Source organism: Schistocerca cancellata, chromosome 9 (genome assembly GCF_023864275.1).
Source record: "Schistocerca cancellata isolate TAMUIC-IGC-003103 chromosome 9, iqSchCanc2.1, whole genome shotgun sequence".
NCBI lineage: Eukaryota > Metazoa > Arthropoda > Insecta > Orthoptera > Acrididae > Schistocerca > Schistocerca cancellata.
In genome coordinates this window covers 211,945,377-212,017,465 of record NC_064634.1, presented here as the reverse complement: position 1 = coordinate 212,017,465, position 72,089 = coordinate 211,945,377, and positions in this window count along the sequence as shown.

Sequence of the window (72,089 nt, the reverse complement as noted above, 5' to 3'; positions counted from 1 at the left end):
AGCTGTAGGTTTCTTATAATGTTTAGATATGGTAAAAAGAATTTTATATTTTGTTGTTACAACTGTAATAGTGGAAGAAATATTTCTTTTTATTTCTTTTTCATGATACGAGCGGGGGTGTGGCAGTGGCAGAAGGAAATGTCTTCCCGTCGTCACACAGAGTTACCTACCATCAGAATCGTGACAACGACGGTCGAGTTCCTAAGAAGACGTCCCGTAGCGACACTCCCATCTTTGCCGTAATAATGAAAGGAAAAGAAGAATGTTACAAACTGAAAAAGATACTGTAAAGATCGAGAGTGTTCATATTCAGCTTTAGTCACGAAAGGGTCCAAACTAACTCATCCACGTTGTTTATGTTTGATACGTGGCTATTTATAACTGTATGATTTCACTGTAATAAAGTGGATAAAAAGTGAAGTTGTTAATAGTGAAGTGTTCAGTCGAAAAATTTATGTGAAGATAATTGTTACGAATTGAGTCCGTGTGGAATATACAGGGTGGTCTATTGATCGTGACCGGGCCAAATATCTCACGAAATAAGCGTCAAACGAAAAACTACAAATAACGAAACTTGCCACCCATAGCGCCATCTGTTTTCCCCCTTCAAGCTAGCCGAGTTTCGTTCTTTGTACTTTTTTCGTTTGACGCTTATTTCGTGAGATGTTTGTCCCGGTGAATTAAGTGATTAAGTGAAGGTGATTTTTCAAAGCTGAAGTGAGATTAATGAAACGGGAGATCAACTTACGCTGGATACTGCTATCTTTGGAATACTGAATTCACGGTCTCGATATTTTATGGACTACATCTCACGGTGATTAGGATGCTGAGATTTTCTTTAATAGGCATGTTGTTGTTGTTGTGGTCTTCAGTCCTGAGACTGGTTTGATGCAGCTCTCGATGCCACTCTATCCTGTGCAAGCTTCTTCATCTCCCAGTACCTACTGCAACCTACATCCTTCTGAATCTGCTTAGTGTATTCAACTCTTGGTCTCCCCCTACGATTTTTACGCTCCACGCTGCCCTCCAATACTAAATTGGTGATCCCTTGATGCCTCAGAACACGTCCTACAAACCGATCCCTTCTTCTGGTCAAGTTGTGCCACAAACTTCTCTTCTCCCCAATCCTATTCAATACTTCCTCATTAGTTATGTGATCTACCCATCCAATCTTCAGCATTCTTCTGTAGCACCACATTTCGAAAGCTTCTATTCTCTTCTTGTCCAAACTATTTACCGTCCATGTTTCACTTCCATACCTGGCTACACTCCATACAAATACTTTCAGAAATGACTTCCTGACACTTAAATCTATACTCGATGTTAACAAATTTCTCTTCTTCAGAAACGCTTTCCTTGCCATTGCCAGTCTACATTTTATATCCTCTCTACTTCGACCATCATCAGTTATTTTGCTCCCCAAATAGCAAAACTCCTTTACTACTTTAAATGTCTCATTTCCTAATCTAATACCCTCAGCATCACCCGACTTAATTCGACTACATTCCATTATCCTCGTTTTGCTTTAGTTGATGTTCATCTTATATCCTCCTTTCAAGACACTGTCCATTCCGTTCAACTGCTCTTCCAAGTCCTTTGCTGTCTCTGACAGAATTACAATCTCATCGGCGAACCTCAAAGTTTTTATTTCTTCTCCATGGATTTTAATACGTACTCCGAATTTTTCTTTTGTTTCCTTTACTGCTTGCTCAGTATACAGATTGAATAACATTGGGGAGAGGCTACAACCCTGTCTTACTCCCTTCCAAACCACTGCTTCCCTTTCATGTCCCTCGACTCTTATAACTGCCATCTGGTTTCTGTACAAATTGTAAATAGCCTTTCGCTCCCTGTATTTTAGCCCAGCCACCATTAGAATTTGAAACGGAGTAGTCCAGTCAACATTGTCAAAAGCTTTCTCTAAGTCTACAAATGCTAGAAACGTAGGTTTGCCTTTCCTTAATCTTTCTTCTAAGATAAGTCGTAAGGTCAAGATTGCCTCACGTGTTCCAGTATTTCTACGGAATTCAAACTGATCTTCCCCGAGGTCGGCTTCTACTAGTTTTTCCATTCGTCTTTAAAAGAATTCGTGTTAGTATTTTGCAGCTGTGGCTTCGGTAATTTTCACATCTGTCACAACACCTGCTGTCTCTGGGATTGGAATCATCATATTCTTCTTGAAGTCTGAGGGTATTTCGCATGTTTCATACATCTTGCTCACCAGATGGTAGAGTTTTGTCAGGACTGGCTCTCCCAAGGTCGTCAGTAGTTCCAGTGGAAAGTTGTCTACTCCAGGGGTCTTGTTTCGACTCAGGTCTTTCAGTGCTCTGTGAAACTCTTCACGCAGTATCGTATCTCCCATTTCATCTTCATCTACATCCTCTTCCATTTCCATAATATTGTCCTCAAGTACATCGCCCTTGTATAGACCCTCTATGTACTCCTTCCACCTTTCTGCTTTCCCTTCTTTGCCTACAACTGGGTTTCCATCTGAGCTCTTGATGTTCATACAAGTGGTTCTCCTATCTCCAAAGATCTCTTTAATTTTCCTGTAGGCAGTATCTATCTTACCCCTAGTGAGATAAGCCTCTACATCCTTACATTTGTCCTCTAGCCATCCCTGCTTAGCCATTTTGCACTTCCTGTTGATCTCATTTTTGAGACATTTGTATTCCTTTTTGCCTGCTTCATTTACTGCATTTTTTTATTTTCTCCTTTCATCAATTAAATTTAATATTTCTTCTGTTACCCAAGGATTTCTGCTAGCCCTCGTCTTTTTACCTACTCGATCCTCTGCTGCCTTCACTACTTCATCCCTCAAAGGTACCCATTCTTCTGCTACTGTATTCCTTTCCCCCATTCCTGTCAATTGTTCCCATATGCTCTCCCTGAAACTCTGTACAACCTCTGGTTCTTTCAGTTTATCCAGGTCCCATCTCCTTAAATTCCCACCTTTTTGCAGTTTCTTCAGTTTTAATCTACAGGTCATAACCAATTGATTGTGGTCACAGTCCACATCTGCCACTGGAAATGTCTTACAATTTAAAATCTGGTTCCTAAATCTCTGTCTTACCATTATGTAATCTATCTGGTACCTTTTAGTATCTCCAGGGTTCTTACATATATACAACCTTCTATGATTCTTAAACCAAGTGTTAGCTATGATTAAGTTGTGCTCTGTGCAAAATTCTACCAGGCGGCTTCCTCTTTCATTTCTTACCCCCAATCCATATTCACCTACTACGTTTCCTTCTCTCCCTTTTCCTACACTCGAATTCCAGTCACCCATGACTATTACATTTTCGTCTCCCTTCACTATCTGAATAATTTCTTTTATTTCATCATACATTTCTTCAATTTCTTCGTCATCTGCAGAGCTAGTAGGCATATAAACTTCTACAACTGTAGTAGGTGTGGGCTTCGCATTTATCTTGGCCACAATAATGCGTTCACTATGCTGTTTGTAGTAGCTTACCCGCATTCCTATATTCCTATTCATTATTAAACCTACTCCTGCATTACCCCTATCTGACTTTGTGTTTATAACGCTGTAGTCACCTGAGCAGAAGTCTTGTTCCTCCTGCCACCGAACTTCACTAATTCCCACTATATCTAACTTTAACCTATCCATTTCCCTTTTTAAATTTTCCAACCTACCTGCCCGATTAAGGGATCTGACATTCTACGCTCCGATCCGTAGAACGCCAGTTTTCATCCTCCTGATAACGACATCCTCCAGAGTAGTCCCCGCCCGGAGATCCGAATGGGGGACTATTTTACCTCCGGAATATTTTACCCTAGAGGACGCCATCATCATTTAATCATACAGTAAAGCTGCATGCCCTCGGGAAAAATTACGGCCGTAGTTTCTCCTTGCTTTCAGCCGTTCGCAGTACCAGCACAGCAAGGCCATTTTGGTTATTGTTACAAGGCCAGATCAGTCAATCATCCAGACTGTTGCCCTTGCAACTACTGAAATGACTGCTGCCCCCGCTTCAGGAACCACACGTATGTCTGGCCTTTCAACAGATACCCCTCCGTTGTGGCTATCTGTATCGCTGCGGCACACAAGCCTCCCCACCAACGGCAAGGTCCATGGTTCATGGGGGGGGGAGGCATACAAAACATAAATCTAACTTCATAACATTGCAGAAACAAAGGTTTATCATATTACGGGCGAAATTTGTTTCCAAATGACAATTATAAATCAACGGACAAAGATCATCTTTGTACTTGAAGCGCAGCTGCGGCGGACCACTGAGCTAAAGTCGCTGGATATGGTAAGTTACATTAAATGCAATATTAAAGTGTAAAGTCCTACTAATTATGGAAAAGCGTTACTTGGAGATAGTCCGAAAGCCAGTTATCCTTCAAATGTGAAACTTCGAGAGTCTGTGTTCTTTTTTGGTGAAAAATCATAAACCGTTCCATCATTAAATGTTAATAGGACCAAAGATCAATTACAGTGGAAACTTGACAGAAAGTGAATATCTTTTGGTTTCTATGTCGACAAAATAGTAAACAAGACCGTGACAGGGAATTTTTATTTATAATCATGAATACTACTAAACCTTCTGCTATTAATGCGCTTACGCCCTCAACGATCGACGGTTAAAATTGAATCAACATATTGATTATGTCTTCGGAACAATACAGTGACGTGAGCTACAGTACGTGCTTTGCTTTATTGCAGTAGCATACCGTAACTGACGAGTAGCACCTTTTCGTCACCGAGCAAGAAAAGTTGCCGTGCCACTGTAATATCCTGCAATACATGTCTACACTAATGGTTTTTTAACTTAGTTTTCAATACAGTATAATAGAGTAATACAAGGTTTTGTATATAGCTGTTTCTTTTACATCTCAGATGATACAACGTATATTACAGTACTGCTTCCTGAGGTGTCTTTTTTATTACCTCTTATCTTCCGTACTATTGGTAATTTTTGTATCTGATCACCTTTATAACACCACTTATAACAGTTTGTGATGGAATTTATAATAACAAAATATTTGACAGCTTTTCCCAGTGATGCTTATGTGTTCGCAGTGCACATTATTGACGGATAGTCAGCTGTCATAATTACATTACAGCAACTGTATAACTGAAAACCTTTAGTTTTTCGTTTAAAGATTTTTGTCTTGAGTATCCTATTATTTTTATGTTTCGTGAAGTGGTCAAAACTTATCTCTTTTCTTTTATGATCTCAGTAGCATTTTTCAGATATTATTATGTTTAAGTACTGTTCGTTCATTATGAATATTGTATGCTTATGCCCCCGTGTGCGTGCAGATTTTATGTTTTTCCAAAATACTCATTATAGGCTATTGTCTTTTGGTACCGTATGCAGAATTTTTCTCGTATTTCCTATTTTTTATGCTTTGTGTTTTTGGTTTTGCAGATGCGTGTAAAGTCTAGATTGATTGCTCTCACAGCCACGGATGTGTTCCTTGAACCTTATTCTCAAATTTCTACCGGTTTGTCCGATGTACGAGTTTCATACAGTTTGCTGCAATCATCGCAAGACATTTTTTAAACTCCTGGATTTGAGAAAATAGGGATTTTGGCTTTCTGTAACTGTATTTTTGCTTTCAAATGATTAGACGTATTGGAGTGAAATGCTAGTTTTACTTTCTTTTTAGACTGTTAAGTTTTCTTGAAATCTGGCCAATATTTGGTGTTGTGACGTAGGTAGGTGTATTTCTTCACGGGGGACTGAGGTGAAAGGCGACCCAAAAATTCGCTTGCTTCTTAAATATTTATCGACTTGTACCTGCTGCGGGCTATAGCCGACGTTCTACAAGAGGCGAGAACGCCTCTGCAGTACCAACTGCCGGAACGGCATTGTACTCTGCATGGATCACAGTATTGTTTTTGAATAATTTTCAGCATGTCACTGATCACGCAGTTGCAACGGCTTGATGAGGTAAGTTGTTCGTTGCGTTCAGGAGCATTGCAGAACAGTTGTTAGGAGCTGTTAAGGAATATATTAAAACTCGCAATCAGATAGTTGAGTTCTGATTTCTTTTTGAAAAATTAAATGAGCGTTTGGCGTCATTGGCCGGGAGGGCCCCTACGGGGCAGGCCAGGCCGCCTTGGTGCAGGTCTTTTACATTCGACGCCACATTGGGCGACCTGCGCGCCGGATGGGGATGAAATGATGATGAAGATAACACAACACCCAGTCCCTGAGCGGAGAAAATCCCCGACCCAGCCGGGAATTGAAGCCGGCCCCGTAGATAGGCAATCCGTCACTATAACCACTTTTTTCCCACAAAAACAGTAACAAAAATGGTTAGCTTACAATGAAATGACATAAATAAGGTGACAGATAATTGCAGTGTAAATTACAGCATTCAAAGAATGAGGAATGATATGCAGTCCTTAGCATTAGCACACATTTAAAACCTCCACTGTCACCTTCCACTGGTTGCAGTTCAGCATGCACATTTTCTTCTTCTGCAGCCTGAAGTTCCTCATCATCATTTCCCAGACCCAAATAAATTATTCAGTAAATCCTTGATGTGTGTTCCTTCCATGGCAAAATACGTGGACAGCAGAGCAGTCCCGAACAGCGACATCGCAAAATACTTCACTGCCTTGTTATTTTTGTCAGTTCCAGCCTTCTAAACGCATCCTTAGGGAGTTCAAGATCTTCCTTTATAACAGACACCAGATGTATGCCGTCATATTCTTGTATCTGCCGTACTACTGATTTATTTTTCATGTGTGACTTGCAGGCGAGGTTAGGATCGGTAACGTGACAGAACCCATCCCCTCTTTACGAGGAATCCAGTTCCTAACCTATACCCATTCTGTTGAAGACAATTCGGAGCATGTTACCATATTTCTTATCGTGATTCTGATACGTAAGTGTTTCTCGAATTCATTTTCCATATACATCATGTATTTAATATGTTCATCGCTCCCAATATTGTTAAATGTTGTAAGAGGTATGCGATGTATGCGATGCCTGCAACAGGCAAGACTTAGGAGAGCCTCTGACCAGAGAGCAGAATGTAGTTAGTTGTTGCTTGTCGCTAGTCGACAGTAGTCAGCGTGAGTTGGCAGTAGTCGACAGTAGTCTGCGTGAGTCGGCAGTAGTCGGCGCGTGTCTGCAAGTGTCGGCAGTCTGCTCTGGTCGGGACTCTGGAGGATGGGTATTATTGTAGAAGGTAAAGAAGCAGCCTTGCGCATATCTAGTAATGTATGTTAACTGTCATCCAATTTATTTCAAAAACTGCCCCAATAATAATTTTTATAATATAAAGTAATATTTTTTAAAAAAAGCATTCATTTCAATTTAAAGATTTTATCCAATGAATAATTAATTCCCTTCACGATTCACAAAGCATAGGCCAGTATTGCACGGAGCTGAGCCGAAAATTTTTTAGGTAAGAGCAGATATATTCGCAGTTTTTATTGAGGTAAGAATTTTTGCTTTTTTATTCAGAGTACAGGGCCGTGGCGCAGCGTTGCTGTCGTCATAAAATTTACCAGGTTACTGACTTTTCCCTTTTTAATATTTTTGGGTTTAGGAATTTTTCTGTTTCGAACTTAACATCAAATGAGAAAAGAATTTTGTGGGAACATTAAATGTGAATGCTTTTGTGCACAGAGATTGTAAATGGGAGCCAATTTTGTTCCGAGGTTACAATATTTAAACATTCATTTAATTAAAATATCCGACGGGAGGTTACACCTGGTTCATGGTACTTTTTCATTTTTTATTAATATTTCCGTGGGGAGGTTACAATGTGTAACTTGTATATTTACCCATTAACCAAATCACTGCTTTATTTTTTGCTTGAGGGTAGTAACTTTCTTCTGGTCTGAAGAAAATGTTAGTCAGTACGTTGGTTGCCGAAATTCTTGTTATTTGAGCAATTTTCTCCCTGGTCCACCTCCAGCTGATAATCCGATCTCCACATTTGTAACGATGAGGCACACTATCAACGAGGTTGCATTTGCTGCACAGGTTAATGTCACTTAAACCGATGGCAAAGAGACACTAATTAGTGCTGATGATGTTATCGACTACCTTGTATCACACTGTTCTCACGTCAGACGAAAGACCATCATTACTGATGTTTTTCCAGACTACATTCCATGCTATTACAGCATATTTAGTTTCTATGTTATTTTTCCTTTCACGTTTCCGTCGTTTTTGGAGCTTAAAAGCTTTTTGCTGAGATAGCTTAGTTCAAGATAATAGTCCCTAATATGTATTAGTTTAAAACTAATTTTAGTTTAAAACTAATTTTTTGTGCATTTATCGGCGGCTCTACACTTTCTGGCCTGACAATGTCATATAGTTACGCTCCATGTTCGTTTGACATACAATGCCATTGCTTTAGACTTGATGTCTGTTTGCCCCATTCGTCCATTGCGTGGATCCAACCACTCGGCTATCGGGGAGGACACTTGTTTATGATTTGTAGGAATTTCTGTTTCCTTTTGTACTCAATCCGAATTGTATTCGTGTCAGAGATGCAATTTGAGATACTTCCTTACGTCTTTTAATTACGAATTAGTTTCAATGAGAGAAGGGCCGTTCGGAGTTAGCGTGAAGGACTTGCCATTTAGTGATTCTCGTCCGCTCTTGCAGTACACATAAAATCACTCATCATATTAAAATCAAAATTAATTAGTTCACATAGTACTTCTGTTGCTATTCTCAAAGGCAATAAGCCTTAAGCCTTAATCTCTAATTAAACTAATTCTGATATGGCGATCATACTTCGCTACCGCTGGAGAGTGTGTCATCCTACATGTTTTGGGGAGATATCGGAACTACAAGGAACTTTCGTAATGACACTTAGGGCCGCTTGATATATAGGCAAGTTATTCATTTATTCCGATGTCACAGTACCTTCACGGGGAACTGAGGTGAAAGGCGACCCCAAAATTCGGTTGCTTCTTAAATATTTATCGACCCGTACCTGCGGCGCGTTATAGCCCACGTTCTGCAAGCGGCGAGCACGCCTCTGCAGTACTAACTGCCGGAACGGCGGGTTCACGGTGGCCAGTGTAACGGCCGCCGAGAGGATTTAGGGGAGAGCTTGCGGCCAGCCGAGTCCACGGTCCACTGGCTGGGCCTCCATAATTCATTAACCGGCAAATGTCAGGCGAACGTCACGGCGCGCCGGTGGTCTGTCCGATGGTCTTCCTTAATGCGTCTCTGTGGTAGGTCGTCATCTAGGAATACAGAGTGAGGGCTATATTGCGCAAAATGACATTCACACCTTATACGATATACGTGTTCAGTCAATGCGTCAGAACTGTTCGAACAGAAAAAGAGAAAATACTCGTGACAAATTTAAACTTTGGGCCTTACTGCAACTCGAACTTTGGACCTTTGCCTTTCGTGAGCAAGTGCTCCACCGACTGAACTATACAAGCACGACTTAAGCCCCGCCTTTACAGCCTTGCTTTCGCCAGTACCTCCTCGCCGATCTTCATAACATCAGAGATGTTCTGGTACATAACTTGCAGGTCTGAAACTCCTGGAAGAAAGGACATTGCGGAGAAATGGCTTACAGTAGCAATGTCTGCCGGCAAGTGTGAAGTGCGTGCTCGGGATATGAGCCTGATTTCGTACAGCCTACATAAAGTAACTGTTTAGCATGTCCTCCTCTACGTCAATACCCGGACGCACACTGCAAGGGCAAAAAAAATACGCTCTTGCAGCCCAGTGTTGGCTCCCAGTCATTTTTATCTCTTTGCTCACCTGAAAGGCTGGCTTTGAGGACAGCGCAGAATACAACTGCAGACCAGAGTAGAGAGGTGCGGAAATGCCAGGCGGCTGCTTTCCGTGAGGAAGGTATTTAAAGTTGATAACACTCTGCGACAAATGTCTATGTCGGTGCTACGACTCTGTAGAGAAGTAAGTGAAAGGCGAAGCTATACGTTGCAAATAAAACAATTTTTATTTTCACTGTTGTTTTCGCGACCAATCAGAGGCTGATAAAATAAAAAAACCTCTCGTACAACTACTGCACTCGCTCTTCTGTACGCCACTTGAGAACTAGGCGCGTGGCAAGGACAAAACTGCAATCAGATTACACGAAAATAAAATCTACACCCACAATGTACACGAAAATGAGTCGCTCTTGTAGCAGTTGATTATTGTAATGCCTCCGACCTGGAGTGCGTTCTGACGCAAAAGCAAGCAGTGGATATATTAAAATGCTCCGCATTTGCAACTAAAATTTAAGGATTTTCCTACATGTAGATGGAATATATTTCTAGCATACGCGTGAAAAATCCACCATGAAAATGTATAAGGTTTTATAGAGGTAGCCTGTATCTTTTTTAACTTGACTGTGGATTCTTGGTGAAACGTAAATAATTACACAAATAAACACCCTTGTTTTTCGTGCCCGAAAATATATATTATTCGACATCACTTAGGCTTCGGGATACGGCACTAGACAGTACACTGTTAACAATAAATTACGTCTTCCCTGGGATATGGCTGCCAGTGAATGCAATAGAACTACTGTCAGTGGTGGCATCTTGTCGAAGGGATTGGTTGCATCCACCGCTTTCGGTTCAATTACTAAAGTAGCTGCACCCAATTTCCTAGAAGGGCATAAGTAAGTAGTAGAAAAATGCCAAGTTAGTATAAATCACTAAAACATCAATGAGTTATCTATAATAAATGTGGAGTTTATTTCATAGAATTTAGTACTGTGATCCAAAGCTATTAACACCAAAGTCCTGCACCAAATGTGCTTAAGGCAAATGTTAAAGTCCATACACTAGTGAGATCACATACACTATAGATAACGTAATATTTCAATGTTCTGATCGCTGATTCTTCAAGTAATTAAATGCTCAGCATACTACGAATAAATGCAAGTGGCTAACACGTGAAAGAGTCTAATATTCGATTAGTACCCAGATCATAATTACAAGTTCGACAAACCGGTAAAGTCCGCGAAACCATAGAATAAATGTAACTCAACAAAGAAATTTTCACATGTGCTGAGGGCAAGCAACCAAATAATTCGTATTAAGTTCTAAATGAAAGGTGTGACCGATTACACCAGACACGGCACCGCAGTTCCCTACTCCAGAGTGAACCCACACCATAATAAATACTGTGGAGCTCAGATTTCCAGTAACTGTAATAGTGCTCAGAGTTTCCCCAAGTCATTTAGCAACGACAAATGATCAGAAAATGGGAGACGCTCCCAAAAACCTGACAGTCTGCAAAATAAAAACACAGACTGATAGATAATTTCTATTTGTAGAATAAGATTTTGTGTCTGTCTTTTGTGTATGGCAAGGTTCCGTCTTCGGTTTCTCGTCCAGCATACAGTTTTACACTACTGGCCATTAAAATTGCTACACCACGAAGATGACGTGTTACAGACGCGAAATTTAACCGCCAGGAAGAAGAGGCTGTGATATGCAAATGATTAGCTTTTCACAGCATTCACACGAGGTAGGCGCCGGTGGCGACACCTACAAAGTGCTGACATGAGGAAAGTTTCCAACCGAGTTCTCACACGCAAACAGCAGTTGACCAGCGTTGCCTGGTGAAACGTTGTTGTGATGCCTCACGTAAGGAGGAGAATCGCGTACCATCACGTTTCCGACTTTGATGAAGGTCGGGTTGTAGCCTATCGCGATTGCGGTTTATCGTATCGCGACATTGCTGCTCGCGTTGCTCGAGATCCAATGACTTTTTGCAGAATATGGAATTGGTGGGTTCAGGAGGGTAATACGGAACGTCGTATCACTAGCAGTCGAGAAAACAGCATCTTATCCGCATGGCTGTAACGGATCGTGCATCCACGTCTCGATCCCTGAGTCAACAGATAGTGGCGTTGGCAAGACAACAACCATCTGCACGAACAGTTCGACGACGTTTGCAGCAGCATGGACTGTCAGCTAGGAGACCATGGCTGCGGTTACCCTTGACGCTGCATCACAGACAGCAGCGCCTGCGATGGTGTACTCAACGACGAACTTGGTTGCACGAATGGCAAAACGTCATTTTTTCGGATGAATCCCGGTTCTATTTACAGCATCATGCTGTCTCATCCGTGTTTGGCGACTTCGCGGTGAACGCACATTGGAAGCGTGTATTCGTCATCACCATAATGTCGTATCACCCGGCGCGATGGTATGTGGGGCCATTGGTTACACGTCTCGGTCACCTCTTGTTCGCATTGACGGCACTTTGAACAGGGGGCGTTACATTTCAGATGTATTACGACCCGTGGCTCTACACTTCATTCGATCTCTGCGAAACTCTACATTTCAGCAGGATAATGCACGACCGCATGTTGCGGGTCCTGTACGGGCCTTTCTGGATACAGAAAATGTTTGACTGCTGCCCTGGCCAGCACATTCTCCAGATCTTTCCCCAATTGAAAACGTCTGGTCAATGGTGACCGAGCATCTGGGTCATCACAATACGCCAGTCACTACTCTTGATGAACTGTGGTATCGTGTTGAAGCTGCATGGGTAGCTGTACGTGTACACGCCATCCAAGCTCTGTTTCACTCAATGCCCAGGAGTATCAAAGCCGTTATTACGGCCAGAGGTGGTTGTTCTGGGAACTGATTTCTCAGGATCTATGCACCCAAATTGCATCAAAATGTAATCACATGTCAGTTCTAGTATATTTGTCCAATGAATACCCGTTTATCAAATGCATTTCTTCTTGGTGTAACAATTTTAATGGCCAGTAGTGTAATATGCCAGGACGTTTCATTTTCACTGCAGTCGGATTCGTGAATAGTGCAGTAGAAAAATAAATGTATGTATGTAGCACATCGTTGTCTTCCATTTTTACCTTCTTTTTAAGATCCCACGCGGGATATCGAAATGGGCTCGACTACGTAGACACAGTTTCCTTCGACCGGTTATCATTTGAGTTTTTCATGTATAAGTGTCGTTCCTTGGAAAGTCAGTCCGTCCTGTGACTATTTCACCATTGCACTATTGTATTCATACGCTCGGGCATAGTCGCGGATAAAATAGCTATCCAGAATGTGTAGAATAAAGTTATTTTATTTGAGTCTACGATCATGAAACTTTTTGTTCCTAGGTTACCAGTTTCGCATAGCGATGACCGTCTTGATTACTGTTTTAAAACATGTAGTATAATGAAGCAATAACGGCATCGTCAGAAAATACACACATAATCAACTTACGTACAACGATGCTAAGCTGATTTTCTATATATTTTTTGACGTGCCACTATGGCAACGTTACATTAGGATATGTTTTAAAAAAGAACCGATGGTAGTTATCGCTGGCCGAAACCTGGAGCTAAGCACAAAGAAGTTTTTGTGGGCATAGACGGAAATAAAAGAAACTTATTGAACACCGTAAGATTCCTTTTGTAGGAATTCGAACACTCCAATGGCGATAAAGATTTTCAATGCGAGGTTCATGCATGGTCTCCTTTTAGGACTGGATGCAAAGTTTACTGTTCGGCCACTTGAGTCGAAAACTACTACTTTTTTTCAAAATTTACTTGAATCATTCTGAAAATGTAGCACTTATGTTTGTCATATTTACGCTTCTGCTGAAAGGACATACTTTTTTCTGATACTTCTATCACAATTTTGTATTTTTTCTCCAATTACATTCTAAACTTCGTCCTTCGTTGTGAGGTCACAAACGGACGCCAGTGCAATGGTGTTCATCTTGTAGTAATCGTGGCAGTGCCAGCGCTTTTCGTCAACTGTATTTTACAGAACAGATGAATGTAGCCGGTGAGGTATCGTATATGGACAGTGGTGGCACACTGTATTAAAGTCCAGACATCTCTCTTGTTTCTTGTGCAGTAACAGCTCGAGACACTATCACTGCTGATAACGAGCTTGGTGGCGCAGTGGTTAGCACATTGGACTCGCATTGTTTAGGATGACCGTTCAAACCCGCGTTTGGCTATTCAGATTTAGGTTTACCGTAACTTCCTTAAATCACTCCAGACGAATGGCGGGATGTTTCTTTTGAAAGGACGCGGCCGATTTCCTTGCCCATCCTTGACGCATCCCGATGTTTTGCTCTGTCTCTAATGACCTGTCGATAGGACGTTAAACCCAGTCTCCCTTCCTTCCTTTGTTAATGGTGATCCTCCATTAGGCTGGACTGAGTCGTATTTATGTTATTCGAATGGCCTACATTTGATTGCAAATTATGATGTAGCAATTTGACAATCGTGTTGTCTAAGCATGATCATGAACTACTGCATTTATTAACATCTGCCGGTCGGTGTGGCCGTGCGGTTCTAGGCGCTTCAGTCTGGAACCGCGAGACCGCTACGGTCGCAGGTTCGAATCCTGCCTCGGGCATGGATGTGTGTGATGCCCTCAAGTTTGTTAGGTTTAACTAGTTCTAAGTTCTAGGGGACTGATGACCGCAGATGTTAAGTCCCATAGTGCATAGAGCCATTTGAACCATTTATTAACATCCAATCTTACAACTGTAAAAATGATACCTAATCTCGTTTACTACTTATGCTGAATATCTTACACATTTTAAAATCTGCTGCATAGTGGTAAATGAGGTTTGGTATCGTGTTCACATTTCTTAATAAAGACTTGTTCATTACAAGTGAGTCATTTGTTGTTTAATAACATCATTATAGCAGTTTACCGTCTTAATTTCAAACCTTTTATTTCTTTGATGATTGGGCCTGCAGTGGAATACGTGCCTTGAAAGGACATTGTAAGTAAGGTTCCAATATCACTGCTTAAAGCATTGACAATTACGTCAGCTGTTTCGGAAGATCTCCGTTTTCAAATACGTCTACATTGTCCTGACGTATACATAACATCTGGTGCGACTGTATCTGGTGATTTTCCTCTTTGTATTTCACGTGATGTCCTAAAATATCGATTTCACGACGATTTTGTGTTGTTTTATCCAGTGTGACGTTATATTTTGATATAAAACAACGTCACAAATTTCCAGCCAAACGGTTGCAATATAGAATTTAAAACTCCTTAACTAGTTTTCAACGCCAACTAGAGCCGCCTTCTTCAGAAGAAACTGTTACCTTCCCTAACAATATCACAGGAAGGTGCACTAGAAGCAGGTAGGCATTAGAACAAACACTTAATTTTTACAAATTAAATTGCATAAAACTACTCACATGTGGTTAAAAGGAAATCTGAGCTGCATCGCTCTAGTCAAAACATTCAAACCACAATTAAAACATTTTCCATCTGAACACATAACAGGTATAGTCAAAATTTTAAAACAACGTATAAATATGCCACTAAGGGCTACAGTGGTATTGGACACGAGTGAGTAACAGCGACTGCTCGAGCGGGCGCTAGCAAATGACGACGTGAACATGACACAGCTCGCGCCATCTAATAGCAGAATTTACAAAGGTTTAACAACATCTATACGAAATTAATATAATAGTGATTGACAGATTAAGAGGATGTAAATCATAAAAGCAAGGGAGAGGAAAACAGTATTTAAGAGCTTAACAGGAAAGCGGATAACTAACATTAGCTGTCAGACATCTTTAAGTAACGGTTTTAAGCCACTGAAAAAAATTTTTACTACGCGACTGCAGTTGTTCATTTAATATGAGGCCATCATTCAGAGAAAGATGTTTCAAGATCTGTGAATCTTCCAAAACGTTTACTTTAAAACCTTTTCTTTCACAGTGTAAATTCCGATGTCATGAATTTCCATAGGTTTGTGGCCTCTGATTAACAGGTGGTCGGCAAAGATTGAGTTATGAATATTGGAACCATTTTCCCTAAGAGATGCTCCTTGTATCTAGCAGAGAAAGCACTACCTGTTTGGCCTATTTAATAGGCTTTGCATGTGTCACAACTGATTTTATAGATTCCTGAGTTCTGGAAGTGAGACCGTTCAAATTTCTAATTATGTGTAAGGTTGCTATGCAAGCTGTTGTTAGTAGAAAAGGCTACGTTGCAGATATACTTGTTCCTCAGTAATCGCTGAATCCTGTAAGATACTGGCCCTATATACGGAATGGAAAAATATTTTTTCGTTTCGTCACCTTCCTTTTAACCACATGTGAGTATTTTTTTATACAAGTTAATTTGTAAAAATTAAGTGTTTTTTTCTAATGCGTACCTGCTATTAATGTACCATCCTGTGATATTGTTGGGTAAGATAACAGTTTCTTCTGAAGAAGGTGCCCCTAGTTGGCATTGAAAACTAGTTAAAAAGTTTGAAATTCTATTTACAACCGGTTGGCTGGAAATTTGTGACATTGTAATTAATGAGGGTTGCTGGTCACAGAAATGTTCAAAACATTTTGATATAATATTGCAAATATTTCCTGTAAATTTTTGACAGTTTACAACATAGATCTTTTATCTGTGGTCTGAACTCTCAAAAAATTACAGGAAATATTAACGATATTGTATCGAAATATTACGCCACATTGTATAAAACAGCACATCATCGAAGTGAAATCGATGTTTTAATATTTCAATTGAAATATAATATTGATTATACACACAACAAAAAAAAATTGCATCTGCCCGTTACCACAACTCCTGAAGATCGACGTTGACTGCGGATATTGTATCACAGACCGAGTCCATTTGACCCCCCCCCCCCCCCCCAAAAAAAAAGGATGTACACATCTATGCATGAGCAGCGCCTATCAGACGGAGGTGGTCCGAAATAAAATAATGTGCGACTATGAGTGGTGCTGACTCAGCGAAGAGAATTTTAGCGGTGTTTTCTTCATGTAGATCATCCCTGCATTGAAATTTCCTCAAAGCTGGTAGTTGTGCCACTCCGACAATAATGTGCCCTTTTAGCTCTCCACACTCGCGTATTTCGTAATAATACGACTCGCTCACTTGACGGATAACATTTTACTGTAATCTTTGCACCCATAATTCCGTTATTTTCTGCTCAAATTGCAGCACTTTTGTTCCATTACCATTTTACAATACACGCAAGCATATCTTTTGTTGCATACCGAAGGCGTGACTGCTAGAAACGTCAGTTAAATTGTAAGCATTTGGTACACATATTCTTCAGGTGCAGGAGGTACCCGTAATTCATAAGAGAACGTGACGACAGCCTCTCGTGAGCACTTGCTCCCGCCGCACAGACACGTTACTCAACATTTGAAGTTCGCTGCATGAGGGGCAGCTATCTCATGAATCACTTCGCGAGATCTGATCCCTGTTGTAGAGAATGCTTCGGGAGTAAAGAAAATGGGAGGTCGGGAAGACGTCAGCACGCTGCGCGGCAGGTGGATCATTACGAACGCCCCGATCAATTACAGCGTCACGACCAGCGGACATCGCCTCTCGTGACCCTAGCGCCGGGCTTAGGTCTGGACACGTCTCATGTTGCGCGGTCGCATCAATCATACATAGCTAGTCAACCACCAGCAGGCGCACCACGTACCTGAACGTGTCTGGGAACAAGTAGCGGGAGCGGGCACGGGTTATAATTAGCCGAACGGGGAAACCAGGGAAAGGAAATTAGTATTCTCCTCGTGCGTCCTTTGCAACAGGCGCCACTGGGAGTTACGCAACGGTAGGCTCAGGCTTCGACACACCTTCAGGGCTGGCAAGGAACGTTAATGCGCATGTGCGTTCAAAAGTCATTATTAATCGAGAAAATGGGTGCATGGAGAGACTAAAGGTCCTTATCGACGTTTCCTCATCAACTGTGAATGTAAAGTTTTACGATATGCCTTCTCACAAATACGTGGACGCTATCTGATCAAAATTATCTTAATGTCCCTATATAATGCGGAATCGATCACTGCATTTCACGAGAGACACACACGCGCCAATATGGATGGAGAATATTGTGCTGTCAGTAGAGAAGCAGTAACGACAGGAGGTCTCAGAAACTTCGAACGTAGACTAGCCATTGTATGTTACTTGAACAAGAAATTCATCAGCGACATTTCAACTTCTTCAAAACTCTCCAAGCCGTTTGTTCGTGATATGTTTACGGAGTGGAAACGGAATGGAACCACGACAGCTAAACCAAGAAAATACAGACTCCATGTACTGACGAGTAGGGACCGTCGAACACTGCCGAGAGTGGTGGTACAAAATCTTAGCGGAAGGATGCTCTCGTGAGTTCCAAAGGGCTACCAGGCGCCCGGCTAGCATAATGACTGTGCGTAGGGAGTTGGAAAAAACGGTGCACAATAGTCAAACAGTTCGTCAAAACCCAGGTATTTCTGAAAAGTTCTGAAATACATAGTCCACATTGGCTGTAGAATACTTTTCATTAAAAGTGTCGATATATTTGGCACCATTAGAAGAGCCATCCTCAGTGATCGGAAATAATAAAATAACATTTTTGAAAACTGAAAGCATCACTTGAGATCGTGTAAGGAGCGACGACACAGGACAGGGGAAACATGTCATTTTGAGTGATGTAACAGGCTGTTCCCTACAGCAATCAGATGGAAGGACTTGAGTTTGACGAATGCCTGGAGTATGTTACCTGCCATCATGTGTAGTACCAGCATCGAAGCAACGAAGTAGCAGGAACTTGACTAGGTAATGGAGTGTTATTCTTCGTTAGGGTATGGTCTTCTTATGCTATTTAAGAAAACGTTAAATTTGGGAGGATATGAACACGTTTTACAGCATCGTGTATTGCGTAAGGTAGATGTACACTTCGGAGAACACATATTGCAACCTGTCATAAAGAAGTATTTACACTGAAGCGCCAGAGATCTTCACTGCTGCTACTATGGTAAGTTATCAAGATATCAGTGAGTTCGAACGTGGAGTTATTGTCGGCTCACGAGCGATGGGACACAGCATCTTCGAGGTAGCGATGAAGTGGAGATTTTACATTAAACCATTTCAAGAGTGTACCGTGATTGTCAGGAATTCGGTTAAACATCAAATCTCTGACATCGCTTGAGGCCGGAAAAGGGACCTGCAAGAACAGGACCAACAACGACTGAAGAAAATTGTTCAAAGTGACAGAAGTGCAACCCTTCCGGAAATTGCTGCAGATATCAGTGCTGGGCCTACTCGTGGACCCTTGATGACTGCACGCCGAGAAGCTTTACGCCTCGGCCTGGGCCTGTCAGCCCCGACATTGGACTGTTGATGACAGGAAACATGTTGCCTGCTTTTAATGGTCTCGTTTCAAATTGTATCGACCGGATCGACGTGTACAGGTATGGAGACAATTTCATGAATCCATGGACCCTGCACGTCAGGAGGGGACTGTTCAAGCTGGTTTTGTAATGGTGAGGAGTATGCAGTTGGAGTGATATGGGATTCCTAGTACGCCTAGGTACGACTCTGACAGGTGACATGTACGTAAGGATCCCGTCTGATCAACTGCATCCATTCATATCGATTGTGGATTCCGACGGACTTGGGTAATTCCACGATACTCCACAAGTCCAGCATTGCTAAAGAATGGCTCTATGTTAACTTTTGAATTTAAACACTTCTGCAGACCACCAAACTCCCCAGACATTAACATTACTGAGTGTATGTGGGATGCCTTGCAATATGCTCTTCAGAAGAGATCTACACCCGCTCGTACTCTTACGGATTTGTGGACAGACCTGCAGTATTCATGGTGTTACTTCCCTCCAGCAGTACTTCAGGCATTAGCCGAGTCCATGCCATATCGTGTGGTGGCATTGCTGCGTGCACTACACGATATTGGGCAGGCGTACCAGTTTCTTTGGCTCTTCAATGTGTTAGTCAGTGATACGGAGACGATACCATCCGTGAAATGGACTGATATGCTTAGAGTCACAATCTGAACGCAAAGGAACACCTTTGGGATGAGTTTACAACGCCGACTGGGTCTGTATTTATTTTCACAGGGGATAACGAAATACAACGCAAAGGAACGCCTTCGGGATGAGTCAGAAAGTCGACTTCGCGTGCACTGATATTCGCAGGGGATAACACAATACATTACTTTATCAAATGTAAATCCTAGAATTTGACAATCCGTAACAATTTTTGCGTTATTACTGAGTTCCAGTGTGTAATCAGATAATTTCGTTCTAATTCCAGCTAATTTTAAAAGTGTACTGGCTTGCATTATGTTATTTCTAGAAGGAGCTAAGGACCGGTTACAGGTGCGATCGTTCACCAAGTAGGTTCGAATGATTGAAGCAGTGAGCCATTTCAGGCTGTCGTACCTATGTAAAAACAGCTCTGTAGAAATACCTCGCGGTTGCGGAAATACTCTTCTTGCAAATTCGTCTATAACGGAAGCGGTAACAGTATTCTAGGAACAAGTAATGCAGGAATGGATTCGTTTAGTGGTATCTTCACTGCTTAGCCGTCGCACTATAAAGCATGTCACCCGTCCTCCATCAAATGTTATCGTTTTGGAAAAAGGTTTTCGCTTTAATTACACTCTTTTAACTTTAAGCCATTGCTAAAAAACTTGATTTTAATTGATCCTGCAAATTTATTCAGCTGTCGATCCTTGTCAGATACTACGCGCGTTTGCCTTCACTATTCTTAAGGTTGGACAATTTAAATGCCTTGTGCGAACTAAATCGACAGTACACAACTCATGCTTAAGGGGCTTTCAATCGTCCGGCCAGCTTGTAATACTTTCAGGAAGAGTCTCAACCAGTGGGAAGACTACCCCATTTCTTAAATTAGAACGACAGATATTTATTTGACAAATCGATCAAAATCATTTTTGTTTCTAGACTTGTCCAAGGTTAGAAAATGCCATGCAAGAGCCTTGTGGCAGACGCACGGAAACGTAAGTGCACATACTTTTCAACAGAAGCACTACTTTCGACTGTCAGCTTCTTCTCATAGTACTAGCACCCTAGTCGTAAGAAACATCCTCCGAGAACCGGTTCTTGACCTCATCGAAAACTCATACTGCACTACCTAGTTTCTTAGTTTGGTTGCCACCCTTTTCGGAAACCTGATCATCCCGTTTTGCACCAGTTTCCTCATTCTTTTAACCTTACTTTTAGTCTGCTGCGCTTAGTTAGTGAACTTGCACTTTACGGATCACTTACTTGACCGTTACGCGACACTTGTGTCTCCCTTGGCTGAATGGAGTGCCTAAAAAGGCTAAACTGTCAGACACGTCACCACATAACGGGAGGGTAGCATAGAGGACGACACAGCGACCTGATGCGGCATCCTCGCTCTCAAAGACGCCGCGACCGCATCTCACGATCAGCAATGCGTGGCGGCGGTTCCACCACAGGACGTGGGATCCATCCCGATCAGGTGCTGCCGCAAGAAGTCGATTGCGTCCTTGTCTCCTTCCTCTGCAGGAAAATGCGCGCCGCGCTCTCCTGCAGCTTATACTACAACGTGGACGCTATCGATTAGCGTAGTCCTAGACCACACTGAGGAGACATAAGTCATAGGACACCGATATGCACAAACGCAGATGGCGGCAATATCGCTTACACAAGGGCGACGCATTGCAGGAGCTGTCATTTGCACTCAGGCGATTAATGTGAAAGGGCGTTCAACGTCATTATGGCCGCTCAACGGGAATTAACGGGAATTTTGAACGCGGAATGGTAGTTGGAGCTAGACGCGTGGGACATTCACTTCCGGAAACCATTAGGGAATTCAATATTCCGCAAATACCAACTTTCACGTATTATGTGTCACGCAATGGCCGTAGAGTGTCAGTCCAACGGACAAGCAACACTGCGCGAAATAACCACTCATATAAATATTTGACATACGGCGAACATGTCCGTTATGATAGCGAGGCGACATTTGGCGTTAATGAGCTAACAGAACGACATCGCCTGCAGCACCTTTCCTGGGTTTGTGACGCTGGTAAGAGCTGACGGCAAGGTTCGACTGTGGCGCAGACTCGACGAAGCCGTGGGCTCAAATCACAAGGCGCTGTGCAAGCTGGTGGTGCCTCCATAATTGAGTGGGACGTGTTCGTGTTGAATGAACTGGGTTCTCTGGCCCAACTGAACCGGTTATTGACTGGAAATGATTGTGTCCGGCTACTTGGATACAGACAGCAGCCATTCGTAGACATCGTGTTCCCAAACAATGAAGCAAGTTTCGGTCACAACTGTTCGCCACTGGCTTGAAGAACTTTCCGGACGATTTGAACAAATAATTTGGCCATCCAGATCACCAGGCGTGTCGACATAATTGAGAGATCATTTCGTGGACAAAATCCTGCAGCGGAAACACTTTCGCAATTATGGACGGATGTAGAGGCAACTGCAAGGGACTTTCAATGCCATGTGGCACCGATGCCACGTTGGATTCCTTTACTGCGCCGGGCAAAAGGTTCAAATGGCTCTGAGCACTATGGGACTTAAATTCTGAGATCATCAGTCCCCTAGAACTTAGAACTACTTTAACCTAACTAACCTAAGGACATCACAAACAACCATGCCCGAGGCAGGATTCGACCCTGCGACATTAGCGGTCGCGCGGTTCCAGACTGTAGCGCCTAGAACCGCTCGGCCACTCCGGCCGGCCGGGCAAAAGGAACTCAGATACGATATTAGGAGGTATCGTATGACTATCCATCTCACTGTATACAGGCTGTTTAACAAGTTAAGCGTACAGCCGGTTTTTCTGGGCTTTCCGTTAAGGCGACAGTCCGACGCACCGGCGACACTTGGCATGTGTTGAGCTGGAGTAACAAGACAATCTCCCAGGGACGACCAATTAGGGAAAACCACAGTTGTGTGGTTTCACAGCTATTATTTTCAAAAAGCTTTGATGGCTACAGAAGCAAAACTATCGCGAAGAGATTCATCGAATGCGATATTTTAACACGCAAACGTCGCTATGTAATGCGGCTGCCCTTATCCGAAAGTGAGAATTCGTCTAACAGTTCAGTAAGTGATCAAAGTACGTGGTTTGATCCTCGAGGCAACCAGCCGAAAATTGTGTGTTGCCTGTGATGCCAAAGTGATGGATGTACATTTGCAAAAGTGCCAAAAGTTGACGATTTTAGTCACAGATGTAATATTTGAAGTCATCAGTGAAGAAACAAATATTTATGCTACTGAAACGGTTCGGTCAACGAGTGCCAACTAACAAGTACGAAATAAAGTTGTTGTTTGCATTGAGTTTGTGGTTGGGATTGGTGAGACTTCCATCCATACATTTATATTGGACCCAGGATTCATTGTTTATTCCTACATTCCCGCGAAAGGTAATCGATCACAGATCGTTTCGGAATTCTGTTCAAATCGCTGCATTTTGCAGACAATACGAAAGCTGATGCTTTCGGTCGTCTCACAGAAGCTCAGTTCACCATCAAGGAACTGAACCAAAATTTTAAAACATATTATGGTCATGCCAAAATACTGTGTATCGAGGAGTCTCTAATACCATTCTGGAACGAATTATATTCAGGCAATATTTGAAACACATCTGACGCAAGTATGTCATCAAACGTACTGAGATTACGGATACTGCTATAGTTTTCGAAAGTACACTGACAGAGTACTATGTAGAGAAACTGGCGCACCAACAAATGTTGCGATGAATTTGTGTTAAGATGTATTTAATAAGGGGCATGCTTTATGTATCAATAACTGATATACCAGTGTAGGTTCGACAAGCCAACCCACAACAAAGAATATTCATTCGGTTGATACCCTTCGACTAAGTAGCAAAGGAATTCACAAACAAACTCTAACGAACAAATTAAAACTTGGGGAAGTGATTTCAAAAGAGAATAGTCAAGTAATTACGGCTCTTGGAGGGAAATAGAAAAGAGACGTTTTGGTTCTTTCACCAACATTCAAGTGGAATGGAAAACGTGACAACCATAACGGGTTTATCAATGGCCAAAACTGTTACTGTTTAAAACAGTGGAAAAATTGCTGCTCACCTTCCGGGTCAGATGAGAGCATATAGCAGTGCCTTGATAAAGGCAGTGAAATGGTATCGAAAACTAGCATTGGATTATTTGAACACCTCTGTTGTGAACGCGTTGCATGTATTCCAAGGTGTGACAGGACGAATAATACAAGTCACAGTGCTTCTGAAGTAGTATGCAGATGAGCTCGCACGGCATTTAAATGAAGAAACAAACACCAGTTGGAAACAAAGGAAGGAAAGGCGCATAAATTGCGTTGATATTGTACTGAATTTTACCAGGCAAACACAAAAATATTGCGGCGCATTGCACCAAGAAAATTACATTTTTTAAGATTCTCATATCTAAACTATATCTTTGTACAGGACGTTTTAGGAAACGGCATTAAAATTACAACATTTGTTTTTTACCTCGATAATGCCGTTCCAGTGCACTGAAGTCGTAGAAACGAAAAGTGTAGTTACTCTCCACGGACTGCCTTCGTCCAAATGAAAAGTACACTGTGTGTCCAACGGCACAGATGGCACGCTGAACGTCTTAAAAAAGGAAAGTTCCACAGACTTGTAGGGCGTAGTACTGATGAACACTTCAACTAAAATAATATAAATATGCACAGCATGCAAGAAAGTGAGCACCCAGAAGACATGGTCGGATGTAGCAATGTTAAGATTAATTGAATCCAGGAACAACTGTGATGAAGGCTACCACAGCCCTGGAAGAAACATTAAGAACGGATAAGTATCATGGACCGTTACCAAACAAACCGTAAGAAGCAATAGCAGATATCACACCTGGTCGTGAAAGCCTTCCTTGTATGATGGGTAAAATAATTCCGCACAACTGAGTACGCAATAGCGTGACCCATACCTGCAGGAGCTCTAGTTCTTCGCACTATTTCTGAGGATCGTATACAAATTGTCACAACACAGTTCTCCGTATTTGACATTTAAAGTGTGGGAGGATATCAGAGATCGCTTTTCGTTGTTGAGACTGATGCCGTGCTTTTACTTCGCAGGAATAACTTGCTGAACATATTTTAAGAGACACTATGACGTTGAGAACTTCCTTCAGAGTAAATGACAATTGGCTATCCAATACCGTCGTCGCCTAAACCACAGCAGACGACCATGTTTGCAATTTCCCGAGTCGTTCGCACTTCCACAACTTAGTGATGTTGTTATATTCCAACACAAATTTAAAACGATACGTACGGAAGCTGTGAGGTAGGAACAATTGTCAAAGATGTGCGTCATGACATCACAGTAGTAGATTATAGGCGCACAATGTCCTTAATCATTGTAATGATTTTTTGATACGTCGAGTTCAGAAATTCCGTTGTTTCCCTATAATATACACATCAAGAAACGTTTCGCATCACACCGGTTTCCGGAACTCCTGAAGTCAGTCGTTGACTGTGAATATTGTATCAGAGACACAGTCCCTTTGACTGTTCAGATTGTCACTAAACCCGCCCAAATATGTAAACAACAGTGCATGAGCAGTGCCTATTGGACGGAGGACGCTCTACAGTCGATCAGTTCCAATCATTCCACCAGGAAGGAGGTACATGGCTAGTGTTGTCTGTAGTTACGCCATACGTACACGGTCAATACCGCGGTTCGATCGCGTCCGCATTGATACTTTGTACCCGAAATGGCTCTCACCAAGGTAGGTATTCGGCGTCTAGGAGGGAACCAAAGCGATGTTATTCGGACATGAAAGAGATACAGAGAGAGACAGGAACTGTCGATGACATGCCTCGCTCAGGCTACCCAACAGATACTACTTTAGTGATGACCGCTAACTACAGTTTATGACCGCGCAGAGTGGCCGCACGGTTGGAGACGCCATGTCACTGACTGCGCGACCTCTCCCGCCGAGGGTTCGAGTCCTCCATCGGGCATGGGTGTATGTGTTGTTCATAGCATAAGTAAGTTTGAGTAGTGTGTAAGTCTAGGGACCGATGACCTCGACAGTTTGGTATCATAGGAATTCTCAATCATTTGAACATACGGGTTATGGCTCGGAAGAACCTTGACAGCAACGCCACCATGTTGAATGATGGTTTCCGTGCAGCTTCAGGACGTCGTGTTGCGACTCGAAGTGTGCGCAATAGGCTGCATGATGCGCAACTTCACTCCCGACGTCTATGGCGAGGTCCATCTTTGCAACCACGACACCATGCAATGCGGTACAGATTGGCCCAACAACAGGCCGCATGGACCACTCAGGATTTGCATCACGTTCTCTTCACAGATGAGTGTCGCATATGCCTTCAACCAGACAATCGTCGGAGACGTGTTTGGAGGCAACCCGGTCAGGCAGAACGCCTTATACATACTGTCCAGTGAGTGCAGAATGGTTTTGGGGTGGCATTATGTGGGGCCGAGATACGCCGCTGGTGTTCATGGAATGTTCTGTAACGGCTGTACCATACCTGAATGCCATCTTCCGGACGATAGTGCAACCATACCGGCAGTATATTGGCGACGCATTCTCCTTCAGGGGCGACAATTCGCACCCCTATCGTGCACATCTTGTGAATGACTTCCTTCAGGATAACGACATCGCTCGAGTAGAGTGGCCAGCACGTTCTCCAGACATGAACTCTATCAAAGATCTCTGGGATAGATTGGAAAGGGTTGTTTATGGACGACGTGACCCACTAACCACTCTGAGGGATCTACACTGAATCGCCTCTGAAGAGTGGGACAGTCTGGATCAACAGTGTCTTGATGAACTTGTGGATAGTATGTCACGACGAATACAGGCATGCATCAATGCAAGAGGACGTGCTACTGGGTATTAGGGGTACCGGTATGTACCACCACCTCTGAAGTTCCTGCTGTATGGTGGTACAACATGCAAGGTGTGGTTTTCATGAGTAATAAAAAGGGCCACCATATAGCGAGACCTTCAGCGGTGGTGGTCCACATTGCTGTACACTCCGGTACCTCTAATACCCAGTAGCCACTGTTGGTCCACATTGTCTCACTCCCCAACGGCGATTCGGCCTAGATTTCTCAGAGTGTTTGTTGGGTCACGCCCGTCCATAGACAGCCCTTTTCAATCAATCCCAGGCATGTTCCATTGGGTTCATGTCGGGAGAACATGCTGGCCACTCTAGTCGAGCGATATCGTTATCCTGAAAGACGTCCTTCAGAAGATGTGCACGATGGGGATGCGAATTGTCGTCCATGAAGAAGAATGCCTATCGGTCAGAGGAATGCATTCACGTATTGTACAGCCGTTACGGCGCCTTCCATGGCCACCATCCGGCGTACGTCGACCCCACGTAATGCCACCCCAAAACAGCAGGGAACCTCCATCTTGCTGCACTCACTGCGAAGTGTGTCTAAGGCGTTCAGCCTGACCGGGTTACCCCCAAACAGTCTTCATCGATTGTCTGGTTGAAGTCATATGAGATACTCATCGGTGAAGAGAACATAATGCTAATCCTGAACAGCCCATTCGGAATGTTGTTGGGGCCCATTAGTACCGCGCTGCATGGTGTCGTGGTTGCAAAGATGGACCTCGCCATGGACGTCAGGAGTGAAGTTGCGCATCATGCAGCGTAATGCGCACAATTTGAGTCGCAACACGACGTCCTGTGGCTGCACGAAAAGCAATATTCAACATGGTGGCGTTGCTGTGATGGTTCCTCCGAGCCAAAATCAGTAAGTAGCGCTCATCCACTTAGGTGGCCTAAGCGAGGCACGTCATCGAAAGTTCCTGTCTCTCTTAATCTCCTCCATGTCATAACAACGTCGCTTTCGTTCACTCAGAGAGGCCTGGACATTTACCTTGTTGAGAGCCCCTTGACACAAAGTAACAATGGTTGAACTACAGACAACATGTGCTGTGCACCTCCTTCCTGGTGGAATGACTGGAACTGATCAGCTTTCGGACCACCTCCGTCTGTGCTGTTCGTGGTTCTAGCTCTAGTTTCTGTGACCAGTTTCTCCCCTGATGATTAAAACCACTTAAATAAAAAGTGAGTAAAAACTGGGCTTCAGAACTACGTACTTATACAAGACATTTGCGATTTAGTGAATTTACACCAAAAATTGATTGCTCTGGTGTTATTATATAAAGTATATGAGAACTGGTGCAGTCAGTGTTACAGAGCACGTGGGCTCGAATAAATGATGTTTCTCGAGGCGAAGACACTTGTATCAAACATTCAGTAGGGGTTAAAGAGCAACAATACGTTTGCTTTTCTCTACTCAAGAGTTCAAGTGAACAGCAGATGGATGTGAACAAGTACTATTCCGAAATTCCTTAAATAACGCACCACATGACTAGGAAATAATTGTAAAGAATTTTGTTGTGAGTGATGGTTCTCATCTAAATAAAATAAAGCCAAAAATCGTTTACCATGGAAACAGAGAATGACAACGGAATATTCTTTTCGGATGTATTAGATACGAGACAGCCAGATTTAACGATGTAACAATGGAACATTTTTCTTTTTTTTCGGAAAGACACGCATACGGACAGGTACTTGCATAACAAGTCCATTCATCCGCAAGCTAAAGAGAGATGTTCCGTTTCAGTCGTAAGAATTAATGTGTTGTGACGCCTCTAATTAGTGGTAAAAGTAATTATAGTGGTATGAGCTTAACAAAGAATATTTATCACAAGTAGTGTATTGAAATCTCACTTTTGTCGATGACATATAAAGATTCCATGAACTACTATATAAAGGAAAGACGCCACTTTATCTCTTTCTCATTTCATGTCTTTTGATCTTGTTGCTTAGCTCTTGTCTTGTCTGGTGCTGGTGGCTCTGTATGCCATATGATGTACAAAGGCTCGTTGCCTATTCATGAATGTTGAATCACCGTTAAATAATCATTATTACAGTTGAATTTTAAAAATTTGTACCTGCTTTGAAGCGGAAAATATTTCGTCTCCTTACCATTTACGTAAATGTGTCAGTGCTTAGTACGGATGAAGTTTGTATGGCATATTAATTTAATTCCAAAATTAGCTTATAATTAATTTTTTTTTCATTTTTCACTCTCTACATACTGAACAGCCAGTATATTAAAGTTGTTTACGAAGGATGATTTTTCAGTTAACACCACACGATTATCTTTGATTGTTGAAAATTTATCTTTACGTAAAATGAATCTAGCAGAACCTTGCGTTAACTTTTGCTTGAATGGTTCAAATGGCTCTGCGCACTATGGAACTTCACATCTGAGGACATCAGTCCCTAGACTTAGAACTACTTAAACCTAACTAACCTAAGGACAGCAAAAGCATCCATGCCCGAAGCAGCCGCGTGGTTCCGGACTGAAGCGCCTAGAACCGCTCGACCACAGCGGCCGGCCAACTTTTGCTTGAGCCTGATTAAATAATATTTCAGCATTAAAAGAATTTTCAAATTATATCGAGTCAGAAAAAAATGTACTAATAATCAATAACAAAGATAATTCTTCATAGCTATAAAATACGAACGTACATCTATGGCCTCAGGATAATTATTCCTAATATCAAGGTCTTTTCACTATACGTGAAGTATATATTTTAAGTTTAATTTAAATTTTTAAATGTAAGAGGAGGAGTTCATAATAAAAAAAGGTATTTTGCTTCCACAACAGTTGTTCAGAGAGACATTTGCTAATTTCCCATAATAATCTCGCTTAAGTCACAAGAAAGCACAAGTAGGATCTAGTTTAACGTCGAAATATCTGGACACCGAATTAACACATATGAAACGCGCTTTCGAGGAAAATGACTATTCAGGAAAAGAACTGGAGCTCTACACGTAAGAGAGCACAGACACACTTCCATTTATTAGAAATGTAAGTGATCAAACGGCGGAGATTTCATAGCGACTTTAACATCAGAACAGCTTTTAGTCAAAGAAAAAAAATTCCGTTAAGCCCACAGATCTGTAGAGTGTGAACTTTGTCCTCTGATGGTATTCGGGATATATAAAATTCAGTGTAAGTATGGTAAGGCCTACAATGAAACTACCAGTAGGAAAAGTAGAAAAAATCAGCCTTAACGGAGAACGCTCTTCAGCCACGAAACGTGAAGTACAGTTTCTCGAAACTGGAGTTTTATTTTCGCTAACAAAGTACTATTATCCATCGAAATACATAGGGGAACAGAGGCTAGTATGGGCCACTTAAGCGAAAATAGGTAGAAGATTTTTGTTCTTTTTTAAAACAAGTATAGCTGAATAAAACATTAACTAGAATATTTGTTTGTGTTTATACGGAGCAAAAAAGATTTCTGACCGAAACGACAGAAGCAAACAGTCTTGTAAGAGTTAAAATTCCAGATGTTAAGGAAACTGTCAGGTAATATGGGCTGTTTTACGAAGATACATTTTTAAATAAAGAAGGTGCTCTTGCAGTCACAAGAAAATTAACCTTTTTATATATAAAAAATACAAAATAAGAAAACGGTTCCTCATTTTACTAACATTTGAAGCTCGTCTTGCTGCTCTTCTGTGACTGCAAATAAAAAAATTGGTTGTTTTGAAAATTAGCCTCTTGCAAATACCATTCGTTTACTTTTATATTTACCCAGATATGTTTCGACTCCTATGTATCATCTTCTGTGGGTCAAATTTAAATTTCTGTAAGGCACGAAATCAAATTTATAATAATTTAACTCTTGTAGGTGTAAGAATTACAGTATGTGCAGTTTGCTTTCTTTAGTTTAGATGCTCACCTTAAAATTATATTGCTAAATGAACTGAGTTATTATAAGCCAGTTTTTGTAGTCTTTTTCGTCGTTTTTCTGACAGAATGTGATCTGCAAACTAGCTATGGAGAGAATTATTACGAAGAACTGTTCGTGGGTAGATATTATGTTCGTTTCTGTTCTTACATTTTTCGTCCTGTTGCTTGTGTCTGGTGTATCGATTAACTGCTATTCACTGCACTGTTTCCACACAGGTTTTTACAAATTAGTTTTTCGCTCACTTGTTCATCGCACATGCACATTCACAAACCGTGGCTGAGCAGACACATCAGATTCCTTCTCAGACAGAGGTGTTATGTTATTGTTGTTCCTAACTTATATATTAAAAACTCACAATAGAGGAGTACTACCACATACAAAAAGCAATAATACAAGGAAAGAGAGTTCTGAATGAAAATACAACACCATGCAACAAAACTCTGTTTGGAACACTCAATTAACTATACAAAGACACCTCCCCAAATAAAACATCACAATCAAACAGTGATGAAAACATACTTCTGTTTCCTCATTTCTCTCCTCCCCTCTCCTTACAGTTGTTTCTCTCTCTCTCTCTCTCTCTCTCTCTCTCTCACACACACACACACACACACACACACACACACAGCTCCCTCCTACGTATATCTCGCGAAGAGACCGTGAGGATAAAATCAGAGAGATTAGAGCCCACACCAACAATCTTTCTTTCCACGAACAATACGAGACTGGAATAGAAGGGAGAAACGATAGAGGTACTCAAGGTATCCTCCGCCACATACCGTCAGATGGCTTGCGGAGTATGGATGTAGATGTAGATGGTCCACATACAATGAATACTTGCACTTTGCTTCCTGAAGTATGAGTATAACAGCTTTCTCAGAAGACCAACGTTCCAGGCACGTGAGTTTGATGACTGTTTAGCTTTCCCACAGAAACTCTCACTTCTCGATGCACCACATAACTTTCATAATGAGACTTTCTCTTAGTAACTTTTGAGAACGTTTCTCGTGGAGAAGAACGGTTTCTCTTAGCAGTTTAAAATGAACATAAACGGTCTCGACCGCTTGCTTGGCGCTGGAGATAACCAGTGGAGACACAGGTATATGGATGCAGTATCGACTGTTCTAGCAGTTTGACTGTAATGAACGTAAGCACTGTATATTGCAAGAAAACCTTATTTTTGTGATTACCGGTCAATAGCAGTTGACGTTCGTGGAGTCTGTAACCCTTGGTCCGTTCTCCACCAGCGCCTATCATCGTGGTATGAGGTCTGAAAATGGTCAGTAACTGTCCGAAACCGGTAACCACAAAAATAAAGGTTTCTTACGTTCATTACAGTCAAACCGCTACAACAGCCGACACTGGTTCCACATATCTGTATCTCCACTGGTTGAGTTATTTCCAGCGCCAAGCAAGTTTGGGAATCTCATTTAAAAAGAATCTGGTTCTTATTTTGAAAAACAGTGCCTCAAAAATCCCTCTAAACAATATTTTATTTTGTACACTTTGGGAAACTAGTTTTTGTAAACTGAAACAATAAAAAAGCTCATATAAACTTCTGTAAACCTTCATTTCTGAGTTATTAATTAAATCTATAATTTAGTTGAGTGGAGCTTGTCAAAAGGTAAAGAACTGATCGATTTATCCTCCTCTCGCTTCTAACTACACGTGCACTCATCGAATCATGAACTATAGCACTCTTTAAAATAATCCTTGTTGCTTTTGAATAGTTCTGAAGGCTTCTGTGACGTGTGATAAATGGCTCCTGCATCCGGGTGGTCTGATGCATAGACCAGTTCTTAAGGTGCCTGCAGAGATAGTAATCTAAAGGACTGAGTCCTAGAAACGTGGATTTCATGCCAAAGATCTTCCTCTACCTATTCGTCGGTCACGAAAGATACCAGCTAATGAGTACCGGCGTGACGGGAGAACGCTTGTCTCTACTAGAAAGTCACCTACAGTCCCAGCTTGTACTGTAGGACGAGCAATGTGATGACTTCACATGTCATGGTTGCGGAAATTTGTTATTTTACTGTTATTTTATCGATTCCAAACGTTGCTTTCTCTAAAACAAGACTGAAGATACCAACAACTGATGGACAATGGGTGCAAAACCCATCTGCATAAAAATGGTTCAAATGGCTCTGAGCACTATGGGACTCAACTGCTGTGGTCATAAGTCCCCTAGAACTTAGAACTACTTAAACCTAACTAACCTAAGGACATCACACACGTCCATGCCCGAGGCAGGATTCGAACCTGCGACCGTAGCGGTCGTGCGGTTCCAGACTGTAGCGCCTTTAACCGCTCGGCCACTCTGGCCGGCATCTGCATAAATCCTCTCGTTGTGGAGAGGCCCTACTTAAGCTGAAGATGATAAGTGTACTTGAGATGCTCGTGAAGTATCCGTCATAATGAAGATGGGGGTATACCACTCGCCAGCGCTTGGTACCTGGCTCTTCTTCGAAACCCTATAGAATGTCATCTTCCTGGTCTGGCGTACGAGCAGCACAAAATCTTCCTCTTGGAGCAGTCTGTGGTTCTACGGATCCGGTCCCCACGATGCGGATATACAGGGCGATTCTTTCCACCGTGTAGAAACTCTAGGGACTGATCGATAAGAGGATACGGAACACAAAAGTTCTAATAAACTTAAGTCTGCAAATGCATTATTTCTATGCTAGACACCATTTTTTTCAGTCGTATATTGTTACAGAGACTGTCTAATACACACTGTACCAAGCAACGACGGTTTCAGTATGTGCTGAAAATGATTTCCATATGGCCGGCCGCTGTGGCCGAACGGTTCTAGGCGCTACAGTCTGGAACCGCGAGACCGCTACGTTCGCAGGTTCGAATCCTGCCTCGGGCATGGATGTGTGTGATATCCTTAGGTTAGTTCGGTTTAAGTAGTTCTAAGTTCTAGGGGACTGGTGACCTCAGAAGTTAAGTCCCATAGTGCTCAGAGCCACATGAACCATTTTTGATTTCCATGTGCCTCAACGATTGTGTGTACACGCGGTAGCATATTCTGTTTCACGCATTCACATCGGCCAGGCTGCATCCGAACAGTGTCAAAGGCAACATGAATGTGCTACACCACGTTTGGAGTGGCTCTTCATACACGATAATTTTCAGATGGCCCCATGACCAGAAATCGCATTGGTTGAGATCCGGTGTACGAGCAGGCCATGCAACTGGATTCCCTCGTCCGATCCACTGACCAGAAAAAACACGATTGAGATGCGTCCGGACGTTAACGGCAAAGTGGGCTGGAGCACCATCACGTAGCAGCCACATAACCCTTCGAACCATCAATGGAACTTCTTCCAGCAGGGGACACAACACATACTGTAACAGTGACAGAGTGGTACCGCACGTATTAAACCGCAGACTCTGTAGCAAAGTATGATTCAATAACTGGTCTCTAGCTTGAGAACCATGCATCCACGGACATAAATTCACAGTTATTTTTTGTTCCGCATCCTCTCATCGATCGATCCTTATTGTACACGGTGGAAAAAATCACCATGTATACAGCAGCCATTCTGCTGCCTGCAGTCTGGGAATCCCGTCAACTGTGCAGCCTCATGTGCGTACTATTCGCGCAGCCATACATAAAAATCATGTCTGTCTGCTCACGAAATGAATATCCTGCCATATTTTAAAGGAGAACTTTCAGTTAACTCACTACTGTAGTGCAAAAATACAATAGACACGTTGAAAGCAGACGAATGACGGTTATAAAGAAGCCTCCCTTGCAACACAATGCCATCTAAGACATAATGGGTTAAACAGGTATACAGATAAATGGAACTGGTGGATTGTCCATGGAAAGCCGTTGAACGTCCACAACCACTAATCACTCGAAAACGAAGGGTTTTCAGGCGTATTTGAAATTAATTATAACAGACTAGTTCGCAAGGCATGTTAATTAAACGGTGATCGGTTTCGGTCATCGCATAATCATCTTCAAACCAACAGCCATATTGATGGAAAACTGCAGTTCACTCTGATAAGCTAGCCATTGCTGCTCCTTGGACAGCAGTTGTTCATCGATATGGTTGTCGATCTGAAGATGATCATGTGATGGTCGAAACCGATCACCTTTTAATAAACGTGTCTTGTGATCTAGACTGCTATAGCTAATTTTAAATACTAGATTGTGATCGCTGATTTCTCCACTAATGTTTCACAAAAATAACTTCGGACATATGTTTATAGCACGTCTTCTCTAGTTTTGATGGCCGGAAAATCTCTCAAAAGTATTTGAGATTATTTTTGAAACACCCAATACAATCCAGGTACTGCAGTTAAGATAACATAGTAATCAACAACAGAAATTCAGAAAACCTTTTCCAACATAGCAATATGCTGGTTTTCTGTGCCTATAATATGAGACATGATGCTAAACACGACTGCCCGCCTATCGAATAATAAGGGATACTTTCTCCGCTTTTCGAACAAAATGTCAAGTCTTAAGGACAAAGAGAGATGATATTTCTCATGCGTTGACTGCTCTATAGCTGGACTGCAACGACAGTTTAGCTATTCCGAAATTCGTACGACGAAGAAGATGTAATAAGTATTTCCGAATTCGGATCAAGAGCATCTGTCAACATTACAAATTTTGAAGTAGCTATCGACGTAAATCATTTAATAAAGGCTGGATTTCGAGATAATACTTGTATAATAATTAGTTTAGTTCAGAGCTTCCATACCCACAGACTGGATAGTTACTCACAAGTGTCATCCGATAAAGTTACGTGTCTATAGAGCACCGTCTGAGTTATGCGACTGAATATATCATTTCCATTCAGAAAGGTACCGGGTTAAAGAAATTAACGAAAAGTCGTCAAGTGAAACAAAAAAATATGTAACGTACCCAAGTGAAGTGTTATAGGTCTTCTGCTGTTCTGTTGTTCTCGAACAATATAAACGATGTTGGAGATGATCTGAACAGTCCTCTTAGTTTGCGGATGAAGCTGCTTTTTACAGGCTAGTAAAGATATCAGCATGTTGCAAAAGTGGCCAGTGACACAGTAGAATAAAAAATATGTGGATCACCACACGAGTGCTAAAAAAATTCCATTAAACTTCGGTTATATGATAAATCATATAAATTTCAAAGTTATTTGTTCAGCTGCTGCTTTTGACCAACTGTTTGAGGAGACTGAACACTTAAAGTCATCACTCTCTCATTGAGCCTCCAGGCGGAATCTAGGACACCATTCGCCTGCGTCTAGGATTAATCCCAGGTGTGAGAGCGTATTATAAATGTTAGCGCAGCGTGTAACTGAGGCGGAATGTAGGTACCAACTGGATATGGTAAACTGCCTGAAAATTACGTCCTGGCTGGTAGGTTTACCAGCTCTGGTCGTCAAACAGTAATGTGATTTCGAAATGGATTGGGTACGCCCGCCCGAGTCCTAGAAGCGACGTGTTTACATGCGCGGCTGTCTGGGGCATTCTACTAAGCGAAACACCTACGGATTACGGTTATGAACAACTTGAATTGGAACCCTCACATACAAGATGTTGTGTGAGAGGTGAACCAAAGACTGCCGCTTTATGACCGAACAGGTGGGAGATGCTACAAATATTCTAAGGAAACTTGACTACACTATAGTAGCCCCCCCTCTTCTGGACTATTACTGTTTGGTATGGCATCCGTACCAGATATGAATCACGGAGCACTTTGACAAAGTTCAAAGAGGGGGTAGCTCGTTTGGTATAATCACCAAATACTGGAGAGAGCGTTTCAGGTACGATAAGCGCGTTGGGATGGCAATCATTAAAACAAAGGCGTATTTCGTTGCGGCCAAATCCATCCGCCAAACTTCAGTCACTAGTATTCTCCTTTGAATGTGAAAATATTTTGTTGACTGCCGCCTATATAGGGAGAAATGATTATCATCACAAAATAAGAGACATCAGAGTTTGCACGGAGAGATTTAGGTGTTTATTTTACGCATATGGGTCCGTGTCAATGGAATGGTCGAGAAATAATCTGAAAGTGCTTCTGTGAATCATCTGCTAACCAATTAATTCTGAAGCATAGACCAATCCACATGAAGATGTACATAGCTGTTAAAGTCCAGAACTACGAAGAAACAGCGTTGTCGGAAATTCCGGTTACAGATATCTAGTACTTGTAGAGAGGAGTGATTACAAAATATTTTTAATGGAAATCTTTATTCAGATGTCCAATGCGTCCACGCATGCTAAAAGAAAGAGAAAAATCTCAGAGAGCTGGACCTGTTATGCAATAGGGTAGACAGAATGGCGTGTACTACGTCGGAGGGTCTCCTGATGTCATTTAACGCCTCCCTTGCTGCGAGACCTAGAGACAGAAGACCATCTACTGACTCGAGTTCAGGCTGCTGCGCTGGAGACTATAGGGCCACCAGGTGGGATGGACAGTGTATATAACATCACGTTTCGTAGGCAAAATTACTGTAACGAGGTTGGTGATTGCCACATCGAGCCGCTGTTGTAATGCATCAGTTCTGTTCTGTACATACACTCCTGGAAATGGAAAAAAGAACACATTGACACCGGTGTGTCAGACCCACCATACTTGCTCCGGACACTGCGAGAGGGCTGTACAAGCAATGATCACACGCACGGCACAGCGGACACACCAGGAACCGCGGTGTTGGCCGTCGAATGGCGCTAGCTGCGCAGCATTTGTGCACCGCCGCCGTCAGTGTCAGCCAGTTTGCCGTGGCATACGGAGCTCCATCGCAGTCTTTAACACTGGTAGCATGCCGCGACAGCGTGGACGTGAACCGTATGCGCAGTTGACGGACTTTGAGCGAGGGCGTATAGTGGGCATGCGGGAGGCCGGGTGGACGTACCGCCGAATTGCTCAACACGTGGGGCGTGAGGTCTCCACAGTACATCGATGTTGTCGCCAGTGGTCGGCGGAAGGTGCACGTGCCCGTCGACCTGGGACCGGACCGCAGCGACGCACGGATGCACGCCAAGACCGTAGGATCCTCCGCAGTGCCGTAGGGGACTGCACCGCCACTTCCCAGCAAATTAGGGACACTGTTGCTCCAGGGGTATCGGCGAGGACCATTCGCAACCGTCTCCATGAAGCTGGGCTACGGTCCCGCACACCGTTAGGCCGTCTTCCGCTCACGCCCCAACATCGTGCAGCCCGCCTCCAGTGGTGTCGCGACAGGCGTGAATGGAGGGACGAATGGAGACGTGTCGTCTTCAGCGATGAGAGTCGCTTCTGCCTTGGTGCCAATGATGGTCGTATGCGTGTTTGGCGCCGTGCAGGTGAGCGCCACAATCAGGACTGCATACGACCGAGGCACACAGGGCCAACACCCGGCACCGTGGTGTGGGGAGCGATCTCCTACACTGGCCGTACACCACTGGTGATCGTCGAGGGGACACTGAATAGTGCACGGTACATCCAAACCGTCATCGAACCCATCGTTCTACCATTCCTAGACCGGCAAGGGAACTTGCTGTTCCAACAGGACAATGCACGTCCGCATGTATCCCGTGCCACCCAACGTGCTCTAGAAGGTGTAAGTCAACTACCCTGGCCGGCAAGATCTCCGGATCTGTCCCCCATTGAGCATGTTTGGGACTGGATGAAGCGTCGTCTCACGCGGTCTGCACGTCCAGCACGAACGCTGGTCCAACTGAGGCGCCAGGTGGAAATGGCATGGCAAGCCGTTCCACAGGACTACATCGAGCATCTCTACGATCGTCTCCATGGGAGAATAGCAGCCTGCATTGCTGCGAAAGGTGGATATACACTGTACTAGTGCCGACATTGTGCATGCTCTGTTGCCTGTGTCTATGTGCCTCTGGTTCTGTCAGTGTGATCATGTGATGTATCTGACCCCAGGAATGTGTCAATAAAGTTTCCCCTTCCTGGGACAATGAATTCACGGTGTTCTTATTTCAATTTCCAGGAGTGTAGATCACATTACGTTCTTTTTTTGTTTTCGAATAATGTAAACACGTAATGTTTAATTGTTAATACTAACAAACGTCTTTAAGTGATAAATGAATGTATCGTTATGTTTCTTTTCGAAATGTTGCCTTGTAACTGTACTGTGTCACTCGTAACTCATTTCCTCTAGCAGAAGCGATTGAGTTTAACATCTGAATTCAAACTGTCGTAGATTTAAAATGGTACATTTCCGGACATAGGTTCCTATCCAGAATATTATATACTCACTCAGTACACAAGTCTTAGAAGTTTGTAATGGGAATTTCCGAACACCCTGTATTTGGAGTGTGAAAAACGGGAAGGGTAACCAAGTGCCAAATCTGTTATATATATAACGCAGAATGTGTGTGTCTATGTTCAGGATCTCTTCGGACACCAGTGGAGCGATTTCAGCCTAATTTCGCACAGAAAAAACAGGCCTCCAATTATCTGCAGTGAGAAGTTTATGTCCTCCAAGCACAAGAGATATGGGCAGAAGCTTCTTTCTTTCAAGCCCTTGGTGTATTGCCTGCCCTGCAACACAGACATATTATGTGGAATAGTAATGGTCTGCTTTTCAGGGTAGCCTACACATCAGGAGCCAGAAATGGTTTATTGTACCACAAAATGTAGACTGCTCAATATGACACACATGTTGTGCTGGAGTAGTATTGGCCTGCTTTATTGACCTGCTTTGCATGGCGACTTGTACGTCAGAGGCAAATTAATTTTCAAGCACCTGATGAGTCGCCTACAAAGTATGAGAGGGATGTCATGGGAGTACTATCGGTGCTGCTAAGTTGAACTCTACTGCAGGGGCTATATGTGCTGATGAAGATGGTTTGGGACAGTCTGAAATGGATAGAGGAGGGAATGGAGAGAGTGAGGGTGAGGATGAAAAATGCGCAAAGAGAGGGGAGGAGGGGGAGATGCATGAGTCAGGGGGAAGCTGTGAATGGGTTGTGGGCTGATGGAAAAGAAGAGTGGGATGCAGTAGCGGAAGGAGAGATAACCAGAGGGGGGAGGAGGAAGGAATGGAGGAATTGGAGAAAGAGAGGGGAGGGTGTTCGATAAATATGTCGAAACATACATTTGCGAAGCCGTGGGGAAACTGTAATACAGAGATGCATTACACCTGGCGATTTAACTACCGTAGTCAGACGCATCAACATCAGCTACAGGTAATGGTAAGAGGAATGAAGATCTGAAGATCTGCAAAGTGTCACACGGTACTGAGGAATCCATCCACATGTTCCAAAGGCGCAATTGTGTGGTGAAACACTGGATGTGAAACGAAACATCAATGACAATGAGAACAAGTTCCAGGTAAAAGCTCTACCAGAGCTGCCACCGACAACTTCTCCAATGAATTCACATCATACCAACAGCACAGGATGTCATCACCTGACCTTCGGCTCGCCGAGACCTAGAAAATAATCGGATTTACTGAGCAGGTTAAAAAAGAACAAGAGTATGCCTCCGGCTTGTTGAAACATTTGCCAACAGTGAATACAGTGATTTAAGAACGTAAACATTCTTGACTGCACTTACATAAGAGCACACTGTGGTAATAAGTTTATCAATGGCGCATTTGGTACTATATTGAAATAATCTCTAATTCTGTGATGTATGTATTTAGCTCATACCTTTGTCATCTTGTATTTACCTTCATTCTATGTTTGATTTTCATTTCCACTACGAATTTATCTGAGTTCAAAATCAGTGTTCACTGCAGGAAATCAATGTACTGATAACAATTAACAGTCGCTTATTAAAGGCAACCATATTACGATGAACAAAATATTCTAAACCGGTTATAAGGAGAAATAGCAAAATATTTTAAAGTATGTACTGTATTTAGCACTTAACAGCTGTCAAAAAACGCAGGTTCGCATGAAGCCACTCAACCCTCAACAAATCCACTACTGACAAGTCTGTTTGATGATGAAGCATCATAATCAAATCCAATAGAGGCAGAAAAATAAACCTAAACATAAGTGAAATATTTAGAAACATTATTAAAAATAGTAACATGTTGTGCACTAATAGAAAAAAGTTTGGGCTGACGTAAATAGTTCATACGATATTTTGCGCCGGCGCGGTGGCCGTGCGGTTCTGGCGCTGCAGTCCGGAACCGCGGGACTGCTACGGTCGCAGGTTCGAATCCTGCCTCGGGCATGGGTGTGTGTGATGTCCTTAGGTTAGTTAGGTTTAAGTAGTTCTAAGTTCTAGGGGACTTATGACCTAAGATGTTGAGTCCCATAGTGCTCAGAGCCATTTGAACCATTTTTTTTAAATATTTTGCAGTATCGCCAGGAGCATTTCGTGTTGCAGTCTGAAATGCTGATTCAACAAACATGTTAATTATTCAGTGAGCAAAGCCTTTACTAACTATGATTTGTATGTAAATTTCTGTGTGTGTGTGTGTGTGTGTGTGTGTGTGTGTGTGTGTGTGTGTGTGTGGCATGTGTGAAGGCGTGGGAAGGGGCCAGAGGGGGTCAAGCTTGCGCTCCAAGGAGAGAGGGGAAAGACATTGGCATACAGTTGTTGTTTTGTACATTCATAATTCAACATGAACACCCGTGTTCATTACTTTTGCATAGGGTTATGGATATCAAATGTGTCAACTGTTCAGTGACGCACTAACCAAGTCATTATCTCTAATAGATTTCTGGGAAACAACTACATCCCATAAAAAAGAAGAACATATGGTGTTAGTTTTTAAACCAGGACTTGATCTCCGACGCCGTTGAAAGGCGGAAGCAGTACTGAACGTTTGAATAGGCAGCAGGAATGTTGGGAGACTGCTCGAAGGTCACGGTCAGTTCGCGTTGCATTATGCATTTATCTCAGACTTGTTCCCATCTGCTGTTACGGCGGGCAACAGCGGGAGAATGTATACTATTTCACCAGACGGTACGCGCATGAAGCAAGGGAAAGCAAACAGAAGAGTGCACGTAGCAGAACTTTATAAATGATTTCCTGGTGGTATATCTCTACTTTTTATCTATACACTGTATATTGACAAAAAGGAATAGGTGTTAAGAGGAAAACAAGAACGACGGTGTATGTCCTGCCATACAACTCTATACACAAATCGGCACAAACGCTTTACGGAATTTCGGTTTTTAAAAGAAGAAGACACTGACAAAATTAATATTTACGCATAATAATGCGATTTATTGTTATTTCAAGAGAATTTCGAATTTTGTTTTATTGTACGACACTAATGTTTCCAGATATCGTTGTTCTCGTTGTTCCAAGACTGGCTTGATGCTGCTCGCCATTCTAGTCAGTCCTGTGAAACACTCTTCATGACAGTCGAGCTACAGCAACGTACATCCTTGTAAACCTGCTTACTATAAACAAACCTTGGCCTTCCAGTAAAATTTCCCCAACCCCACCCCTCCTGTCAACACAAACACACACCTACATCCACCACCCACCCACCCGCACTCACACAAACACACACACACACACACACACACACACACACACATATATATATATATATATATATATATATATATATATATAAACACACTTCCCTCCGTTACTGAACTATTCCCTGGTGCGTTACTTTGTATTCTATCCACAGATCGCACCTTTCCGTCAAGGTGTGCCATTAAATTATTTTCTACACAATTCTATCACTTTCTCTTCATTAGTTAACAGATCTATTCATTTAAACTTCTGGTTTCTTCTGTAACTCAACGTTTCAGAAGCATCTTTTCTGTTCTCTAAAACTGTTTGCCGTCTACCTCTCTCTCACAGACAAATACCTTCAGAAAAAAATCAATTTAAATTTGATGTAACTTGTATCTCTCTTTCAGAAATGCTCTTATTGCTTGTGTCAGATACATTTTTGTGTCTTGATGGTTGTGCTGTTGTTAGTTATGTTGTTGCTGAACAATCAAAACGTATGTGCTACATGCAGTGACTCAATTTGTAATGTAATCTTTCAGCATCGCTTGATTTTATTCGAGCTGCATTCCATTATGGTTGATATTCTTCTTATAACCTGGTTTATTTTTGTTCAACTTACCTTCCATGTCCTTTAACGAGTGTGTTACAATTCCAATGTCAACCGTATTGTGTTACATATCCCTTGCTATCAAAGTTTTCGTACATTTACAGAAAGTAAATAAGCTACTTTGAGGTAACTATTCTAGTCATGTCAGTGTTTATATAATTTCATAAAGTAGCTTCTTTCTGTAAAAGTCGTTGAAATATTGTTGCTTTCTGACATCATCAGTATTTGAAACTTCCTAGCAGATTAAAACTGTGTGCTGGACCTAGTCTCGAACTCGAGACCTTTGCCTTTCGCGGGCAAGTGCTCTACCAACTGAGCTACCCAAGCACGACTCACGCCCCGTCATCACAGCTTTACTTCTGCCAGTATCTCGTCTCCTACCTTCCAAACTTTGGAAGGTAGGAGACGAGATACTGGCAGAAGTAAAGCTGTGGTGACAGGACGTGAGTCGTGCTTGGGTAGCTCAGTTGGTAGAGCACTTGCCCGCGAAAGGCAAAGGTCCCGAGTTCGTGTCTCGGTCCGGCACACAGTTTTAATCTGCCAGAAAGTTTCATATCAGCGCACACTCCGCTGCAGAGTGAAAATCTCATTCTGTAAACATCCCCCAGGCTGTGGCTAATCCATGTCTGCGCAATATCCTTTCTTTCAGGAGTTCTAGTCCTGCATGGTTTGCAGGAGAGCTTTTGTAAAGTTTGGAAGGTAGGAGACGAGATACTGGCAGAAGTAAAGCTGTGAGGACGGGGCGTGAGTCATGCTTGGGTAGCCCAGTTGGCACAGTCTGCCGCCGGCAATGCTGAGAGGCGGTCACGCGCCAGAGCGCTGCGGGCGAGGCGCGCACGGTGTGTTTGTGTTTACTTCGGCCGCTGTAAGTGCCGTTTTTCCCTTCTAGACCACCATGGCGCACAACTATCGGAAGAAGACATTACGTTTCAACTTTTGTTCCGACTTCGCCCGACCCAAGGCCCTGGAGGTAGGACGATTTATTCGCGATGAAGTTAAAATACCACCAAAGGATCTAATTGGTATCTACTTGTCTATAGTTAGCAGTACCATCTACGTCAAAATTATCAACGATGCGGCGTGCGGCAAGGTGCTTCAAGAGGCAAAATGCGGACTGCGCTTCTGTCATTCTGACGGCAACGTCGGATCCGTTACCGTCGATCACGCAGGTCTCGGCACACGGACGATAAGGATCTTCGAACTGCCGTGCGAACTACCTGCAGACGTCGTCATCTAAGCGCTCCGTCCCTATGGCAACGTTCTGGAACATGTTGCCGAACAATGGGTACAATTTCAAACCTATCCCGTTTTAAACGGTGTTAGATAGGTCCGCATCGAGTTGCAGAAACACATGCATTCCTATCTACGTATCGGAGGCTGTCGTGCCATTATAATGTACGACGGCCAACCTCGGACCTGTTCCGGTTGCGGGAAAGAAGGTCATCTACGGTCTGAATGCATTCAACGACGTGTCGCGCAGCTCCCGTTGTCGGAAGCGTCCGTCACACCCATGATGACCGCCCTACCGGTCACCTACGCAGCGGCTCTTGCCACGTCTACAGTTTCGTCCAGTCCATCGCTCGGTCCTTCCGATCGGCACGTCCCACCGTCCCAGTCACATATGGTCGGTGCGGACGTCCCACCTGACAACCTTGCCGCCGAACAGGCTCCCGCACTGGACGTTGAGGAGAACAGTACTTCTTCACAACACCTGTTTGACAATTTCATTGTACCCACCGACGCCTTCGAACCAGGTCGACGCTCCTCCTTGCCGTCGTGCGACACTGAGGAACACGTGCACAAACAACGCTCGCCACGTAGGCGCAAACGCCGTCGCCGTTCACCCACGGGCTATCAAAGCGTCGCCACCCGCGACGACGAAGACGACACCCAACCAGCCACTTCCACGCCAAGGTCGGCGGACAACTATCACGACGAACAAGATGTTTGGCAGGACGGGACCAGCATGGAGGTCGCCACGCACAATGTAACGATCGGTGCGCAGGTTGAGACGCCTGTCTCCCTGCCGACAACTCCAGTTTTCTCTCACCACGACGCCATTCCCATGGACATTGGACAGACCCACGGCACAGGAGCATGGGGCGACGACATTGTGGAAGATATGCCCCCTCCTCCGGATGAATTGCCTCCGTCGGACAAGGCTGCCTGTTAACATCAAAAGCGAGGCACTGCAGCTGATGGGGCGGGACTTCCTGTCGGTGCCCTCCTCATACTTCCCTTGGTGATGGTAGATGCGCGTCGACCACCACTGAAACAAACGTACCGCTTCGTCACACTGAACATCAACATGATCGGCACTTCATCCAAGCTGCAACTCCTATGTGACATGCTTCGGGCCTCTGACGTCGACGTCGCCCTTCTTCAGGAAGTACGCGTTGCCACACTACCACCAGTCTACGGCTACGACTCATACACGTCCACATGTGATCCATCAGAGCGTTGAGTGGCTTTCTACATACGCGAAGGAATCCTACTCAAGGACACGACAATCCTTCCCTGTGGAAGGGGCACGGCTGTTACCATCTTCGACACCCGCGTCGTCAACATCTACGCTCCGTCTGGCTCCACGAACCGTCGGCAGCGGTCCACTTTCTTCGGACATGACGTGGCGCCCCTGTTTTCTGAACGCTATGATCGCCTTATCATGGGAGGCGATTTCAACTGCGTCCTCCATCCGCAGGACCAAATGCCTGGTTATTCGCCATGCCCGGCGCTGCTCACGTTAATCGAGGATTTTCATCTAGTGGACGTTTGGGAGAAGATTCATGGCAATACCCCCTATTTTACCGATTATACAGCACATTCTGCGGGCAGACTGGACCGGTTTTATGTCTCTGCCCACCTTGGCAATGAAGTCGCCCAAGCTCAACGATGGCCCCTTGCATTTTCGGACCACTGCGCCTTCATTTGCTCCCTGGCTCTGCCACCTCAATCAGTGTGGCACAGCAGAGGTTACTGGAAGCTAAATACCTCCTTCCTTAATGATCCACACTGCCGACAATGTATTGCCACTACAAGGGCGTCTTGCGAAAGACGCCTCCCGCAGTACACATCCACGTTCCATTGGTAGCTCAAATGTGCCAAACCTGCGATCAGAAAGGTCTTCATGCAATGTGGCAAGGAAGCAGCAGCATGACATCGAGACACCACAAATTTTCACTACGCCGTCCTCCGTGAGCTCGATGCTCTCCCTCCATCACCTGACACCCATAGGGAACGACAGCGTACTAAAGCTCGTCTCCACTCTCTCCAACGTGCACGACTGCATGGTGTCGTGGTGCGTTCCCGACGATCAGACCTCCTCCACGACGAAACCCCATCCACAATCCACGCCGCATCCGACCATAGTCGTCGACGTCGACTTTTCGTCCCAAACATCACGACCTCCGATGGTGTTCACCACACAACACAGGCGGCAGTGGTGTCTGTCTTTGCTGAATATTATCGGCAATTTTATGATGATGAACCGATGACCACGCCAATTCCTGATGATCTCCGTCCTTCCCCTGATCGGACCCTCACCGTAGCGGAGTCAACGTCCATGATGTCTGCAATCACCGCAGATGAGGTGGTAGATGCGATCAACAGAGGGGCCAAGAACAAATCACCAGGTCCAGATGGTCTCCATGTGGAGTTTTACCGGGCGTTCACCACGTTAATGCTTCCTCGCCGGACGGAAATGATTCAGGAACTCTTCACTCTGTCCTTCCCAATTCCACCTGAATACGTCACTGGCATTCTTCTACCTGTGTCTAAGCCGAAGGGAGGGTCTCATGTCTGTGCATATCGCCCCCGTACACTACTGAACTATAAAGACTATAAAATCTGTGCACCCCTCTTAGCAGCGCTCATACGCACCGTCTTACCTACGGTCCTTTCACCGGAGCAGACTGCACGTGGCTGTGGGGCCACCTTACAAACAGCCCTAGGAGAATGCCGTGACCTCATCGCACTGGCGTCGGTTTGTCGGCTTCGTGCAGCACTGGTATCTGTCGATTTCACGAGTGCCTTTGATCGCGTTCGACACCCATTCCTCCTCATGGTGGCGACACGTATGGGGTCCCCATTACCTTTTGTCGATGCCATTCACTGGTTACTACTTCCCGCGGCCTCGATGGTACAAGTCAATGGGAGGCTTGTAGGACCGATTCCTATACGCCGCTCTGTGCGTCAAGGATGTCCTATGTCTACTTTACTATATGCCATTGCACTTGAGCCTCTCATCACTGGTCTTACCTCTAGACTGCAGGGTCTCACTCTGCGTGACTACATCTTTCACTGCAGGGCTTATGCGGACGACCTCCTCTTTCTCACCTGCTCCTTCACGGAACTCAATGACGCCATCAAATTGATCTACCAGTATGGACGTCTTTCTGGTAGCATTCTTAATGTCCGTAAATAGACTACGATGCACATTGGGCGCGGCCTCCCGGCTATGGTGCCGCCCCCACTCCCAGTCAGTACCACCCTTCGTTACTTGGGTATCGAATTTACGAGCTCCACACACCGCACAGTGGGCCTGGCTTACCGGCGGCTTTTGCAGTCGATTTGGCACCATGTCCGCGGGAAAGTGCACCGTAACTTAAACCAACTACAACGTGTGTCCTATGTCAACATGTATGTCGCCCCTAAACTGGTACACGTCGCCCAGATCCTCCCAGTGCCGTTACTCCTTGGCCGCCGCATCCAATCAGCCTTTGTATATTTCGTGTCAGCAGGGGCACTTTTCAAATTCCGCTACAACACTCTAACACTGCCTCCTGCAAAAGGTGGCCTCGGACTCGTCAACGTGCGGGCACGATCTTCTGCACTCTTTGTACACACACTGTTGCGGCACTGGCAGGGGCAGGTCCCGTCCTTAACACGCAGTCTCTTAGATATCCTCCGACCAGCTTCTCTCGATCCACCGATCAATGTGGCACCTATTTCTCCATTATTGTACCACGTCTCCAATTGTTTCATAGAACTCAGCTACGTTCGGGCCGATCTTCCAGTCACCCGTCCTCCCCGTACAAAAGATTATTATCGTTTGTTTATGCTGTCCAACCCTTGCGACCCAATGGTGCTACAGAATCCTGTCATTAACTAGCGAACGGTTTGGAGATGTGTGCATGTACCGTTTTTACCGTCGTCTGTGTCTGCACTCTGGTCTGTTTTAGTCTATGGAAAATTCCCGACTAATAGTCGACTTTATCGCATAGGACTGGCCACCTCCCCACTCTGTCCTGACTGTCAGCTCAAAGACACCGACGAGCACCGTCTTACGTGCCCCCTGAAACGAAACGTATGGCTCCTCATCCAACGAATCATGGGCTTTTACCTCCGTGCCCCGCCAACGACGGTAACCCCGGATTTCCCGTTGTTGGCCCAGACATTTCACTACCCTCTGGCTAAGCACCATACCCTAATCTGGATTCGAGGACAGGCTTTAGAATACCTGTTTCAGAGTGGTCCGCATACAGTCCTTGACTTCTGGTACAAAGTTGTGACAGCGCATAGCACCCTTACCCGAAAACCATCTTACCGACAGACTTTTGCCTGTTATCTCCGCAGCGTCTTCCTTGGCCCCCCTCAAAGTTGGGGTATACCATGCCTACCTGTCACATGATGCAACACCCTTATCCACGTTCTCATGCATCGAACAAAAAAAAATATTTAAAAAAATAAAAAAATAAAAAAATAATAAAAACAAATAAAAAGGAAGAAGACAGAATATTTTATATTTTGTTGTATTTAATGTTTTTTAATATTTTTTATTTAACTAACAGTCATTTGTATATGTTTCAATGGTACCTTGAAGAACTCTTGCACAGTGAATACATACATACCTTCAGTTTGTTCAATAAAGATATTAAAAAGAATTTAAAAAGGGAATAATACTGGATATGTTATATTTTGTTATTAAAAAAAAGTATATGGTTGCTAAGCAAAAGGTTCCGAGTGCGAACCTTGATCGGTACTTAAAATTTTCTTTATTTAAAAACAATATCGAAAATTTGAAAAAATTTAAAAAAAGTTGGTAGAGCACTTGCCTGCGAAAGGCAAAGGTCCCGAGTTCGAGTCTCGGTCCGACATATCGTTTTAATCTGCCAGGAAGTTTCATATCATCACACACTCCGCCACAGAGTGAAAATCTCATTCTGGAATCATCAGTATTTGTTCATAAATTCTTGACACTTCCTAGGAAACCACTCGTTAAGTAACTGTATTGTGCAGCATTACAACGCAACACGAATAACTTGGTAATTATATTGACCAACTTCGACAATGACTGATATTATTATGAAAAACATAGTGCCTGACATTTCTGTAACTATTACTTACATAGTTTCCAGATCCTTCTAGACCAGAATGTACTTGAAATGAATTTTATTATAATTGTCTTAATTGAACTTAATTTTCAGGTGTAATTTACATAAGGTTTTCTGGAAATAATTATTTATATAAAGATTTGTGCTCCATTTCATTAATGACGAAGGTCGCAAATCTTGGTAGCACTAAAACTGTCTGGAAACTTGGTGTGATTGCCGTTTGAATCATCGATGATACACTCAGAAAAATTAAAAATGAAAACAGAAATGTGGTTTTTCATGAAAACTAAACTATAATAACCCATTTAAGTTAACAATTGTGCTTACTAAGTTTCATGTTTCATGATCGGCGTTGCTAAATGGATCGATACGAAAAATACGATAAATTGTATCATCAACGTGAGGGTGACATAGAAAGAAGACATCTTTCTGAGTCATTAATCTTACGATTGGTTTGATACAGCCCGTCACCAATTTCAGTCCAGTGCCAACTTTTTCTTCTCAGAGTAGGAATTGCATTCTACATCCTCAATTATTTACTGCCTGTATTTCAATCTCTATCTTCCTCTGAAGTTTTTACTCGCCACACTCTAATAAAATGGAGGTTATTCCCTGATGTCTAGGCCTTAATATGAGAACTAAATTGTTGAGAATGTACGTTTCGAGCACAGAATTGTACGGCAGTGAATCATGGACTGTGAGAAAACAGAACAAAAAAACTAGCAAACCATTTAAGATGTAATGCTACTGGTGGATGTTGAATACCAGATGAACTAATAAGCAAAGGAATAAGGTTTTCTGCAAAACTAGTGGGAAACGGAACATATACAAAACACAAACAAGAAGATGGGACAGAATGATGGGACTTGTTTTATGACACTAGTGAACAATTTTCAAGGCACTAGAGGGAGCTACAGAGGCTAAAAACTGTAAGCATACACATGTTGATATACACATAGAAAATAACTGAGGACGTAGGGTTCAAGTACTGCTGTGTATTGAATTTATTGCTAGCCAAATCATTCCTATCAGAAGACTCATGACCATACACTTCGACATTCCCACAAATAAAGGCTGTGTGGGAGGGATACAGTTCAAGTTGTGCAATGACCCGCCATAGCAACTAATACCTTAGGAATGTGGGTAGTGCAGTTTCAGCAGTGTAGTTGTAGTAATGAAATTTATTATTAAAATAATATCTCTATATATGAAAGGCAATATCCTGTCTGACTGACTAACTCATCATCGCCCGTCTGAAATCGATGACAGAAACTTGAAATTTGGGAAAGGTGTGGTTCTTATACTGTAAGCGTAGTTTAAAAAGAGGTTTCCCAAAATTCCAACTCTAAAGGGGTGAAATAGGGTATGAACGATTTTGCTTTTTGAAAAATGTCGCTATTAAGGTAAGTTAGAAGCTAGACCTACGAAAATTGGTATTTGGTTTATCGGGAAGAAATAAACAAATACGTGTTCCAACAGTTTTGGAAATTCAGCAATATGGGGTGAAATAATGGGTTAAAGCTGTTTTTGAAAATATATCATGATTAAGAAACTATTAAAGTATTTTTAAAGCTACGTCTATGAACACTGATATTTGGCTTCTCGGTCACAAATAAAAAATAACTGTTTCAGTGTTTTCAGAAATTGAACCACTGAGGCAGTAAAACAGAGGATGAGATTTTTAAGAAAATATTTTATTATGAACGCATTTTTCAGTTATATGTACGAAAATTTTATTTTGGCTTCTCACTTAGAAATAAAAAATACAATTGTCAATGATTTTGGAAATTAGATCACTAATAGGGGTAAAACGGTGATGAAATATGGAAATACTTCGTTGTGCAAGCAGTTTTAAAGCAACATCTATGAAAATTTGCATTTGGCTTTTCTGTTAGAAATAAAACATACGCATGTCAGTATTGTGCAAATTCAACCCCTAAGATGGTGGAATAGGAGGTCACACGGTTTATGAAAATATTTCATTGCGAAAGCACTCTTAAAACTAATTTTTGAAAATTGGTGTGTGGCTTCTTGGTTAGAGTTAACAAAATACGTATTCCACTGTTTTTGGAAATTCAACCCCAAGGGGGTTAAATAGGGTCAGACTGTTCACTGATCATCATCGCTGAGCAAAATCTAGTAAAGCACTCCGTCTTCAGACCACGGTGGCCTACCGGGAGCATCCGACCGTCGTGTCATCCTCAGAGGAGGATGTGAATAGGGGGGGGTGTGGAGTCAGCACAACGCTCTCCCAGTCTTTATGGTGGTATTCTTGACCGAAGCCGCTACTATTCGGTCGAGTAGCTCCTCAATTGGCATCACGAGGCTGATTGTACCCCGAAAAATGGCAACAGCGCATGGCGCCTGGATAGTCACCCAACCTTGTGCCGGCCACGCCCAACAGTGCTTAACATAGGTGATCTCACGGGAACCGGTGTATCCTCTGCGGCAAGGCCGTTGCCTAGCACAAACTAGTAAGGATACAGACTTAAAAGTTTGGAGATAGTAAGGACTTTGTGCTGTAGGCATCGTCTAAAAAGAAGTTGTCCGAAATTTCGCTTCAAAGGGGGGTGAAGTAGGGGATGAAAGGCTTTTTGAAAGTATTTCGCTGTTAATGGAAAATAAAAAATACGTGTTTCAGCATTTTTGGAAATTCAGCCACTAAGGAGGTAAAAAAGTGGGTGTAATTTTTTTTTAAAATAGATAATTACTAATGAACTACTAAAAGATTTCTTAGGCTACATCTATAGTAACTGGTATTTGACTACTCGGTTAGAAATACATGTTTCAGTGTTTTTGGAGATTCAGTAGGGGATGAAAATTTTTATGAAAATATTTCATTACATTACAAAAATTAAAGTTGAATTTATGAAAATTTTTATCTCACTTCTCGCATAGATATAAAGAAATATTTGTTGGGAGATGTAAGTTGGTATGGAAATTTCTCCACAAGAACCTGAAAGGCATGATTAGCAAAAACTTTGGACTCCAGCTACCCGAGTCCTTTTTGGTAAGAAGTACACTCGGATTAGACAGTTCTTACGCGGGTTTAATGAGCTTGAATAGCTTAAAAGGTGTTGCAATTTATGAAAAACATAAAAATTCGATTAAATAAATAGAAAAACATCTCTGTAGGCCATACGACATAGGCCATACAGTCTTCGCGAGCAAAGCAGTGGACGCAACGCTAGTAAAGAAATATTTGTCTTCATTGTAAACCACGATGGGTCGTTAGAATAACTTATGAGAGGAGGTATTGAGTCTAAATGATGAAAACAGGTAGCAATGACACAAATTAACTAAAAGAATGCATCTGTTGATAGGTTACATCCAGAGGAATAATGGAATCGTCCGGTTGATGTTTGAGAGAAGTGTGTGTAATTGGGAGGCGGAGTAAAAATTGCAGAGGGAGACCAATGTTCTAGGCTAGAAAACAGTTCACACGTCTGCAAAAGTTATGCAGACATGAAGAGGCTTACTTGGAAGTGACTGGCATGGAGAGCTGCATAAAACTGGTCAGTGGTCTCGGGATGAAACCAACAACCACTATAAATATGCCTTTCTGTAACCAGATATATTAATTTCTGTATAACTAAACACATTATAAAGACAACTTGGCAGGCATTGTAGGGAAATATAATGTTTTTAAAAGACTCAACCGATTTCACAACGCTGTATTCTACACCAGTGAGGATATAAACTCTGATCGAATTTAAACATATGCTTTGGAATACAAATGTGCCTTTGGGGAAGATACGTGTTTTACATTCACTCACATGGAAGCTTGGAGTACTTACCTATGGTATCAAAGTATTCTCTATAAAAACACATGTCCTTCGGTAAGCTCATGAAATAATTTATGTACAATTGCGCACATTATAAAGATAATTTGGTAAGTATTGTTTGGAAACATAGGGTGTTTTAAAAAACTCATTCGATTTCACAAAGTGGTATTCTATGCAAATGAAGATATAGACTCTGGTCGAATTTTAACGTACGCATTGGAATACAAATGTGATGTTTGCGAGGATGTATGTTTTTCATTCACACAAATCCAAGCTCGGAGAACTTTTTACAGTTACCTTTAGGAACAAAATTTTCTCCATATAACACATGGCAGACGTCTAGACTACAGCGAAACCCGTCCTGTTGTTTCGCCAGAATATCTGAAGCTGCGGCATTCACTGCTGTTCCTATGTGATTACACTTCGCCCGGCGTTGTTAGATGTGGAGGCACATAAACATATTCCATCACAAAACCACCACAAAATAATCAATGCCCGGTGATTAGGGGATACTGGAAAGAGTGCGAGATCTCTAAGCTACTTCTGGCCAGATGTTCAGGTTCGTACTCCCGACGAAAACGACAGCGAACAGTTATAGGATCTAGAATGTAGGTAAATCGATGTTTGTCTTCTAAACAACGGTCCAAGGCAGTTAAAAGCACAGGATACTCAGTCTGACACCAGAAAACTACCGGAATACGGCAGTTAAGCACATGGGGTTTCTGATACTGTTATTTTTATGCATCGACCATTCGAATGGCTTAACTCTATTGTTTAATGTGGTCCAGCACGAATCCGCCTCCTGTGCCATCATCTTGACTCTGTAGTAAATGTAGTGACTGCATGCTACTATTAACCTTCGAGTGGGAACGCCTGTGTATAAAGTGCGCCAACCAAAAATATAACGATTTTGTCCAGCTCCAATTTGTTTCACAACTGCAAACATATACCCATTCCTTCGGTATTGGTTCAGGCAACACAGCGACAAACTGTGTTGTCGTACGCCCAAGTGATCAGCAGTAATATGAAATACAAAGCGAGCTAGGCGACAAGAAATTTACGATCAGTTAAAAAAAAAATGGCCCCAGTGACGAAATAGCAGCAAAATCCCACATTGAAGTAGTTGTCTACGAGATAATTAGTGATCGAATAAGCAGTTGACCGAGATCCGATGCAACTGCACTGCTTAATGCTTCGAATGCGTCATTACTGTCTCTTTAACACCTGTCCTTGGCAAAAGAGAGCTATAGTGAAAATTTATTTCATTACTGCTTAATAAAATAGTAGTTGCGTGCCCGCTGATGTTATGAAAACCGGCGCGCCAGCTTGAGGATTAAGTTAGCCCAAACATCCACTGTAGAAGAAATTGTTGCCCTGCTGTGGTTCCATAATCACGGTTGATTTGCCAACATGCAAACGAACGATATCCGATAGGCTCGCATTATAACGAAATATGGCAACACAATAAGAAATAACAAGTAACAATTATTAAGAGTATGTTACGAAATGGTACTTATCTTTGGTATAGTGTGATGCATGGGACTTTGATTTCCGTCGGTCGGGGTGGCCGAGCGGTTCTAGACGCTACAGTCTGGAACCGCGCGACCGCTACGGTCGCAGGTTCGAATCCTGCCTCGGTCATGGATGTGTGTGTTGTCCTTAGGTTAGTTAGGTTTAAGTTGTTCCTAAGTTCTAGGGGACTGATGACCTCAGAAGTTAAGTCCCATAGTGCTCAGAGCCATTTGAATCATTTGAACTTGATTTCCAAAGCCCAATACGATGATATCTAACTAAGTCTGAAGTTGCTTGGCAGCCAATAACAAAGTGTCACAGTAATGTATGCAGGCACTGTATTACTTGTGGTAGTTGTCCGTAAACGGCGACTGCTGTGTCGGAAAGTAATCTTCGGAGCACTGTACTCACTGCAGGCACTGAAGTCAACTGTCTGGTTCGTAATTAATTGTCTCATTGTTGATGTGGAACGGTGTCAGTACCTGTGGCGCGTCGTGTCTCGGTGCCTCTCAGTGAAAGCACCGGTATTTCCGCGTGCGATTTACCGAGTCCCTTATGGCTGTCAAGATTATTGGAAGGTGTACACGAGAAGCTGGAGCAATTGGACCTGAATTAGGAAGAGCTATCTAGAGGATAGAACTGTTCGATGTCGTTTTAATGGGGAGTACGAGCTGAACATCTGGCGAGAAGTGGTTTAGAGATCTCGCACTGATTCCAGTATCGCTTGGTCACATGGTATTTGATTATTTTGTGGTTGTTTTATGATGAAATCTGTATATTGAGTAAGCAGTAAAGGAAACAAAAGAAAAATTTGCAGTAGGAACTAAAATCAATGGTGAAGAAATATAAACTTTGAGGTTCGCCGATGACACTGTAATTCTGTCAGAGACAGCAAAGGACCTGGAAGAGCAGTTGAACGGGATGGACAGTGTCTTGAAAGGAGGATATAAGATGAACATCAACAAAAGCAAAACGAGGATAATGGAATGTAGTCGAATTAAATCGGTTAATACTGCGGGAATTAGATTAGGGAATGAGACACTTAAAGTAGTAAATAAGTTTTGCTATTTGGGGAGCAAAATAACTGATGATGGTCGAAGTAGAGAGGATATAAAATGTAGACTTGCAATGGCAGGGTAAGGATTTCTAAAGAAGAGAAATTTGTTAACATCGAGTATAGATTTAAGTGTCGGGAAGTCGTTTCCGAAAGTATTTGTAGGAAGTCTAGCCATGTATGGAAGTGAAACGTGGACGATAAATAGTGTACACAAGAAGAGAATAGAAGTTTTCGAAATGTGGTGCTACAGAAGAATGTTGAAGATTAGATGGGTAGATCACATAACTAATGAGGAAGTATTGAATAGAATTGGGGAGAAGAGGAGTTGTGGCACAACTTGACTAGAAGAAGGGCGGGCATATTGTGAGGCATTAAGGGATCAACAATTTGGTATTGGAGGACAGCGTGGAGGGTAAAAATCGTAGAGGTCGACCAAGAGATGAATACGCTAAACAGATTCGGAAGGATGTAGGTAGCAGTAGGTACTGGGAGATGAAGAAGTTTGCACAGGATAGAGTAGCACGGAGAGCTGCTTCAAACCAGTCTCTGGACTGATTACCACAGAAACAACAACATCTGGAGGATGCTGGACGGAACGTAGAGACGCCAGGCGAGTGGTTTTGCCGGTACAGTGGTGTCCTCTTGCAGTATTTTTTCTGTACCGCTTGCTTGGCACACAACAATATCAGAGCACCACTATCAGTACAGTTACTGAATGGCACAGACTGAAAAGGAGAAAATAAAATGCCTTGTATTGTTGCCCTTTCGAATCGACATACACGGGTGACGAACGAGCGAGCGAGTTAGCTGCACCTTCGGACCACTAACTTGGAGCCATGATAAACTTGAAATTTCTATATACAACTTATGGTGCTCATCTTCATACCTGGTCATGATGTAGTCTTGTCAAATGCGTGAATTATTTTAAAAGAGCCTATATTTTGTGGAATTTTGTCGCATTTAAGAAATATTTGTCGAATGTACTTTTCGTACTAATGATGTATGCAGTACATCTAAATCTATATTAATAATAAAACTCTAAATCTGCCTTTTCAGTCTGTTCGTCTGTTTGAACACGCTAATCTCCAATACTACTACACCAATTTTGATTCGATTTTCAAATATGATTTTCAGCTTAACTTGAGGAAACCTATAGGCTCTTTTTTATGAATCAGGTCACCAAATAAAAAATATATCGTTATATTATAGTTTTACCTAAAATCGAATTGTCTCTCTGTTTATTCATGCTAATCTCCAAATGTACAACACGAATCTTCATTAGGCTTAACAAGTAACATGAGCATAACTTTGGGCAACATATAGGATTTCCTTTATCAAAACGAAACACGAAAAGAAATACGTAATTCAAAGCATTATCTAAAATCGTCTTCTCATCTAAGTAGTTCGGATGGTTAGTACTGCAACAAAGAACCAATATATGACGCTGGTGTTTTCGTGGTATGTCAAGCAACAAATGGTATGTATGGTTAACATAGAACTAATTCGGGGGGGGGGGGGGTAGGGTATCTAGATTAATGTGAAATGTAGCAGTAAAAGTTTCAACAGGCGAGATCAGTAAGTATAATTTTGCTTTTGATGGGGATTTCGGCAAATCTAAGTTGGCATTATCGGAACTTATGAAGATACATCTCAATACTATGTCCATCATAAGATCCGATGATGGCAACTTAGATTTGTCGAAACCTATAATCAAAGGTTAAGTTAAAATTACATACCTTGTTGCTGAAGTTTTTACTTCCATATTTCTCAGAACCGGTAGAGAGTGGTGTTACATTGTTATTATTATTATTATTATTTCTTTCCTTTCTCAGACGTTATGTCTTGTTAAAAATGGAAAGTGACACGGACCTTGATCAAGCGTGACTTCCTTTTAACTGTACGGTATATGTTACATTGCATTTAGGAACTTTCGGGTAATTGAACATGTATCATTAATCACAGATTTCTGTAGTTGTATATACAAGTTCTGATGTAGCTGTATTGCGTTGATGTACTGGTGGATATTGCGTGGTATGACTCCTGTAGATGAAAGTATAATTGGTATAATATCAACTTTATCCTGATGCCACATGTCCTTGACTTCCTCAGCCAGTTGGATGTATTTTTCAATTTTTTCTGCTGTTTTCTCCTGTATATTTGTTGTATTGGATATGGATCTTTCTATTAGTTGTGTTAATTTCTTCTTTTTATTGGTGACTATGACGTCAGGTTTGTTATGTGGTGTTGTTTTATCTGTTATAATGGTTTTGTTCCACTATAATTTGTATTCATCATTCTCTAGTACATTTTGTGGTGCATGCTTGTATGTGGGAACGTGTTGTTTTATTAGTTTAAGTTGTATGGCAAGTTGTTGATGTATTATTTTTGCTACAGTGTCGTGTCTTCTGGGTTATTCTGTATTTTCTAGTATTGTACATCCGCTTGTGATGTGATCTACTGTTTCTATTTGTTGTTTGCAAAGTCTGCATTTATCTGTTGTGGTATTGGGATCTTTAATAATATGCTTGCTGTAATATCTGTTGTTTATTGTTTGATCCTGTATTGCAATCATGAATCCTTCCGTCTCACTGTATATGTTGCCTTTTCTTAGCCATGTGTTGGATGCATCTTGATCGATGTGTGGCTTTGTTAGATGATACTGGTGCTTGCCATGTAGTGTTTCCTTTTTCCAATTTACTTTCTTTGTATCTGTTGATGTTATGTGATCTAAAGGGTTGTAGAAGTGATTATGAAATTGCAGTGGTGTGGCAGATCTATTTATATGTGTGATTGCTTTGTGTATTTTGCTGGTTTCTGCTCGTTCTATAAGGAATTTTCTTAAATTGTCTACCTGTCCATAATGTATGTTTTTTATGTCGATAAATCCCCTTCGTCCTTCCTTTCTGCTTAATGTGAATCTTTCTGTTGCTGAATGTACGTGATGTATTCTATATTTGTGGCATTGTGATCGTATAAGTGTATTGAGTGCTTCTAGGTCTGTGTTACTCCATTTCACTACTCCAAATGAGTAGGTCAATATTGATATAGCATAAGTATTTATAGCTTTTGTCTTGTTCCTTCCTGTCAACTCTGTGTTCAGTATTTTTGTTAGTTTCTGTCTATATTTTTCTTTTAGTTCTGCTTTAATATTTGTATTATCTATTACTATTTTTTGTCTCTATCCTAGATATTTATAGGCATCTGTTTTTTCCATCGCTTCTATTCAGTCACTGTGGTTATCCAATATGTAATCTTCTTGTTTAGTTTGTTTTTTCCCTTGACTATGCTATTTTTCTTACATTTGTCTGTTCCGAAAGCCATATTTATATCATTGCTGAATACTTCTGTTATCTTTAGTAATTGGTTGAGTTGTTGATTTGTTGCTGCCGGTAGTTTTAGATCATCCATGTATATCAAATATGTGATTTTGTGTGGGTATCTTCCAGTAATATTATACCCATAATTTGTATTATTTAGAATGTGGGATAGTGGGTTCAGAGCAAGGCAGAACCAGAAAGGACTTAATGAGTGTCCTTGGTATATTCCACGCTTAATCTGTATTGGCTGTGATGTGATATTTTTTGAATTTGTTTGGATATTAAGTGTGGTTTTCCAATTTGTCATTACTATGTTTAGGAACTCTATTAATTTAGGATCTACTTTGTATATTTCCAATATCTGTAGTAACCATGAGTTGGGTACACTATCAAAAGCTTTTCGGCAATCAATGTATGTGTAGTGCTGCGACCTTTGATTAGCTTTAGCTTGATATGTCACCTCTGCATCTATTATCAATTGCTCTTTACATCCTCGTGCTCCGTTTCAGCAGCCTTTTTGTTCTTCATTTATAATTTGGTTCTGTGTTGTATGTGTCATTAATTTCTGTTTAATGACTGAGTTTAATATTTTTTATATTGCTGTTAGGCATGTTATGGGGCGATATTTTGCTGGGTTTGCTGTGTCTGCTTGATGTTTAGGTTTCAGATAAGTTATTCATTGTGTAAGTGTATCAGGGACTGTGTTTGGGTCTGAAATGTAATTGTTAAATAATTTAGTTAGATGTGAATGTGCTGAGGTGAAATTTTTTTGCCAGAAATTTGCTATTTTATCATGTCCAGGGGCTTTCCAATTGTGAGTAGAATTAATTGCTCTGGTGACTTCATGTTGAAAAATTATCACTTCAGGCATTTGTGGTATCATCTTGTATGAGTCTGTTTCTGCTTGTATCCACCGTGCATGTCTGTTATGTTGTACCGGGTTTGACCATATGTTGCTACAGAAGTGTTCCATGTCTGTTATGTTTGGTGGATTGTCTATTTCAATGTGTGTGTTATCTATTGTCTGGTAAAATTTCTTTTGGTTTGTGTTCGATGTTTGGTTTTGTTTCCTTCTATTATCACTTTTTTTGTATCTTCTAAGTCGTTTGGCCAATGCTTGTAATTTCTGCTTCTTTTCATCTAATTGCTCTATCGCTTCATGTTGTGAGATTTTACCTAACCTTTTTCGTTTTTGTCTGATATTTCATTTCTTATAAATTGTGTTAGCTGTCCAATGTCTATTCTCAGTTTTTCTATTCTCATCTGTAGCCTGTGTTGCCATGCTGGTTTTGTGGGTTTCTTCTGTGTGTTGGTTGGTTCTGATCTCTGCCTAGTAGGTATATTTAGTGTAGTGAGTGCTCCTACATAAACCAGTAGTTGTAACTCTTCCATAGTTGTATTTTCATTTATTTTGTTGTGTATGATTGTGTTGATATTTGTTATTGTTGTTTCAACTTGTGGGTTATTTGGTGGTCTATGCAGGAATGGTCTAATGTCTGTATTTATGTTTCTGTGTTCTATATATATCAACTGAAATTTTTCTTCTATATCTAACCTGTGTGTCACTTCATGTTCTGATTGTGCTTGTTTTGGTGGCTGTCTTATGATTTCGGTTTTCTCTGATTGTTTAATGGATGCATGTTGTTCTTTGTTTGTTTGCTCAGGGATGTTTGAGTCCATTACTGTACTTTCTTCTTCTTCTGATTGCACATTATTTTGTTCCAGTATTTGTTGTACTTGTTGTTTGATGTTTTCTAATTCTGACTTGAGTATCCTGTTTGATTATTACACGAATCTGATCAGCTAGTCGTTGTTCTGTTAAATATTTTAATTCTGGGTAACTGGTAATAAATGTTGTGTATACTTGTGATCTGTATCTACTTGTGGTTGGTTCCTAAGTTTGTTGCTTGGTAATAACAGAACATGAGGTGTCGGTTAACTTAATCTGACCATCTTATCCTCTGTCTTTGTTTTCCTTCTAGAGTGGTTGCAGGAAGCATCTGTTGCAAAACACCTCTATTTCGATTTAAATCAATGCGTGTAGCTAGCAGTGTCGTTACCATTGTGGACGGGCATAGGGTTCAAGCGTCGTCCCCGACCATTGCAGCGCTTATCCGAGGCTTCATTAGTTCTGCCCTGAACCAACTAATCATACTAAAATGGGGGTTAGCCCTACTAGTGGTTTGTTCTTTTCGTCGCCGTTTACGACTGGCAGACCATACCGAAGGGCTATTCTTTTCCCAAGCCTCCTCCATTATTATTATTACTATTATTATTTTTACTCAGTGACACATGTACTCGTACTGTCCGTAGTTTTCGTCAGGTACGGAATCAAGCAATAAAATCTTTTCTTTACGAATATAAACTAACAGCGAATTTACTTGACTAGGATGTACGGATTTATTTCTTTAGCTTTGTGTATTAAAAACGTATTGACCAAGCTTCACTTCTTTCGGTAGATTTTATTTACAGGGTGTTTCAAAAATGACCGGTATATTTGAAACGGCAATAAAAACTAAACGAGCAGTGATAGAAATACATCGTTTGTTGCAATATGCTTGGGACAACAGTACGTTTTCAGGCGGACAAACTTTCGAAATTACGGTAGCTACAATTTTCAACAACAGTTGGCGCTGCAAGTGATGTGAAAGATATAGAAGACAACGCAGTCTGTGGGTGCGCCATTCTGTACGTCGTGTTTCTGCTGTAAGCGTGTGCTGTTCACAACGTGCAAGTGTGCTGTAGACAACATGGTTTATTCCTTAGAACAGAGGATTTTTCTGGTGTTGGAATTCCACCGCCTAGAACACAGTGTTGCTGCAACAAGACGAAGTTTTCAACGGAGGTTTAATATAACCAAAGGACCGAAAAGCGATACAATAAAGGATCTGTTTGAAAAATTTCAACGGACTGGGAACGTGACGGATGAACATGCTGGAAAGGTAGGGCGACCACGTACGGCAACCACAGAGGGCAACGCGCAGCTAGTGCAACAGGTGATCCAACAGCGGCCTCGGGTTTCCGTTCGCCGTGTTGCAGCTGCGGTCCAAATGACGCCAACGTCCACGTATCGTCTCATGCGCCAGAGTTTACACCTCTATCCATACAAAATTCTAACGCGGCAACCCCTCAGTGCCGCTACCATTGTTGCACGAGAGACATTCGCTAACGATATAGTGCACAGGACTGATGACGGCGATATGCATGTGGGCAGCATTTGGTTTACTGACGAAGCTTATTTTTACCTGGACGGCTTCGTCAATAAACAGAACTGGCGCATATCCCTGCATCCTCAAAAAGTACTGGTCTGGGCCGCCATTTCTTCCAAAGGAATCATTGGCCCATTTTTCAGATCCGAAACGATTACTGCATCACGCTATCTGGACATTCTTCGTGAATTTGTGGCGGTACAAACTGCCTTAGACGACACTGTGAACACCTCGTGGTTTATGCAAGATGGTGCCCGGCCACATCGCACGGCCGACGTCTTTAATTTCCTGAATGAATATTTCGATGATCGTGTGATTGCTTTGGGCTATCTGAAACATACAGGAGGCGGCGTGGATTGGCCTCCCTATTTGCCAGACATGAACCCCTGTGACTTCTTTCTGTGGGGACACTTGAAAGACCAGGTGTACCGCCAGAATCCAGAAACAATTGAACAGCTGAAGCAGTACATCTCATCTGCATGTGAAGCCATTCCGCCAGACACGTTGTCAAAGGTTTCGGGTAATTTCATTCAGAGACTACGCCATATTATTGCTACGCATGGTGGATATGTGGAAAATATCGTACTATAGAGTTTCCCAGACCGCAGCGCCATCTGTTGTTGAAAATTGTAACTACTGTAATTTCGAAAGTTTGTCTGCCTGAAAATGTACTGTTGTCCCAAGCATATAGCAACAAACGGTGTATTTCTATCGCTGCTCGTTTAGTTTTTATTGCCGTTTCAAATATACCGGTCATTTTTGAAACACCCTGTATATTCTTTGCTTGGAAAATGTACTTTATTAAGTTTGCTCTGAGATTTCGGCGCCTACTCACTACACATTGACTTCGTTTTATTTACGAATAAAAATGCCTAGAAAACGATCGAGTCTTGATGTACACACTACAATGGCTAAATGAGTAAGGGTCATAAGCTCTCAGGAGTCCAATGAAGGTTTTGAGGCGAAACTTGTTGCAGCTCGAGAACGTATTCCTTTTACTCGCTCTTTAAAAACTCGTTACGAAAGCGATGCGCCATGTAACACTCATTGAGATCGTCGTTCCTCAGAACTCTCCACTCACAGAGGCTTAAAGTTCTTTCTCTTCAACGTAACATCATATAAGCGGAAATTTCGGCAGGATGTGATCCAGGTAAGCGTCTTTTTATACTGCGAATCCCCTTCATTACCAAAAATTTACCATTTCGTTTCAAACGTTTACTGTTCCCAGTGCGCTTATGTCATTGCACAATCATAAACAAAGCACAAGGCCAGGCCCATCGTGTTGTGGGGAGTGGGCCTTAGTGCCCGTGGCTTTCCCCAGTGTTAGTGAAACAAACTAGGTCTTCCTACACGTCCCGAATTCTACTACCCAAAACAGTGTACACAGAGGAGATATATAAGTAAATTTCACCCACACGAAATCTTGGGCACAACTGTAAATAAACATATGGACACTCCTGGGTCACAAAGCTAGTCTTAAATAACCAGCAGCTTCGTTTCTACGCTGTGAACGTATTTTACTGGCCTTCCGCTTATTACGCTAAATTGTCAAGTAACTTCATTTTGTATCAGTTTTCTATGATTACACTGCCCTAATACATTTACGTGCATTTATGTTTTCTGTGTTTTGTTACTTTGTCGTATGGACTATAACGTAGCTCCAGTATGATGGAATTCTCATGACAAGTGGTACGATATCTCAGTCAAACCTTTGCCAAGACTGTGACTCGGATGCAGCAGTATCACAACATGGCCAGTAAATTCACCCAGTTGGTTCTTGTTAGTGGGTGTCGTAAGGACGCATAGTATAAGTACAAAAAGTTTCTACAACATATGACTTCCTTGCTTCAGATTTAACATATGGTTATTATAAATTATAAATGACTGAAGCCATTTCGCAGATCACAGATTTGCTATAGTTTTTTTTTCTAGTATTGTCACAGGGCCATATAGAGATACTCAAAGATTTTCTTTGACGTGTTACAGTTGCTATATATGTGCCCCTATACCGATTCTGCAGATACCAAATCGAGAGGCAAGTTTTTCCCACAATCGGCCCAGCAGGTCTCTAGTAATCTGTCGCAGTTCTGGTAGGTTTCTTGACAGAGGGGGCGTAAATACTGAATCTTTCACGTAGTCCCAAATAAAAAAAGTCACGTTGGGTTAGTTCAGGAGAGCGTGGAGGTCATGACGTGAAATGCTGAGCATCAACTCCATCACGACCGCCCCATCGGTTTCTCAACTTCGTGAATAAGAATTAACGGACATCATGATGGGAGTGGAGCGTTGTACATACTGTCGCTCTTCAGTTATGACATGAGCCACGTGTCCTGTAAGTAACGGTCTTTTCGCAGAAGAAAGAGAGACCGTAAACTCTTAATTTTGAGATAGTCTCATTAAAATTTGGTGAATCTCGAATGAGCTGTACAATAGCGTGTGGAAACACTGTCCCACAGATTTACACTTTATGTCTGTTCACTGAGCCATTCACAAAAAATGCTGCATCATATTCAAAGACGAATTTCTCTCAAACGCCTTCTTCTTCCATAAACTGTTGCAACTGAGCCCAAAGTTGAAAGCGCTTGACTTCGACATTAAAAGTCAGGGCTTGTAGCAATTGCTAGTGGTAAGGATTCAGCTTCAGTAGTTTCTTTAAGATCATCCAAACGGCCGATGGTGTTCAGTTCTGTTTTGTGCTTGCGCTGTTCGTCGCCTTCTGCGGGCTGCTTGTGAAACTTACCTGCACGATGTAACCTTATTATTCACTGTCTGCAGTTCCATCTTTTGCTTCCGCCTTGCAGGGTATCCTGAAGTTTTCAATTGCGCATTACAATGCCGAATGGAGTCGGCAGTTGATTGATCTTTTCTAAATTTCGTTCTGAAGTGTCGATGCACTGCTGTGGCAGATCAGAGTGAATGTATCTGAAGCACAACATAAGCTCTTCCCGGTGCCTATTAGAATGTTGAATGAGAGCCCTGTGTTGCGCTCTCGTGACAGAAATCCACCCTCTCCGAAACACAAAATATCTGGGCTTACACTAGTTACAACGGAAATTTTGTAGTACCAAAATTTTTTCTCTTCATTATTCATTCATGATTATGACTGAAAGGCAATTGGAAGGCTTTTAGGGTGTACTGAATTGATGAAAAGACAGCAGACAAAGATTCGCGAAACCACACTGACGAAAAAAACTCGCAACATCAAAAAACAATTAAAGTAGTCAAACGTAATTCCGGTAATACGTTTGCCTACGTAACATATTCAAGTGATTAATATTGCAAGATCACAGGTTAATGAGAGTGCTAGATAAGCCACTGCAAATGTGAAATGCTGTTACATTAATAACCGGTGTAACCGTCACTCGTCAGAATGTTGAATCCAAGCCTGGAGACGTGCTTGCATTGTGTTGTACAGGTGGCGGATCTCAGTTTGATGGTGATTTTTGGGTTGCGAGGCGCTCAACTGCACGGTCATCAGCGCCCGTACAAAGTCCCAATTTTTACACAGTGCAGTTATGACTGAAAGTCAATTGGAAGGCTTTTCGGGTGTACTGAATTGATGAAAAGACAGCAGACAAAGTCTAGTCACTGTCAAAAACGGTTCAAATGGCTCTGAGCACTATGGGACTTAACATCTGAGGTCATCTGTCCCCTAGAACTTAGAACTACTTAAACCTAGATAACCTAAGGACATCACACACATCCATGCCCGATGCAGGATTCGAACCTGTGACCGTAGCAGTAGCGCGGTTCCGGACTGAAGCGCCCAAAACCGCTCGGCCACACCGGCCGGCTAGCCACTGTCTCGAATGATGATGATGAAATGATGAGGACAACACAAACACCCTGTCCCCAGGCAGAGAAAATCCCAAAACCGGCCCGGAATCGGACCTGGGACCCCGTGATCCAGAGGCAGCAACGCTAGCCACTAGACCACGAGCTGTGGACAAGATCTCAGTTTTTGGGTAGGAGTGCCATACCTGTTACACTTGGTCGATCAGTACAGAGACGGCCAATGGTGTTTGTGGATGGCTCTGGAGCTGCCGTCTGATAATGTCCCATATGTGCTCGGCTGAGACAGATCTGGTGATCAGCAGGCTAAGGCAACATGTCGATACTCTGTAGAATATGTTGCGTTACAACAGCGGTATGTGGGTCAGCGTCATCCTTTTCGAAAACACCTCCTGTAATGCTGCTCACGAATGGCAACACAACAGGTCGAATAACCAGACTGGCGTACAAATTTGCAATCATGGTGCGTGGCGTAAACACGAGAGTGTTTCTGTTGTCATAATAAATTTCACCCCAGACCAACCCAGATGTAGGTTTAGTTAGTCTAGCACGTAACAGATTGGTTGGAAGCCCTCAACTGGCGTCCTTCTGGCCAGCACATTGCCACCACTGGCACCGAGGCGGATACAGCTTTCATCAGAAAACATAACAGACCTCCTCACAGTCCTCCAGTGAGCTCTCACGTGATGTCGCTGATGCCACAGTTGTCGGCGGTTTGAGGTCTGGGGCTACAGGGCATCTGGGTCGGAGCTATCCGTGAAGTAACCGGTTTGTAACAACTCATTTTGTCACTGGGAAGCCAACTGATGCTCAAATTGCTGCTGCAGATGCCGTACGATGCACCAGAGCCATACGCCGAACACGATGGTCTTCCCTCTCGATAGTGAAACGTGGCGGGTCTTCTTGCGACTGTACATTCTCGTGACCACTCCTGCCAGCTAACATGTACAGTGATTACATTGGTGCCAAGTCTTTCTACAGTATCACAGAACCAACATCCAGCTTCTCGCTGCCCTGATAGACGACCTCGTTCAAACTGAGTGAGGTGTTGATAGTAGCCTGAAAGGCATTCTTGACTAACATCAACCTACAACTTCCACTCTGAAGGATAGGTAACGCTCCCTACCGTTACAGCCTGCATTTAAAGCAAACCTGATTCGCATCCTTATGGTGGCGCTACTATTGCCACTCTTATGCGACTGGGGCGAAAGTTTAACAGACATCTTTCAGATGCAGATAGGCACTTTCCAATTTCCGTTTATTTCTCGCAACTCCACTTGGTGTTGAGATGCTTTTTTCCATCAGTGTATACAAGGCTTCAGCTCTAGTACACCAGAGTCGATAGTGAACAGTTTCATAACATTACTGAATGTGTATTTGCGTAATGATATCCGTGTAGATGAAAATAGATCGCCCAATGACCGGTTTGGGCTAACTAGCTTCCTTTGTCTCCAGTCTCAGTCCCATAATTAGCCACACAAGGTTAAAATTTAGGCGCAGCATTGCGGCATCTGGACTAATTAGGAACGGAAAAGAATAGGCTGCAGCTTAGTACCTTTGTCCGAAAACTTGTGTAGTGTAGATACACCGCATAGAAAGAAGTAACAAAGGATTTTAGCAGGAAGGGTCACGTGGAGTGGAACAGAACGTTGAAAGCGAGAGTGATCTTCAAGCTCCCGTCCAGTCGTATCAAAGTAAGCATCTGCAACCATACAAAAATGTGAAGGCACTAAGTCACTTAGCTGGGGAGTTTTCGTCGATCAACTTATACGACTGCTTTCGATCCATTTCGCGGCTGGAAGTACATCTTTTTGCAATAACGCGAGTTTGTTATCAAAGAAGAAGGCAGTTTGGTAAGCCAGCGCTTTCAGTATTTTGCGTACTTCAGCTGTACTGTAGAGAGAATCAGCGTAACCATAGCATCCCCAACCACAGGATTTATTGCGAGTAATGCCAATCATTTTAAATCTTTATTTATTTTTTCAAAAGTAAAATGTCATTAAGCATTTCACCCATACTATAAACATTTCTAGGTCAGAAATACATATTTAACAAGAATTAAGGTACCTCTCTTCAAAAGCCAGCAAAAAACTGTCATTACTTAGTATCGATTCCGAATATAAAATGGTCAGCACAGATCCAAGTTCGCCTTGGAACACTGTGTTTTAAGTAGATCTAGCTGTAAATTCGAAATCATAGCGTACAATGAGAGAATGATACTTCAGTAACACTGCTGTAAATTAAATAAATATTTATATAGTAGCTTTGCTGTAATGTGAGCAATTAACACTTTTATAGATCATTTAAGGCGAATGGAAGGATCAGATCCATTCTTGTCCGCCTGTACCATCCATAAAAGGTTTAATCTAATCTGTATTTGCGAGTAAAGGTCACATTTCGTAAAATTAGCTTTCCCATTTGCCTCCCGCCACCCTGCCCCACCAGAGAATAATGTATATGCGGGCCTGAATAGGAGTGTTGAGTTTTGTGGCAATATGTCGCTACAGTGAATTTATGAAGTCGATTCAATGATTTGCAACTGTCGTCATTAACCCAGATTAGGTTGGCACAAGTTTTAAATACAGAGAGATGGGAGGTGGCATTTTGGAAAAACGAATCGTCAATAACTACAGCAGGTGTAAGTGACGCTTCGTTAATTTCCTGTCACCTGCACCATTTCTGTTCCTGAGAGAATAGGTATACACAACGATGAGAATTATGCGTGTTTTTCTATAGCGTCTATGAAAATTAGTAGCTGTAACTGTCATGCGTGAAAGTAACGGTAATGGACAGGGAAACTTTCCAGTAAACGTAAGTCCGCGGGATAGTTACCATTGCACGTCTACGAACCGACACTCCCTTTTGTATGAAATACTATCCTTAGACAGTAACAATGAATTTGAGATGTATTGATTTCGTTTAAGCCTCCATCAAATTGGGCTCAAATTTCAGCTGTGGTTTACCTTAACAAGATATTCGATAATCCTATAACATGTTTATATGTTGCAGCGTATTATACACTCGTACCTTTTAATTGGGGTGTTCCACGTGTGAAATTCTGATTTGCTTACAATACTCCTGTGTGAAGGAGGTTACTAGTTTATCCGAAGACCCCTGGATCATCTTGGAAATCCTCAAATGGCTCTCCAATTCGTCACTCAAATTTTTCTCTGTGCAGTTAAATTTCAGCTGTGGTTTACCTTAACAAGATATTCGATTAACCTACAGTATGTTTATATGTTGCAGTGTATTATACACCCGTACCTTCTGGTTGGGGTGTTCCACGCGTGGAGTTTTGGTTTGGTTAAAATACTGCACTCGTGTGTAAAGGAGGTGACGAATTTATCCGAACACCCCTGGATCATCCCGGAAATCTTCAAATAGCTGTCCAATCTGTCACTCCAATTTTTCTCTGTGCTGTTAAATTTTGTGGTGACAGACAAAAAAAAAAAAGATCCGAACGATTTTGGTCAGGTGGTTTTGGAGACCGGTCTTGTAACCATTCTTATGCAATTACCTCGTAAAAGGCTCCTTTGCTGACCCGTGTTTACTGTTTTTGCCTCTGTTCTATATTTTCACTCGCTGCAGTGTTTGCTATTAGTTATGTTACATACTGTCTTCATTATCTACATCCACATCATGCACCACAAGCCACCTAATGGTGTGTGGCGGAGAGTACTTTCTATATCACTATCTGACCCCTCCAATCCTATTCCACTCGCGAATAGTGCGTGGGAAGATTGATTGTCGGTAAGCCTCTGTATTGCCTCAAATTTCTCGAATTTTCTCCTCGTGGTCAACACGCGAGATGTATGTGGGGGGGGGGGGGGGGGGGGGGGGAAGTTCAAATGTGTGTGTGAAATCTTATGGAACTTAACTGCTAAGGTCATCAGTCCCTAAGCTTACACACTACTTAACCTAAATTATCCTAAGGACAAACACACATACCCACGCCCGAGGGAGGACACGAACCTCTGCCGGGACCAGCCGCACAGTCCATGACTGCAGCGCCCTAGACCGCTCGGTTAATCACGCGCGGCTGGGGGGAAGTAATATATTGTTCGACTCCTCCTTAATAGTGCTGCCCTGTCCCGAAATTTCAGTAGTAAATCTCTCCATCATGCACAACGCCTGTATTGTAGCCTCTGCCAGTGGAGTTTGTTTAGCATATCCATAAGGCTCTCTTTCCATCTAAACAATCGCGCCGCTCTTCGTTGGATCTTCTCTATCTCCTCTACAAGTCTACCTGATAGAGGAACAGTACTCAAGAATTGGGCGAAAAAGCGCCTTATAAGCCACTTCTTTCGTGGATGAGTTACATATTTCCTTAAGATTCTTCCGATCTATCTGAATCTGGTGCCTGCCATGCCCACTATCTGTTTTACGTGGTCATTCCACTTAAGATGGCTCTGGATAGTTACGCCTAGACATTTTTCGGCAGACGTTGTCTCCAGTTGTTTGTCAACAAATTATCAATGGCCTTTACTGCGACCTGTTGACGTATGTAGTTTCCTTTCGGAATTACTGTGAATAAACAGCACACACTGCTGGAAACAGAGAGTGTATTACTATATTCTGTCTTATAGTGAGGGAAGAACAGTCTGTCAGTAAAACGCTGCCAGCACTACAATAATAATGGACAAACGTGTCACCTGAATGTTTTCCTAAGACGAAAATGCACAGACTTCAGATTGCGTAGGCAAGCGTTCGTCGAAACGAGGTCACGGACCTTCAGTCTCTGTAAAGCGTACTGCTACACGCGTCATAATTTTAGTCTTGCTTTCCTTGACATGGGATCACTTTTAATTTGCTCGCACCCGGTAAGTTTTATCTGGATAATAACAGCTAACGGATGCAGAAGAACGCGGAATAAGGATAATCGCCCACCCGCTTTTTGATTTATGTTCCCCTTGTACTCAGCATCCCGTACGCCTACTGTAACGAGCTTCTAGTGCTCTGCCGATCATAGCGTTGGCAGGTGATATTTCTGTTAGCAGCCGATAACCGCTCATAAAATTAGAAAGTGACCATTCCTCTCCTTCTTTATGATGTCTCGCGATCGTGAGATGTGGTAATCTTTTCCTGTACTTGCTGTGTACGGCCGTAATCCTTCCAGATACACACAATTAGAGTCCACTGTCCACTTTGGACTTCGTACGGGTACTAAATTTTACATGGGAACTGGATAAATAACGGTGTCCTTTTTCAAACAGAGAGTTTTGGTGATGGCGGTGGGAACTGTCTAGTCTTATGAAGAAGAGAAAATGTCGCAGTTTGATAGAACTAACGTCGTAGTGGGAGCTACTGACTCTATAATTGCTGAGCTTAAAGAATAAGATGATAGCCTTGTTAATGGTGTACGAGAGCCGACAACTTTTTTCCTGTTTCAACTGATTTTTTACTCATGTAAAAATCAACATGTAATTTTTCTTTCTAGATGAGAAGCTTTTTTCCTCCAATTGTACTACTACATCATCTCCAATTATATTGTCAAATATGTCGCTGTTTCCTGTTATAATACCATATATAACACTCGTTTTGTCTATTCATGAACTGTCTTCATTGTTGCATATACTTCCAGTAAACATGTTCAACTTTCAGCCAGAAATTAATATCGTCTTCGAACTTTAGCTTTGGTATTAGTTACCTCTGCTTTTTTCCTTCACTTCCTCCATCCATTCTTCAACGCAATACTTAATCGGAAGTTGTTACGAACGGTAACTCTATTGTGTAGGCCTATTCTTCTCAAAACGAAAGTCTCTTTATTGAACTTCAACATGCATTGCTCCTACTACCGTACTGTAGTAGCTATGGACTACTTGTCTCAGAATTGCGAACAGCCTGTAACTCCTACAGATTTCAGTTACTTCTCGGATTTATCATCGACTCTTTGTTTCATTTCACGTTATTGACTATTCTGTTTCAATATGATTTACTACTGAAGCCCACTTCCAGAATTTTTAACTGAGATTAGTCACTTTATATATATATATATATATATATATATATATATATATATATATATATATATATATATATATATATATATATATACGGTAGACCATTGATCGTGACCGGGCCAAATATCTCAGAAAATAAGCGTCAAACGAAAAAACTACAAAGAACGAAACTTGTCTAGCCTGAAGGGGGAAACCAGATGGCGCTATCGTTGGCCCGCTAGATGGCGCTGCCATAGGTCAAATGGATATCAACTGCGTTTTTTTAAAAATAGAAACCCCTATTTTTATTACATATTCGTGTAGTACGTAAGGAAATATGAATGTTATAATTTGCTTTTAACGTTCACCCGTACGAGCATTATCTTATTCCTAAAACAAAGTTACAGTCTCCCTAAACCTCTCAAAATACTCCACCATTAATATTTATTATGATCACGCTTAAAGTATTTTTATGGCGAACGTTGCGGCGATCATATCTTCTGCTTATCCGAGTGTCTGAAGAGTTACTTTACAAGTAGACATCTGTGGAAACAGAAAACATAATGAAGATGACGTAAATTCTTGTCTAGCAGAACGTTCACCACAGCTTAAGCTTGTGACTCTGCAAGCTTTCCGGCGGATAGGTTGTA